Genomic DNA, 72,089 nt, shown 5'->3' with positions numbered 1-72,089 from the left:
TCCCTGTATAATTGCTAAATCAAATGGTTGCCCTCTGAATTTAACAAGGACCACTCTTTCTGATATTGCCCAATGTCCTAAAACACTTTTTGTCATGTTTTCATCCATACGAATTCCTACTCCATTAGTATGAGGTGTTCCACAAGAATAAATTAGTGTTTTATTTCTATTCTGACATGTTCCAGCACCTATCCAACGAACTTTGCTAATTCCCATGATGTTAATTTTTAGTCTTTCCATTTCATTTATCACATTGTTCAATCTTCCTGCTTGATATAGGGTTCTTACATTCCAAGTGGCAATAATTTTCTTTTGTGTTACGTGAATTTTATGAGCAGTAGCTTGATGATGGTCGGGGATCCCCTGCTGACCAGAATCAACCCTACCAAGCGAAACATCTTCAGAGTTGTCTTGAAAGATCCTCTTGACGCTGTTGTTGTGTTATACATTTTGTGAGTTTGACCGTGGTTTTCTTAGCAAAAAGCAACGGCGGTTTGCTACTGCCTACTGTTGGGCGAACTGAAGAAAGCGCCATTTCTCTTCCCAAGTGTTCATCCGCCTGTACTATAGCCGTTGTCACTTGAGGTCGTAGCTCATCTGCCTTCTCCGTCATAAGTTCAGTTACTGAACCTGCCGGATCTGCCGTTGGCCTTTGCTCGTATCCTGAGCAGGAACCCTTGCAGGTGCTACTGTTCCAGGTCAGAGCGGCCCTGGGAGCAATGAATGACTAAGGGGCAACTCCACTTTTCCCAAAGCACTGAAAGTCCCCAATCAGAGCCTCATCACTGGTTGTAGTTTAGAGTCATACCCAGGACATCGCTCTATTTTGGTCTCTCAGATAGACTGGAAAAAGTCCCAGGTTACTACCAAGAGCAAGGAACAGGCCCACCTGGGCCAAGTACAGCAGCCCTGAGAGCACATCGCGCCTGATAACCAAGTTCTTCCCAGTTACCGACAGAGAATGCTATTTCCACAAACCCAGTTTTTCCTTGACCTTCTCAACCTGCTCCAGACAATTGTTGTTACTCACCTCAGCCCTGCCGAACCCCGACACCTTCAGATAGTCGGCCTGACAGTGAAGGGGACACCCGATCAGTCGGGCCTGTTACTGAAGAGCATGGCCTCACTCTTCCTACGGTTAAGTCCGGTCCCCGATACCAGTCACAGATGTCGACCTATCTGTGACCTGACCTTGGATCTGAGCAGAAGATGGCGGCATCTTCCATGGAGCAAGATGCTTTGACTCGCGTCCATGCACTGCCTGGCCATGTCACCCCTCTTATGCCCTCGTTCTTCCTGATGGATTCGGCAACACTGCAATACAGAAGCAAGGTGGGGGGCAGTGGACTCCCTCTTGACTGGTTCCAGCCTTCGCAGGGAAGCTGTTTGTCTCAAACCCACTGATTTGGACTCCACCACTGATTTCCATGTAGAATAGTTGGATTCTTCTCCTGACACTCTCCCCAAAGCCCTTTCTGGAAAGCACGTCTATCACGTACACATGTGCTATCCTCTCCACCTTGTAAGCATCAAACTCTTCCCCTGGGCTTTGGAAGTTGATTTTACTTCCAGCTGGCTGTGGGACAGACTGGGTGGGAAGTCCTCCTACAGCCAGAACACCTCTCCCTCTTTAGCCACCAGAACCACAGCTCAGGAACAGACCATCCCACCCAGCATCTCCAGCTTAGATCCACATTTCACAGACAACCCTTAAAACAACGAGTTTTAATTTGCCACACTGACACCTTAGGTGGGGCTGCACTGAAAGTTGTCTGGAAAACTAAATTCAGCTCACGTCCTTATCTGTTCCACAGTTACTTCCTCAAAGTATTTCAGTCAGATTTGTCAAGCACAATATCCGTTTCCAGTGGCCAGCAATGTGGACGAAGCGCATCTGCGGATGTCAGTCTGTCCCAGGTCGATACATGCCTGAGAGGAGAGCAGGCACGAGGGCCGGTCAGTCAACATGTTCCGAGTTTGAGCCACGGGGCCCAGGAGTTGATAGCAAAGACTGAAGCCTGAAAGTTGATCGGAGGTCTGGAAGTTATAAGCTGGTGGCCAAAGACTGGAGGCCCGGAGGTCTGTCAGGGGTTTGGAGGACTGTCTGCGTGTTTTGTTTTGTTTGTAGTGTTTCATTTTGCTGGGTTCTGTGTTTGTGGGCATCCTATGTTGGCGCCAGGAAGTGTGGAGGTTAAAGGGTCAACACAACATCAGGGGCCGAAGGGCCTGCACTGTGCTCTGGTGTTCTACGTCTCTGTTCAATACATTCTCTGTCAACGTGTTGGCGCGTGGCTAAGTGGTTAAGCCGTTCGTCTAGTGATCTGAAGGTCGCTAGTTCAAGCCTTGGCTGAAGCAGCGTGTTGTGTCCTTGAGCAAGGCACTTAACCACACATTGCTCTGCGACGACACTGGTGCCAAGCTGTATGGGTCCTAATGCCCTTCCCTTGGACAACATCAGTGGCATGGAGAGGGGAGACTTGCAGCACAGGCAACTGCCAGTCTTCCATACAACCTTGCCCAGGCCTGCGCCCTGGAAACCTTCCAAGGCACAAATCGATGGTCTCATGAGACGAACGGATGCCTATCAACCTATTATAACATACATTCTGCGCTAACCAATTATGACAACTAATATATCCTTAACAACTGACACATCAACCAATGATATCAGCTGGTACATCCTTTCTCAACCAATGATGACAGCTGTTACATCCTTTATCGACCAATGATGACAGCTGGTACATCCTTTATCGACCAGTGATGACAGCTGGTACATCCTTTATCGACCAGTGATGACAACTGGTATATTCTCTAATTGTCTCCCTCCCTTTGGCTCTCAGAATCAGGTTATCTGTCCCTGGGGATTTATCAGTTTTCAGTCACATTTATTCCTCCACAATAACGTCCTCTGGAAGCCTGGTTTCACGTCTCATCCACACAAAAGACAATGAACTTAATAGACACGGGCACCATTGGACGTATCTGTGCTTTTCTGATCTGAGGCTCTTTTCCAGGTTACTTTTACAGAACGTTTATTAACTAATCAGAAACTGGGAAATGATTTTGGGGTCACAGTGACTTGTCCAACACAGTGAGTACTCCCCTCTCCTAGGCCGGGCAGAAATGAAAATACTTGCCGAAGCCCAGGCCTTGCTGCCAAACAGTGCAGCGATTTGGGTTCAGTCAGGGAGAGACTGTACACTGTCTCCGTGGCCACGTGGGCTTTTTGTAGTTGCTCTGGCTTCCTCGCACGGATGTGCTGGTGGCTTGATTAGCTGCCCTCAATTCCAGAATGAGGAGGGAGTGGGTGAATATGAGAGAGAGGTTAGAGGGAGAAAAGCAACAACGGGATTGGTCTAAAGAGCTGGCAGAGAACCAATGGCTTATTTCAGAAGAAAGTGTGAATGTAAAATGATAGGAATGTCTCCCACACAGACGATGCAGACCACTCCATGCCTGCTAACTCCTTACAGTAAAGAATGTTTCCCATACCAATGACAGAGAACAGTCCATGCCTGTTAACTCCTTAGGCAGTGTCAGAACAGCACTGGAAATATGAAACAAAATCAGGCACTTCTGGAAATACTCAGCAGGACAGGCAGCAGCCGTGGAGGGAAGAACTTAGAGTCGTAGAGCACGACTATGATGTCCCAAATCAATCTGTGGGTCAAGGGAATGAACACTCTGATTCAGTTTCAGACAGATGGCACAGAGAATCAGGATCAGAACCAGGTTTTTGTCACTGGCATTAGTCGTGAAATTTGTTGTTTCGTGGCACCAATGCCTTGACCTGAAAATCCAACAAAAAGCAGTGAATGTGGCCCGGTCCATTACGGGTAAGGTCCTCCCCACCATTGTGGTGTCGTCTCCACTGTGTACATTTACACAAAACACTGTCACGGGAAATCTATCATCAAGGACTCCCATCATCCAGGCCATGCTCTGTTCTCGCTGCTGCCATCAGAAGGTACAGGAGCCTCAGGACTTGCATCACCAGGTTCAGGAATAGTTATTGCCCCATAATCATCAAGCTCTTGAATGAAAGGGGATAACTTCACTTGCCCATCACTGAAATGTTCCTACAACCTACAGTGCCTATAAAAAGTATTCACACCCCACTTAGAAGTTTTCATGTTTTATTGTTTTACAACATTGAATCACAGTGGATTTAGTTTGATTTTTAAAAAAACTGATCAACAGAAAAGACTCTTTTGTGTCAAAGTAAAAACAAATTTCTACAAATTGGTCAAAATTTATTACATTTAATAAACACAAAATAATAGATTGCATAATTACTCACCCCCTTCAAATCAATATTTAGTAAATGTACCTTTGGCAACAATTACAGCCTTGAGTCTATGTGGATAGGTCTCTATCAGCATTGCAGATCAGGACACTGCAACTTTTCCCTATTATTCTTTATAAAACTGCACAAGCTCTGTCAGATTGCATGAGGATTAGAAACATAGACATAGAAACATAGAAAATAGGTGCAGGAGTAGGCCATTCGGCCCTTCGAGCCTGCACCGCCATTTATTATGATCATGGCTGATCATCCAACTCAGAACCCAGCCTTCCCTCCATACCCCGTGACCCCTGTAGCCACAAGGGCCATATCTAACTTCCTTTTAAACATAGCTAATGAACTGGCCTCAACAGTTTGCTGTGGCAGAGAATTCCACAGATTCACCACTCTCTGTGTGAAGAAGTTTTTCCTAACCTCGGTCCTAAAAGGCTTCCCCTCTATCCTCAAACTGTGACCCCTCGTTCTAGACCTCCCCAACATCGGGAACAATCTTCCCGCATCTAGCCTGTCCAATCCCTTTAGGATCTTATACGTTTCAATCAGATCCCCCCTCAATCTTCTAAATTCCAACGAGTACAAGCCCAGTTCATCCAGTCTTTCTTCATATGAAAGACCTGCCATCCCAGGAATCAATCTGGTGAACCTTCTTTGTACTCCCTCTATGGCAAGGATGTCTTTCCTCAGATTAGGGGACCAAAACTGCACACAATACTCCAGGTGTGGTCTCACCAAGGCCTTGTACAACTGCAGTAGTACCTCCCTGCTCCTGTACTCGAATCCTCTCGCTATAAATGCCAGCATACCGTTCGCCTTTTTCACCGCCTGCTGTACCTGCATGCCCACTTTCAATGACTGGTGTATAATGACACCCAGGTCTCGTTGCACCTCCCCTTTTCCTAATCGGCCACCATTCAGATAATAATCTGTTTTCCTATTTTTGCCACCAAAGTGGATAACTTCACATTTATCCACATTAAATTGCATCTGCCATGAGTTTGCCCACTCACCCAACCTATCCAAGTCACCCTGCATCCTCTTAGCATCCTCCTCACTGCTAACACTGCCACCCAGCTTCGTGTCATCCGCAAACTTGGAGATGCTGCATTTAATTCCCTCATCCAAGTCATTAATATATATTGTAAACAACTGGGGTCCCAGCACTGAGCCTTGCGGTACCCCACTAGTCACCGCCTGCCATTCTGAAAAGGTCCCGTTTATTCCCACTCTTTGCTTCCTGTCTGCTAACCAATTCTCCACCCACACCAATACCTTACCCCCAATACCATGTGCTTTAAGTTTGCACACTAATCTCCTGTGTGGGACCTTGTCAAAAGTGAGTGAACAGTCATTTTCAAGTCCAGCCACAAATTCTCAATTGGATTGAGGTCTGAACTCTGGATTGGCCACTCCAGGACATTACCTTTGTTGTTTTTAAGCCATTCCTGTGTAGCTTTGGCTGTATGCTTGGGGTCATTGTCATGCTGGAAAACAAATCTTCCAAGTTGCAGTTCTCTTGCAGACTGCATCAGGTTTTCCTCCAGGATTTCCCTGTATTTTGCTGCATTCATTTTACCCTCTACCTTCACAAGCCTTCCAGGGTCTGCTGCAGTGAAGCGTCCCCACAGCATGATGCAGCCACCACCAGGTTTCATGCTAGTGATGGTGTGTTTTTGATGATGCGCAGTGTTTGGCTTACACCAGACATAGCATTTAGTCTGATGGCCAAAAAGCTGAATTTTGGTTTCATCAAACCATAGAAACTTCTTCCAGCTGACTTCAGAGTCTCCCACATGCCTTCTGGCAAACTCTGGCTGAGATTTCATGTGAGTTTTTTTCAACAGTGGTTTCTCTTTGCCACTCTCCCATAAAGCTGCAACTGGTGAAGAACCCGGGCAACCATTGCAGTATGCAATCTCTCCCATCTCAGCCACTGAATCTTGTAACTCCTCCAGAATTGTCATAGATCTTCTGGTAGCCTCCCTCACTAGTCCCTTTCTTGCACGGTCACTCAGTTTTTGAGGATGGCCTGCTCTAGGCAGATTTACAGCTGTACCATATTCTTTCCATTTTTTGATGAATGACTTAACTGTACTCCAAGGGATATTTAGCATCTTGGAATTTTCTAGTATCCATCTCCTGACTTGTGCTTTTCAATAACCTTTTCGCAGAGTTGCTTGGAGTGTTCTTTTGTCTTCATGGTGTAGTTTTTGTCAGGATACTGACTCACCAGCAGTTGGACCTTCTAGATACGGGTGTATTTTTGCTACAGCCCATTGAAACGTTTTGATTGCACAGAGGTTTATATAAATAGCTAGGACACCCTAACTGATTATGTGACTTCTAAAACCATCTGGCTGCACCAGTGATGATTTGGAGTATCATATTAAAGGAGGTGAATACTTATGCAATCAATTATTTTGTGTTTTGTATTTGGAATTAATTTAGATCACCCTGTAGAGATCTGATTTCACTTTGACATGAGTCTTTTTCTGTTGATCGGTGTTAAAAAAGCCAAATTAAATCCACTGTGATTCAATGTTGCAAAACATTAAAACATAAAAACTCCCAAAGGGAGTTACTTTTTATAGGCACTGTCGGATCTCATTTTCAAGGATTCTTAATCTCATGTCCTCAGTATTTATTGCTTTTTATAATAATAATTTACATACTACTAAAATTCTCATGCTCTGTTTGTCTGTTTGTGACCTCTAATTAGCCCAAATGGTGCATTACAGCGGCACTTTTTTTGACTAAATCAACTTAAAAAGCGCTAACTTACAGAATGCATGCAAAGTTCAGGGTTATATATTCATATAAAATTGTTCACTCGTCCATCAACAGGCCCCGTTTTCCACAACCCGAGCCGATTCCACCTTTCATGGAAACCGCGACACGACACCGCGACGCGTGCACACGGCCAGCCTCAGCAGCACCTCACGATGCTCACAGCAGCCACCACATAAACTGGAATTGAAGAGGGGGTCTCCCATCATTTCAATGAGGAACTTGGATCCACCGAGGCTTCGCAATGGAACGCGAATGATGGTGGACGAACTGAACGACAATCTCATCGTAGCAAAGATAAACATTGGTGCATTCAAAAATGACATTGTCATGATCCCAAGAATTACTCTCAGTTTATCAGAAGGGGAAGATGTCCCTCTTCAGAGGAGTCAGTTCCCGATACAGTCATGCTTTGCTATGACTACATACAAGGAGCAAGGTCAAACCATGGAGAATGTGTTGATTTATTTGGAGAAACCAATATTCCAGCATGGTCAGCTGTATTTGGCTTTAAGCCAGGGAAAAAGAAATGAAAATGTTACAGTATTCTTGAAGGATGGCACTACTATTACTATGTTGATTCAGGCCTAGGGGGCTGGCATCGGCCACGATGACGGACTCTCCACTTCTCCCTCACCCTCATCAGTGTGTTCAGTTCACCTACATTAGCCACGCCGCTGTCTTCTAGGAGCCTGTTGACCATACTGTTACGTACCCCGTAACTGGGTTTGCCAAACCAGCAGAAATGGATCACTCAGTTGGAGTCTGGATTACTAGAACTAAGGAAGTTTTATTAAAGAAACAAGCAACACAGTACTCTAATCAAAAGGATAATAAATGCAACAGTTCAGCAATGATAAACATACATGTACACAGAATTAAGATAACAGGATCAATCAAGCTCTATCGCTGTCTAGGGGCAAATGACCAGTTTCAAAGTGACACAAAGTTCAGTTCAATTTAGTTCAGTTCAGTTCGCAGACAGTGGGGGGAAGGAGAGAGAGAGCAAAACAAATGAATATTCAAACGGCTTCCACACACAGACCTTCGCAGTCAGCTTTCGTGCGAGCCCTTTGTGATGTCATCTGAGGTCACCGACCGTGACCCCTCCATTTCCAGATACGAATCGTTTCCCTGCGGTGAACCTGGCACCCAGGCAAGGGTGGACACACACCAGGTTCCCGCCGATCGTGCCTTTCTACCCTGAGCGTCTATGGCTTGATCCCGCGATCAGCCATCCAAACGCTTCCCACCGACTTGTGAGAGGCGCACCGCTTCCAGGGTCTCGTTACCTCGGGTGTTGTGTGTGTGTTGCCTTAGTGAACCTGTCCCTTTTTATCCCCCTGCTGGGGTATCGCCTGTCCATCACTTCAAACAGTTCAGGGTTCAAAGGGGGAGCCGATCTTGACAGCTCTCCTTCTGCTACTCTCTCCCGTCCCTTCATTACACATCTCCAAATGCTGCTCCATTGTTTTCCTTATCTCTCTCTCTCCTGAAGACAGGTGGCAGACCAACTGCTGATCCCACTGGTGCCAGCACAGGCCAGCTAACATCTTAATCTATGTGTATTCTCGTCACACTTCCCCCCTTTAAGGATTTTTACCGGGGGGTAAAAATTACAAACATGAATACATTATTTGATACACACACAAGTATACATCTTTATCAGCTATTTGGCTAACACAGCGAGTTTGAAGTTGTCAACACCTGACAGACAGTCAGCCATCACATTTTCTGTTCCTTTTATATGTGTTATTAATAATCCCTTAGACCAGGCTCCAACTTAGCAAACTTCATAGTGGCCAAAAACACTGATGAATTGCGATCAATGTAATCTCTCATTTGGTTTTGTCCCGGACCACAATAACAAGGGTCGTCCCATTCCGACTTAGTTTTCTCTCGCAAGGGCTTAGTAGGAGGGGGAGGGGTAGTGACCGCAGAGTTATTGCAAAACTTCCTACAGTACCCCACCATCTCCAAGAGCCTTCTGAGGGCCCTCTTGTCTGTCGGGGTTGGGATGTCAGAGATAGCCTGCACTGTAGCTTGCATCGCTGCCAGCTGCCCCTGTGTCACCACAATTCCCAGGTAAGTGACCCTTGTGTGGCCGAATTCATTTTTTTCAAGGTTCACTATCAAGCTGGCTTCAGACAGCCGTATTACATTGCCAATACACACCTCTGTGTTCGTCAGCCCTTTAGTCACTGAATTACTCATTCTATATGAATGTTGCTTGCTAGGTTACCCTAGTGTAACAGACACCATCCAACGTCCCAGTTATTTGCATCGCCTCGGGACAACCAAACACACGGGTGCGAGTCGTTTAATTACTTCTCCTAAAGAGTCGCTTTGTTCGGGGATTAAGGGAGAGACCTTATCAGCAGACCTGGCCAAAACAATAGCCTTCTCCCATCTGGTCGATACCATACTCATCTTTTCAAAATGTTTTTTTTCTCTTATCGGGGGTACCCTAGCTTCATTGATTTCCGCGCTAACACCGACTAGGTTTGTTAGCATATCAAAAGCCGGTGACCGTCTCAGTTCGCGTCGACCATAATCAATAACATCCTTCCCCCTGGGCAGCCGGTAAACCTCTTTCATGATTCCACCAACTGTTCCCTCCAGTACCGCAAAATGTCCACCGAGGGGTACCTTGTGAGCCAGGTTAAAAACCTCATCCCCATAGCTCTTTTGCACCACCCCCCATTCCTCATCTGCGGGTACTGTACTTGATTTCCCTTTCTTCCTTAGCACTTCCTCCTCCGCACAATAGCCTACTAGTTCCCTTGTCAAGTCAGTGTCAGAGAGAGCTGTCTCTGCCAAAACCATCAGCCCCTCGTCTCGCTCCTGCGTCTGCACAAATTCTTTCCTGGTTAATGCTACATCTGTCTCAGCTCCCTCACTACCTCTTGCCTCACTACACTCCTTCTTTTCACTTTCTACCCCCTTCTTGTACAAGGCTGGCAGAAACGTTTCAGCTAAATTTACTACCGCGGTCCCGTGATGAACCTGTGAGTCCATGGGCAGGGCCTCAATGCTGGCAGGCTGACCTGTCAATCTCATGGCTAGGAACACGATTTCCCCGGCGAGGTCATTACCGAGCAAGACTTCCATGCCTTTCATCGGTAATTTGGACCTCACCCCGACTGTGACTAGTCCAGAGACCAGGTTGCTTTGTAAGTCTACCTGGTGCAAAGGGACTGTCTCTGTCCCTTCTCCAATACCTTTGACCTTGACCTCCCCAGTCTGGGTCTCTGAGCTAAACTCTAATACACTCTTCAGTATTAGTGACTGACACGCTCCCGTGTCTTTCCAGATCTGCACTGGAACTGGTTTTAACCCCTCCTTCACTGACTCCAATCCGGCCGAGATAAACCTCTCGCGCCCTTCCTGAACTTTGGCAGACCTGTCCTTCCCTAGCGGTTCGTTTACCAGCTCGATACAGCCAGTCAAAATCGCCGTTTTTCCTTTTCCCGTCTCCTTCTTTGGGGCAAAGCACCTGGACGCAAAGTGTCCAACTTTCCCGCAATTATAACAGACGACCCCAGGAGACTTCCTACCAGACTGCTCCCGGTCTACCTTATCCTTCTCACTAGTCCCCGGCTTACTTTCTGACTTTTCCGGCGGACTCTCCCTGCCGTCCTGACTACCCTTCTGGTAGCCTTTACTCGGGGCAAACTTCATTTTATGCGTCAACGCATACTCATCCGCTAACTTAGCAGTTGTGGCTAACGTGGCTGCCTCTTTCTCATCTAGGTAGGGTCTCATACCCTCAGGGACACAACCTTTAAACTGCTCAATCAGGATCAGCTGTAGCAGTCTGTCATAATCCCCCTCTACCCCCTTCGAGGCGCACCAACGCTCACAATATGTCTGCATCTCACGGGCAAACTCTAAATACGTGTGGTCCCACCGCTTCCTCGCATTCCGGAACCTCTGTCGGTATGCCTCCGGGACCAACTCATAAATCCTGAGGATGGCCTCTTTCACCACCTCGTACCTCTGGGCATCTTCCGCCGACAAAGCTGAGTAAGCTTCTTGGGCTTTCCCTTTCAGTACACTCTGAAGCAAAACAACCCACTTATCCCTCAGCCAGTCCTGACTTATAGCCACTTTTTCGAAATGGAGAAAGTACCGATCCACGTCGGTATTGTCAAATGCGGGAACCAGCCTAACCTCCTGGATCGCCCAGAACCCTCCACCTTGGTTCGGCAAGAGCCCCTGCTCTGCCCTTATCCTTAACTTCTCCAGCTCGAATTCCCTTTCCCTCTGTTTCTCCTCTCACTCCAGCTGTCTCTCTCTCTCTCTCTCTCCCACCTTTTTAACTCTTCTCTCTCCAACTGTCTGTCCCTCTCTTTCTCTTCTCGCTCCAACTGCCGTACCCGGAACTCGTGCTCGAGTCTCAGTTTTTCAAGCTGCACCTGTACCGCGTCTCCAGCAGGTTTTTCAATAGACACCACCTCCAGCTCGCCTTGGGGAAACACACCTTTAGATACATAGTGCTCTACGATAGCTCTGTGTATCTCCTCTCTCCTCATTGTCGACTTCCCCTTAGCAAGAGTCAACCGTTTGGCCACAGCTACCAATTCCGATTTCCTGGCATCCTCTAATGCCTCCAAGGTCGGTGCCTTTGTAAATTCCTCAGCCTCCATTTCTGCTGTTTGTCTTTTCTTTCTTTTGGGAATTTTGACCCAATCAATTTACTCCGTCCCAAATTTAGCGTTCAAAATTGCGGATGAGAACCCCACTTATGTTACGTACCCCGTAACTGGGTTGCCAAACCAGCAGAAATGGATCACTCAGTTGGAGTCTGGATTACTAGAACTAAGAAAGTTTTATTAAAGAAACAAGCAACACAGTACTCTAATCAAAAGGATAATAAATGCAACAGTTCAGCAATGATAAACATACATGTACACAGAATTAAGATAACAGGATCAATCAAGCTCTATCGTTGTCTAGGGGTAAATGACCAATTTCAAAGTGACGCAAAGTTCAGTTCAATTTAGTTCAGTTCAGTTCGCAGACAGTGGGGGGAAGGAGAGAGAGAGCAAAACGAATGAATATTCAAACGGCTTCCACACACAGACCTTCGCAGTCAGCTTTCGGGCGAGTCCTTTGTGATGTCATCTGAGGTCAGCGACCGTGACCCCTCCATTTCCAGATACGAATCGTTTCCCTGCGGTGAACCCGGCACCCAGGCAAGGGTGGACACACACCAGGTTCCCGCCGATCGTGCCTTTCTACCCTGAGCGTCTATGGCTTGATCCCGCGATCAGCCATCCAAACGCTTTCCACCGACTTGTGAGAGGCGCACCACTTCCAGGGTCTCGTTACCTCGGGTGTTGTGTGTGTGTTGCCTTAGTGAACCTGTCCCTTTTTATCCCCCTGCTGGGGTATCGCCTGTCCATCACTTCAAACAGTTCAGGGTTCAAAGGGGGAGCCGCTCTTGACAGCTCTCTCTCCCGTCCCTTCATTACACATCTCCAAATGCTGCTCCATTGTTTTCCTTATCTCTCTCTCTCCTGAAGACAGGTGGCAGACCAACTGCTGATCACACAGGACAGCTAACATCTTAATCTATGTGTATTCTTGTCACAACAGTCTTGGGAGGGCGCCCAGGGTTCATCCTCCCGTGCTTGGGCTCCCATATGATGACTAGGCTGGCAGGTAGCTCGGGGTGGCGTAGACAGTGCCCAGCTAGTTGCAGTCTTCTCGCCTCGATTTTAGTAGTGAGCATCGGTAGGTTGTTATAGAGCTCAACGTTCGTCATGTGCTGTTGCCAACTCACGTCAAGAGCCATCCGGAGCATTTGTGTATGCAACCATCTAGAGACTTTCGCATAGTCTTGGTGAGTGTCCACGTCTCACATCCGTACGTGAGAATGGACTCTGTGACTGCTATGAAAATCCTCTTTTTAAGCTCTCTAGTCAGGTTTTACTTCCATATTTCCATCATGTCGTTTAAGGATGGCAGATCAACCAGAAATGTTGTCATCAAAAGTGTCCTTCATTAAACGAGGAGGAGCTATACTTGTCTTGCTACGAGTCTTTCTTCTTTAATAAACTGAGTTTTTCTTCTTTAATTTCCAAAGCACATCACATCAGACTGCACTACCCTTCTCTCAAAGGGTGCCCCAACGGGTCACCAGCTTGTCTAGTAATAATTAATATTATTATTATTATTTCTTTCTTTTTGTATTTGCATATTTTGTTGTCTTTTGCACATTGGTTGAATACTCTATTTGGTGCGGTCTTTCATTGATTCTGTTATGGTTATGGTCTGATATGGATTTGTAGAGTATGCCACAATAAATGAATCGCAGGGTTGTTATATAGGCATCCGTTAGTCTCATGAGACCATGGATTTGCGCCTTGGAAGGTTTCCAGGGCGCAGGCCTGGGCAAGGTTGTATGGAAGACCGGCAGTTGCCCATGCTGCAAGTCTCCCCTCTCCATGCCACCGATGTTGTCCAAGGGAAGGCATTAGGACCCATACAGCTTGGCACCGGTGTCGTCGCAGAGCAATGTGTGGTTAAGTGCCTTGCTCAAGGACACAACACGCTGCCTCAGCTGAGGCTCGAACTAGCAACCTTCAGATCACTAGACGAACGCCTTAACCACTTGGCCATGCGCCAACACAGGGTTGTATATGGTGCCATATATGTACGCTGATACTAACTTTACTTTGAGGAGTACAGATTACAAGAAGAATAAAAGCGGATTGGTGAAGCAGAGTTCATGGACTGTTCAGAAAACTGAGGGCAGAGGGGCAGAATCTGTTCTTACAACATTGAGTGTGAGTCTTCAGGCTCCTGTACCTCCTCCCTGAGAAGGGAGCATGACCTTCATGGTGAGGGTCCTTAATGAGGGATGCCGCTTTCTTGAGTGACTGCAAGAGGAATGGAGGCAGTGGGAATGCGGATTGAGTCGAAGACTGATGTTGATGGCAGACTTTGAATACTTAGCTACTGGGAATCTGAAATATCAACATGTTGTAAGCATTCAGCGAGATAGGCAGTATCTGAGCAGAGAAAAAGCATAGACATTCCCACAGACAATAATAATAATAATAAGAAGAAGAAGAAGAGGAGGAAGAAGAAGTACTTTATTGATCCCGAGTGGGAAATTCTTTTGTTACAGCAGCAACATTTAAAAACACACTTTGCAGTGTGCAGAGTTAACTAATAATAATGTACAGAATAATAACATACACAATAATAATTTACCAACATGCAATAATAAAACTGAGACTATTGTACTATGATGTGTGCTCTCCTGTCACACAGAGATGACCTGTTGTATATGCTTATTGCGTTTGGTAGGAAAGATTTTCTGTAACGATCCTTGTGACAGTGGAGCTGAATGAGCCTGTTCGAAAGGGTGCTCCACTGCTTATTCAGTAGGTCATGGAGAGGATGAGCCTGATTGACCATAATGGATAACAGTTTGTTTAGTGACCTCCTCTCCACCACTAACTGAAAAGAGCCTGGGTTGTAGCCATGGAAGGATCAAGTCTTTTTGATGATGCTGAGTATTTGCAGTATTTCCATTCATTTATTTCAGTTGGAAGGAATTTCCAATCACACAGAGATAGATATCGGAATGGAAGAGTTGAGGGGGGTGACGGTGAGCCAGAGGTAGGTGTTGTGCACACACTACGGATGAAATGGTAAAACTGGAGTCAGAGTTGCAGTCAGCCCAACAGATGAATGTGCAGGCATTGGAGGAGATGCCATTGGCTGTGATGCTCTGGCTATAAGCAGACAGACAAGAGCAGAACCAGACCAATATCGCCCCACCCTAAGGGGAGAAGTGACGTTTCAGAATAACATCTTGCCTGTGGAGACCAAACATTATATTTGAAGGTTAGCTGATGAAACAAAACCAGACAGGAAGGAAGATGTAGGGAGGAGGCTTCAGGGAAATATTGGCAAATGGAAGAACAGAGCATATGCAGAATAATTTGTAAAGTTTCTCATATGTGGCGATGTTCTATGAGATTTCTTGCTGCTCTTTCTTTGTACCACAAAAAGTCAGTGTAATTTTGGAATTCTCTACCCTTTAGGAATGTAGAGACTCAGTCATTTAACTCATTTAAAACAGAGCTGGATAGATTTCTGGATATTAAGAACGTGGGGACTATGCAAGAAAATGGAACTGAGGGAAAGTGACAGCTATGATCTTGGCAAATTGCATAGCAGTGAATGGGCTAACTGGTCTTCGCCTGCGGCTGTCCAGTGTTATCATTCATCTAGATTCTTTCTCCACAGCTGCTGCCCATCTTGCTAAGTACTCCCAGCATTTTCTCCTTCTCATCTCCATCCAGCCAGCTTCTCATAAGAATGAAGATTCATGGATTAGACTAGGCTTCTGTATTTTCCACACAACACCCACAGTCATTCTCATATCTCAGGTGAACTTAGGCTGGGGCAGAGGCACTGAACTGGTATGGTATGCAGATGACAACAGCACGATGCAGACAGGCAGAGTCTGGGGAGAGATGTGCCAAGAAGCTGATCACAGAGGGAAAAGACCAACTCCATTGCTCTTTTCTGCAAACATTTTCTCTCTAAACGTAGATCCACAAGTATTCTGTTCTCCATTAAATCTCTCTTGAACCTTTTTTGCTCTATGGAGAGCAAGCTCAGCTCCATATAACCTGGGCTCCTTTCCTAGGTATTCTCATACATCTCTACCATTTCTACAAGGCTTCTCACTGGGCATATTGTCCACCACTTGGTTGCTGTCATCTTTCTCTGGTAGAGAGACAGACCGCCCTGTAATGCATAACCAGAAGTAGGGAGTTCTATGTTAGCATTCACCCGCCCCCCCCCCACCTGATTAGCAGCACCAAAGTAGATTCATTGGCCAGGCAACATGGAGCAGATTATCTGCTGCTTCATTTCCAGAAGCAATTCTCGGGTCAGTGAATGGTTCCGGTTACCTTTTGAAGGAAACCTATTAAGTTTCAGAGCAAAAAGCTTAAGCTAATAATCAACCTCACTGTTAACAGGCAAAGACCAGATCCGGATAATCACAGAATTTCAAGTGCTACACCTGAAAGAGTTTCTGAGAGTGGTGAATCTGTGGAATTCTCTGCCACAGGAAACTGTTGAGGCCAGTTCATTGGCTATGTTTAAGAGGGAGTTAGATATGGCCCTTGTGGCTACAGGGGTCAGGGGGTATGGAGGGAAGGCTGGGGCGGGGTTCTGAGTTGGATGATCAGCCATGATCATAATAAATGGCGGTGCAGGCTCGAAGGGCCGAATGGCCTACTCCTGCACCTATTTTCTATGTTTCTATGTTTAGAAATAACTCTCTGGAAGTGTAAATAACCTTGTAATTAAGGAATTCAAATTGCCAATCTACAGCTAACACAAATACTTCAATCAGCATGACCTTGAATTGTTTTGGGACTTTCTGATAACATCGTAACAAAGTGCAGAGTGACCTTATGTACATGAGCATTTTCCATTGTTCAGTCAGCCGCCTGTGAACTTTGATAATGCATGAGGTTGCTAACCAAGGTAAGAGTCCATCGTATTACAGGGAAGTTACTAGCATGGGCAGAAAGTTGGCTGACCAGCAGAAGGTAGAGTGAGAATAGAGGGGCCTATTCTGGTTGGCCGCTGGTAAATAATGGTGCTCCACAAAGGTTGGTCTGGGACCACTTCTTTTGACGTTATATGCTGATAATCTGGATGCTGAAATTGATGGCTTTGTAGCCAAGTTTGGAGAGGCAGGTAGCGTTGAGGAAACAGAGAGTCTGCAGAAGGATTTGATCTGATTAGGAGAATTGGCCAAGAAGTGGCAAAGGGAATAGAGTGTAGGGAAGTGTATGGTCTGTGATGAGAATACACATAAATTAAGATGTTTGCTGGCCTGGGATAGCACCAGTGGCATCAGCAGTTGGTCTGCCACCTGTCCTCAGGGGAGGGAGAGATAAGGAACACAATGAAGCAGCATTTGGAGATGTTAATGAAGGAGCCATCAGTCTGGGTATTATCAAGATCGGCTCCCCCTTTGAACCCTGAACTGTTTGAAGTGCTGGACAGGCGACCTGGAGATGTGTAATGAAGGGACGGGAGAGAGAGCTGTCTAGAGCGGCTCCCCCTTTGAACCCTGAACTGTTTGAAGTGATGGACAGGCTATACCCCAGCAGGGGGATAAAAAGGGACAGGTTCGCTAAGGCAGGACACACACGACACCCCGAGGTAACGAGACCCTGGAAGTGGTGCACCTCTCACAAGTCGGTGGGAAGCTCTTAGACAGCTGATCGCGGGATCAGCCTTAGACGTACAGGGTGGAAAGGTACGATCAGCGGGAACCCGGTGTGTGTCCGCCCTTGCTTGGGTGCCGGGTTCACTGCAGAGGATCGACCGCATCTGGAGGAGGGGTCACAGTCGGTGACCCCAGGTGACATCACAGAGGACAGGCCCGAAAGCTGCTTGTGAGCAATATCGCAGGTCTGTGAGTGGAAGCCGTTCTGAATGATCAGTCGTTCCCGTTCTCTCTCTCCTTCCCCCCACATTGTCCATTGCCATGGCAACGATTACTGCGAACTGAACTAAATTGAACTGGACTTTGTGTCACTTTGAAATTGGTCATTTACCCCTAGACAACGATAGAGCTTGGTTGATCCTGTTATCTTAATTCTGTGTACATGGGTGTTTATCATTGCTGAACTGTTGCATTTATTATCCTTTCGATTAGAGTACTGTGTTGCTTGTTTCTTTAATAAAACTTTCTTAGTTCTAGTAATCCAGACTCCAACTGAGTGATCCATTTCTGCTGGTTTGGCAACCCAGTTACGGGGTACGTAACAGGTCATACACCCAAATAAAGCTCATAGGCTTTCTTAAGACTAGTCATGCTCCATCTTTGACATTTAAGCATATACTCGCCACAAATATAACAGGAAATATCGTGGCTGTTGCAACACTGGCAAGACATTTTGCTATCATGAGTATTTCTGAAAATACACTTAGTTTATTATAATGACTACACATAATATGCTTTGTATGTAGAGCTTGCAAATCAATATACATGTAAGCGCAATGCATAGAGCGGTGTGTGTGTGTGAGATGCTTTTATAACATCCTCCCTGCCTAAGCATGCCCGGACAACATAGAAAACTTTTCAGTTTACGTTGTGAGCAGCATTTAATTTGACTTGAATTAGGAACTAAAATAACAAATATAGGGAATTTAACAAAAAGGGTGTGTGATTTCATGGTGATTTTCATGATCAGTGGCCCAAAATCTGTAAGATACACTCAAAAGCATTCAGGAAGCAAAATCTTTGCTGTCCAGTGTCGTGGGAGAGTCTAGGACCAGAAGGCATGGCTTCAGAATGGGACATCTCTTTAGAGCAGAGGTGAGGAGGAATTTCTTTAGTTAGAGGGTGGTGGATGTGTGGAATTCAGTGTTACAGACAACTGTGGATATCAAGTCACTGGGTATATTTAAGGCGGAGGTAAATAGGTTCTTGAATAGGTTAGAGGTTACAGGGAGAAGGTAAGAGAATGGAGTTGAGAGGGAAAATAAATCAGATATCTTCGATTGCTAAAACATACTCGATGGGTTGAATGGCCTAATCTGCACCTATGTTTTACGGTCTGATGGACTAAGCACAATTTTTCCTTGCTGCCGTTTCTCAGATGTCTGTAATTGTTCTCTGCTGCATTGCTGGTCGTCCCTCTTTCTCCTGCTCTTCACTGTCACTGCTTAAACAGCAGCCGTCAAATGGCCGTGACCTAACAATGAGCTCAGGGTGACGTGCTTTTAATCTGCCAGGGGACATAATCAGAGCGTTACTGGGGATGTGTTGTATCAAAACATTTGCTTATCAGAAATCAAGCACTTCAGACTTAGGACAGGAGTCAGCCCAGTAAGGAAGCTCCTTTTCACACAGAAAGCAGTAGAAACTTGCAACTCGTCTGCCTAAAACAAATAGAGGCAGCAGGTCAACCTAAAACTGGGAAAACAGATTGATGCTAATGAGGGTTCTGTGTACTGCAGAGCTAGTTTGGAGACTGTGAGCTATCCATTATTATTACTGTTAGTTTACAAGCAGCCATGATTTAACTGAATGGTGTTTGAGGCTCTGTTCCTAGTGAGTTCAAGTAACAAATGGACAATCTGTCTGGGACCAACGTCTTCAGTGTTGGGCAGGGAGTTCTTAGCCTGCTGAGTTGGTGAGGGGACACTTTCTTACCTCCAGCAATATCCGACCCTACCTCTGCCTTGGTCTCTGGAATGTTTTCACTAAACTCCTGCTTTGTAGTCTCAGTTACCTGCTTCAGCTCTCCTGTCTTAGCCCAGTGTTTCCTTCCCACTCCCGTGAAGGAGACACTGGGCCACAGTGTCTGGAACTATCTCCCACTGGTTTAAAAAAAATAAAATGTACTAAATTATTTTAATGATGGCTACCCACAGGGCAGTTCTATTGGGTCTGATCACCTTCATCTCCCCTCCCCCCAACTAACTGGGACCTTCCCAGTCGGTGGAGATCAAAGACAAAGTCTTGGATCATGAGCCTCAGTTAGCTAGGTGAGTCGAAGAAAGATTTCTCCAATTTATTTTCTTCAAACTGCTCAGGGTTTTCAAACCGGTGTCTTGCCTCTCCTGGGGATTGGATAATTTTGGTGGGGTGGGGAGTGGGACTGTGGACATGTTGCAGGGTCTTTGCTCATTAAAACAGAAAACGGTTCGCAGTCAGGGTCTAAGGAATGAGCCAAAACATTGATCAAGCTCAGTTGAACCTGCTCCCATGTGAAAAAATGTACATTGATCTGCAAACCATTTTATTGAATTCAGAAGGTTTTAAACAAACTGGTGTAGTCAGGGTGCTGTAATAGGTAATAACTAAAATGTACTGCAATGTTTTAGTAATGGTGGCCTCAGAAACTCACTGTCATAGAATCGTCAATACCTTTTAAAACACTGAGTGAAATTAATGTGAAAAATTGAGGATAGAATTTTTCTAACCTTGAACAAGAGTCAAAACCCCAGACCATTCACCACCATCCCCACTATTGCTGGGTGATGTCTTCATTGCCCAAGTACCCCAGAATAATTCAAATCTTCTTAAACTACTGATTAATTTCGCATCATTGCCATTAATATTTCTTAGTGCACACAGCTAGTTATTGACGAGCTGTATTTCTGGTGGACAAGTAACTGATCTTGTAGTGTCCTCTGTGGGTGATCTCCTCTTTCAAACTCGATACAACCTCACAACAGTCTATCCTCATAGTTTGGGAGTGATATTCATCTTCAGGAAGTCGCTGATTATTCCTGCGACTCGCTCCGGCTCATTCAAATGGACATGGTGACCTCCCTTGACTTTCTCCAGTTGGAACTGTGCAAAACGAGAGAGAAGGGGAGAGAGTGAAGGACACGCATGGAGGAACAGGAGCAGGAAACTTAAAGATGGGGTTAGAGGAAGAATACAGTGAAAGTGGGTTGGGACAAAGTCAACGAAAGAAGGCAGGAATGGGGTAAGAGGGAGTATTACACAGGGACAAAGATGGGGGTACATACAGAGGAGAGGAACACAAGTTACCACAACAAGAGCAGACTTTACCCTGCCAGTCTATCCTTTCATTGCCCACATCCCTTACAACTCAAGGCCAGTGATCCACTTGTCTCAGCCATGAAGATTTTCAGCAACTAAGCCTTCACAGTTCTCTGATGTCAAAAATTCCAAAGGTGCACGATGCTCAGAGAAGAAATTCTTCTTCCTCTCTGCCTTATTCTGAAACTACGTTATAGATTCTTCAAGGGAAACATTATCTCATTATTAGTCTTCCACAGAATGCCATGTTTCAGTAAGATCCTGTCTCATTCTGCTAAAATCTAGAGCATATTGGCCCAATCACCTTTATCCCAGGTATAAAGCCAGCAAAGTGTCTGAAATGCCTCCCAATGCAAGTACGTCAAATAAAACCAAGACTGGAGGAACAATTGGTGTGGTTTTACAAATGCCCGTACGATTGTAGAAAGACCCTCTTTTTGTACCCAGTCCTTTTTCCGCAAGGGCCAACATTCCATCGGTTTTCCTAACTACCTGCTGGTCCTACACGGATATTCAGCCTTTCACGTACAAGGACACCTAGACCTCTCTTTATGATTGTGTTCTCAGTCTCTCTTCATTGAAACTATATTTGGTTCTTCTGTTATTCCTGCCAAATTTTGCCTACTCGCATCCTGCTTCCCCACCTAACTCTGCATAATCGTCCAAGTCATTAATATCACTGGTTAGAACTTACCAACCTGAAAAAACTATTGCATTCTGTTTTTTGTTAGGAAAGCTTCTGTCAAGGGCAGTATCTTGTCCCCCGCTGCCAGGAGTTCCTGACTTTTACAGTAAACCTTTTATGCACTAATCAGCACTGGTGGATTAATGGCGGACAGCATCAGCAGCTTTAAATTCCTGGACATTAACATATCTGATGACCTGTTCTCAGCCCTGCATACAGTGGCATACAAAAGTTTGGGCACCCCTGGTCAAAATTTCTGTTACTGTGAATGGCTAAGCGAGTAAAAGACGAACTGATTTCCAAAAGGCATAAAGTTAAAGATGACACATTTCTTTAATATATTAAGCAAGAAAACTTTGCAGCCAAAAAGTTCTATTTTAGCTTCATCAGTCCACAGGACTTGTTTCCAAAATGCATCAGGCTTGTTTAGATGTTCCTTTGAACCTTTTGAATAGAACTTTTTGGCTGAAATTAGCAAAGGTATGTTTGGAGAAAAAAGGGTGCAGAATTTCATGAAAAGGACCCCTCTCCAACTGTTAAGCACGGGGGTGGATCGATCATGCTTTGGGTTTGTGTTGCAGCCAGTGGCACGGGGAACATTTACTGGTAGAGGGAAGAATGAATTCAATCAAATACCAGCAAATTCTGGAAGCAAACATCACACCATCTGTAAAAAAGCCGAAGATGAAAAGAGGATGGCTTCTACAACAGGATAATGAACCTAAACACACCTCAAAATCCACAATGAACTACCCCAAGAAGCGCAAGCTGAAGGTTTTGCCATGGCCCTCACAGTCCCCTGACCTAAACACCATGAAGAATCTGTGGATAGACCTCAAAAGAGCAGTGCATGCAAGACGGCCCAAGAATCTCACAGAACAATAAGTCTTTTGCAAGGAAGGATGGGCGAAAATCCGCCAAACAAGAATTGAAAGACTCTTAGCTGGCTACAAAAAGCATTTACAAGTTTTGATACTTGCCAAAGGAGGTGTTACTAAGTACTGCATTGCATGGTGCCCAAACTTTTGCTTTGGGCCCTTTTCCTTTTTTGTTATTTTGAAACTGTAAAAGATGGAAATAAAAAAAGTTTTCTTGCTTAAAATATTAAAGAAATGTGTCATCTTTAACTTTATGCCTTTTGGAAATCAGTTCATCTTTTACTTGCTTTGCTATTTACAGTAACAGAAATTTTGACCAGGGGTGCCCAAACTTTTGCATGCCACTGTATAGATGCAAATCACAAGGAAGGCTCAGCAATGTTTTTACTTTCTTGGAAGTTTAAGGAGGTTCAGTATGGCACTGGACACTCTAACAAACTTCTACAGGTGTACTGTTGAAAATATCCTGACTGGTTGCATAATGGCCTGGTTGGCAATTCGAACGCACAGGAACACAAGAAGCTGCAGAGTAGCGGACCCTGCCCGCTACGTCCTGGGCACATCCCTGCCCACCATTGGTAGTACCTACAGGAGGTGCTGCCTCAAGAAGGCAACGACTATTGAAGTTCCTCACCACCTTTGCCATCTTCTAGCAGCTACCGTCAAGCAGGAGGTACAGAGTCTGAAGTCCCACACCACCAGGTTCAAGAACAGCTACTTCCTGTCAACCATTCACATTGTGAACCAACCTGCACAACCTAACCACCACCTCAATATAGCAACACCAGGACCACTTTGCACTATGGTTGACTGTTTCGTCTCTTTTGTTTGCTCTAATTGTGTGCTGCAATTAAGTTTTTCATTGCACTTGTGCATGTGAATTTGATGACCTTCATCCCATCCACCATCTTAATGAATCTCACTACAGTAGCTCCAAAGTTCTAGTGCCCTAGTTTGGACCCAGGCTGCAATTTTTCACTGGAGTTTTACCGCAAAGCCACTGTACTGAGATCAGGCTGTGTCGCGTTATCAGTGGCTGACAGCACTAACATCTCCAGCACCTGGCAAGTCAGAATCTTTAGCATGTTTGGGAAATGTGCTGTTAAGGTCTTTATCAAAGGCCATCTGGAAATCCTGATACCCCACACGTACAGGTTCACATTCGTCCATTCTGATCATCACAATCTCAAAGAACACAAATAAATCTGTGAAAATGTGATTTTATTTTCATACAGCCATGGTAGCTCTGCCGAAAAATGATGACTTTTTATAAAACCTCTTGCTACTGCTTTCTTGCAAGGGACTCCCAATGAGAGCTATTAGAATGAATGGTTCCTGTGTTTTGTAACCCTTCTGTATTCTGCATTTCCAGTTTTCCATCCTGGGTCCATTCAAACATTTGGGGAACTTTGGAAGATCACAATCAATTCTTCCACTTACTCCCTAGCCACTTCTTTTAAGAAGCTGGGATGCACTCTAGTAATAGTGGTAGTAGAGGGAGGATGCACTCTAGTAATAGTGGTAGTAGAGGGAGGATGCACTCTATTAAGTCCCAGAGTCTTGTCAATCCATGTGGGTTTGCATGGTTTCCCTGTGGCCTGCAGATTTTCTCACCGGTGCTCCAGTTTCCACCCACACTCCAAAGTCATGCCAATTGGCAGGTTAATTCATTACGCCCACCCCGAAATTCCACCACTCACCCACAAACTAACTAGGGGCAATTCTACACTGGCCAATAATCTATCGACCTGCATGTCTTTGGTGGAAACTGGGGCACCTGGAGGGAATCCACTTGACTACAAGAAAAACGTGCAGATTCCATACACAGACAGGGAGGACTGAACCTGGGTTTCTGGTGTTGCAAGGCAGAAGCTCTATCAACTAGAACAGATCACTATAAATATGCTGACTAAAGGCAAATGTCCTTATGCAAGTTTGTGGCATTCTTAACTGTACCAATCATGAATATGATGATGACGGTGTATCCAAAGCCGTGTGTCACCAGCAGACACCCAAGAAAATGATACAAAAAATCCCCCACAATGTTTACTGCCAAGTGGCACAGAACTAGTCTAGTAACCATAATATGTTATTCAAAGGATAAAGGCCCTCCTCAAGCCTTGAATGAGAGTCTACCCATGTGCAATCATAACTACTACGAAAGGAATTTCTTCAGCCCCAGGGGTGGCGAATCTGTGTAATTTGTTGTCACAGAGGACTGTGGAAGTCGAATCACTGGGACAGAGATTGACAGGTTCTTGATTGGTAACAGGGAAAAGGTGAGAGAATGGAGTTTACAAAGCCATTATTGAACAGCAGTCCAGATTTGATGGGCTGAATGGCCTAAATCTGCTCCTATATGTTAGGGCAGGGGTTCCCAATCTTTTCTTATGCCACGGACCCCCAACATTAACCGAGGGGTCCGTGGACCCCTGTGTTAGGGAAAGAGTCAAGGTATACGCCTGTTCTTTAACATCAGTAATATCCAGAGATTCTAATGGTGAAATCTACTTCACAGCCTAACCTTTACCTTCTTTAAGACATTCCGGTATCCCTCCATTAAGAGACTGTACGGTGGGCAATCGGGCTTCATTTTTTCGTCCTCAGACAATCCATTCTCTGCCCTGAGGGGAATGAACAGCAGCTGGTAAATATGGAGAGACCGAGGGGTAACAAGCTGCCCATTTCCCCCCAAGAAACATGTCTGATAGCCCTAGTGAAAGTAGTGCTCCAAAGCACAGCATGCCCGAAACCAGCCAACAGATTTAGAGTAACTTCCACTCAGAGCTGGAAGCAAAGGTCAGCTTCCTTCTCCCGGGCTTTACCGAAAACAGCAAAAAGTAGAGCCCTGAACCTACTTGAGAGTCGGGGAGATTCAAACAAGAGGACGTGAGTTGAGAGTTAAAGGGCAAAAGTTTAAGGGTAACATGAGGGGGAACTTCTTTACTCAGAGTGGTAGCTGTGTGGAACGAGCTTCCAGCAGAAGTGGTTGAGGCAGGTTCGATGTTGTCGTTTAAAGTTAAATTGGATCGATATATGGACAGGAAAGGAACGGAGGGTTATGGGCTGAGTGCAGGTCGGTGGGGCTAGGTGAGAGTAAGAGTTCAGCATGGACTAGAAGGGCCAAGATGGCCTGTTTCTGTGCTGTAATTGCTATATGGTTATATAATCTCTACACACCTTCCATCAACTCCGGTGGTCCCAAAGCCCTTGTGGCATTACTGAAGTTCAGGTACTTTGGTAAATGCAGCATCCAGTTAGAGCACTTTAAAACTCTCAGAAAGAATGAAGAGTGAAGTGACTGGACGAGCAGGCTGTGATGTGGTTTGAGGGGGGAAAATATTGTCTGGAACACTGAGGGAATTCGGTGGGTCTTTCATCCACCTGGTTTGGTTGTTTTATTACTGTCACAAATACAGTGAAAAGCTTGTCTTGCGTTGTTGTTATACAGATCAAATCATTACACGGCGCATTGAGCTAGAATAAGGTTAAACAATAAGCAGAGTAAACTATAAAAGCTACCAACAAAGTGCAGTTATATTCAAAAGTCTGATAATAGTGGGAGAGAAACTGTCCCTGAACCCTGGGAGAGGTGCTTTCAGGCTTTTGTACCTTTTGCCTGACGGGAGAAGGAGAAGCGGGAAATGTCCAGAGTAGGTGGGGACTTTAATTACACTGCCTGCCTTACTGAGGTAGTGAGAAGTACAGACAGAGTCCATGGAAGGGGGTCCTGAGCTGTGTACACAACTCTGGAATTTCTTGCAGCCATATGCAGAGAAGCTGCCACACGCAAGCGTTGCGCATCCAGACACTTCCTATAGCGCATCGATAAAAATTGGCAAGAGCCTACGGGGACATGCTGAATTTCTTTAGCAGGCAGTAGAGGCGTTGGTGAGGTTTCTTGGCCAGTTCAGCTTAGTCTCATTGAAAAAGCAATACTCCAATGGCGGGGCATCTGCTTATTACTGCAGACTGCTGGCTTTTGAGACAATACTTCACTGCTCCAGTGAGAGTGGTACCAACTACCCAACATAGTGGATTAAAGGATGGGTGACGTACTTACAAAATAAGGAGTACAACTGCCCTTATATTCTTCTGAGACTGTAGACACTGGTCAGTGGACATCCTTATAGGAGAGCGCTTTGGTTCGATAAGAAATAAAAACATGACAAAAAGAACATTAGGTTCTGTGGTATCCTGATCTGGTCAAATGTCTAAAGGTTCAACAGTTCAATTTATTGTCAAGGTCCCCATTTGATATCCATCTTCTCCAGACAGCCATGAAATACAGAAAAACCATGGGCATTGTTGAAAAGAAATCACTCCCTGACACGAAAAAGAAACAAAATTCACAAAGCCCAAACTGCCCCCCCACCACTCCCTCACAAAAAACAGTGATGATAACATCAAATCCCCAGCCCCCCACCAGAAAAAAACACTGAGGATAACATCAAATTCCCAGCCCCCTCCTCACAGAAAAGAACAGCGATAATAGTTTCAAAACCACCAAATTCCTCTCTCAGACACAAAAACTAACAGATTTGCCCAGAAAGTAAAAACACTAACAGAACATCAAATATCAGACCCCAAATCCCCAACTTCTCCCTCTCATAAAAAGTAACATATTGCCTTATGTTTCCATATTCCACGTGGACACAATCCCTGTGTGTGTACATGCAAGGGTGATTAAAGTTTGAGGATCTGTGGGACCTGAAATATGTCACTGGCCACAGGTGCCCAGAACTACTCTTGGCTTTGCCCAAGGTTACACAGGGATATGTGCAAAGTTTGGTTAAGTCATTTACAGTAGCAGAAGAAAGTGACTTACAAATTTCATCTAAGTTCTGTCAGAGGAGTGATGGGGTATTTAGTGAGGTGTTGGCTCCCATTGCCTGCCCACTTTAATTCTGCATCCTGCCCCTGTTCTGACCTATCTAGCATCACAATGGAAGGAAGTGGTGCACTGATTAACTACAATAGCTGGAATCAACAGAAAACTCACCAGATTGATTTTCAAATCTCTAGTGAACACAATACCTTGAGGAGAGAAAACAGAAGTAAACAGAATTATATTAAAAAAAATTCTGAACTGGAAATGAAAAAAGACAAAACTGCCGAATCCGAAACAAAACCGGAGAGTGCTGAAAACGCCCATCAGATCAGGCAGCATCTGAGGAAGGAGACGCAGTTTATGTTTCAGATCTGGAGATCTGTCTCAACTACCCCGCTAGGAAGAGACATCTCGAGTACCATCTGCGTGCTTCTCTAAGAAAACATTACCACACTTTATGGTCATTACGTATAATGATCCCTCTAGAAATTCGAAAGTGGCTTTTGATTCTTCCTGTTTCTAACTGAAGTTCTTTCTCCTAGGGACAGGTTGAGCTGTGGGTGAAAGCACTGGAAAGCAATGCCCTTTCTATTGGCTAGTCCACACCTTGGCATCACAACGGCTGGGCAGCACACAGGCAGAGCTGCTGCCTCACAGGTTTGATCCTAACCTCAGAGTTGACATGATTTTTCTGTGACTGCCTGGGTTTTAACCAGATGCTTGGTTCCCCCCACCAGATCACAAAGATGCACTGGTAGGTTAAATGGCTACTGTTACACATTCTAATGGGAAAGGGAATCAAAGGGACTTTGGGGGCTCTGTGAGTGTGTGTGTGTGTGTGTGTGTGTGTGTGTGTGTGAGAGAGAGAGAGAGAGAGAAAATGAGAATGAATTTATTTAGGAATAGGCCCTTCCAGCCCTTCGAGCCACACACCAGCAACCACTGACAAACCTGATTACCCCTAATCTAATCACTGGACAATTTACAATGACCAATTAACCTACCCAGTATGTCTTTGGACTGTGGGAGGAAACCAGAGGACCAGGAGAAAACCCACATATCCACGGGGCAGACATATAGATTCCTTATAGAATGGCACCGGAATTGAGCTCAGAACTCTGGAACACCAGAAGCTGTAATAGTGTCATGCTAATCGCTACGCTGCTGTGGCTGCAGGGGTATTAGGGAGAGAGGAAGTGGAACCAATGAGATCGGTTCCCCGGGTGCTGCCATCAACTTGATGGGCCTAATGACTTTATGGTTTACCATTACAGCATTCTACAACATTTGAGGTTCTATTCACCTATGTTTCCGGTGCGTACTGTCCTGTATACTGCTAGGTGTGCATCTCAAACCAGAAAGGAGGTAAAATTGTTCTCTTTTGCTTCTCTCCACACATAACATATTCATAGAATTGCCGCAGCATAAACTGGCCGCTCGGTCCATGAAGCAATGATGGACTTGGCTCTCAGCCTCTCAAAATTGTACCTCCTTTTGACACTGCCTTAGTCAAACATCTAGAAGCATAATTGTTTTGAATACATTATTTGAGTAATATTGTATATATATTGTTTTTTAAGGAATTTTGTTCATTTAAATAGTTCATTCTGGGATATATGTATATACTTACTTTACTGATCCCAAAGGAAATTACAGTGTCACAGTAGCATTACAAGTGCACAGATATACAAATATTAGAAGAGAAGAAAGAAATAATAAAAAATAAGTTACCTCAAACAGTCTAACAGGAGGGGGGGAGGGGGTTCATCACTTCCCCAGCTATAGGTTGACTCATTATAGAACTTAATGGCTGAGAGTAAAAATGACCTCATGGTGCTTTTTGGAGTAGCACAGTTGTCTTAGTCTATTACTAAAAGTGCTCCTCTGTTCAGCCAAGGTAGTATGCAGAGGGTGAGAAACACTACCCAACATTGACAGGATTTTCCGTAGGGTCCTTTGTTTTACCACAGCCTCCAGTGTATCTTGTTTGACTCCTATAATCAGTTTATTGAGGCTGTTGTCATTGCCCCAGCACACCACCATATAGAAGATTGTACTGGCGACAACAGACTGGTAGAACATGTGAAGGAGAGGCCTGCATACTCCAAAAGTCCTCAGTCTCCTCAGGAAGTAGAGGCAACTCTAGCCCTTCTTGTACACAGCCTCTGTGTTGGTGCCCCACTCAAGTCTATCATCCAGGTACAACCCCAGGTACTTGTAGGTCCTCACCACATCCACGTCCTCAATATCAATAGTAACAGGGAGGAGTGCAGGCTTGGTCTTCCTAAAGTCCATCACCATCTCCTTTGTGAACTGTATACATCATCATGCTACCACATGACACGTTTCTGCCTCACTTAAAGTAAACTCAAAGCTAGTCTCACATTTTGTACTCCCTTGTCTTCCTTTAAATTAGTTTAATGTTTTGAAGTTACAAAACACAATAATAATCGGATAAAGGTGCAGGAGTATGTGCTGAGGGATAGAATGAAGCCCAGAGGTTCTGCGGGGAAGGGCCAGAGCCTCGTCCTGCTGCCTCCGTACAACGAAGGACTAGCCCTGGGTAACAGCCTTCAAACACTTTACAGCTGCAGTGTTTAAGGAGTGGTGTTGATTCACTATAACTATGGAATTGACGGTACAAGGAATGTAAAGAAAGATGTGACCTGGCTGTATTTACAAGATATATTATGAATTAAGTAATTCTGAAATCAGACAGAAAGTTCACAATAGCTGCTCTCATCCTGCAGCCAAACTTACCTCCAGGTACCTGCTTGGAGCCACGCTGAAACAGGAGTTTGGCACTTTCCTCTGATAGCCATCGATTTCTTTGCAAAAGCCTGAAGAATAAAAGATTAGTTAAACTTTGGACAACATCGAGTCAGAGGAAGGAATCTCATGATTGGCCTTTACTTTGTTCACACAGTTCCAAACATACTGCAGGTTCTGAATGACCAAGCTGTTGGAGATGCTACCACTGTCAACCACTGCTAACAACCTGTACTCACTCAGTATGCTGGTGTTACAGCAAAACTCTCGTGGCGCATCACAGTTTCACTACAAACTGGGGCACCTTGACTTGGAAAGGGCTTTGGAGACACTGTAGTGAGACTCACTAAAACGGTCTAAGGGATGAAGGATATTTAAGTCAATGCTGAGTTTACTGTCATATACACAAGTACATCAGTGCACAGGTATAATGAGACACTTGCTTGCAGCAGCACAGGCAGAGTCTTAAGACAAAGCATTCACAAGAAAAACATAAATTATACAAGAATTGCATGAAAGAACATACTTAGAAAAAAACAAGAATAAAGTAGTGCAAACTGGTCAGTGTTGCTATACCAAGATAGCAGTTAGGGTTGTGGAGGTTGCTTCAAGGTCTGCAACCTGGTGGTGAGAGACTACTCCCTGTCCGATGACTTTCTTTAGAGCAGCTAAATTGACAGAAACAAAAGTGCATAAAACGTGCTGGTATTTGTAAGGAACTAAAAGCAAAACCTTGCAGGTAAGTTCTCCTGTCGATTCCGCTTTGAAATGTTCAGTTGCTAGAAGATAAACTAGATTATCTGCATCTGAGACTGAATCAGAGTGGGATAAAGGACAGCTGTGCATTCATTCTATTTCCTTAGGAGTTTACTGAGATTCAGCATGACATCTAAAACTGTGGCAAACTTCTACAGATGTTGATTGGCTGCATCATAGCCTGGTATGGAAACACCAACGGCCTTGAATGGAAAATCCTACAGGAAGTGTGGATAGAGCCCAGTTCATCACGGGTAAAGCCCTCCCCACCATTGAGCACATCTACACGAAACACTGCTGCAGGAAAGCAGCATCCACCATCAGAGATCCCACCACCCAGGACATTCTGTCTTCTCGCTGCTGCCACGAGGAAGACAATAGACAACAGGTGCAGGAGTAGGCCATTCAGCCCTTCAAGCCAGCACCACCATTCACTGTGATCATGGCTGATCATCCACAATCAGTACCCTTTTCCTGCCTTCTCCCCATATCCCTTCACTCCGCTATCTTTAAGAGCTCTATCTAACTCTTTTTTGAAAGAATCCAGAGAATTGGCCTCCACTGCCTTCTGAGGTTTTTCCTCAACTCTGTTCTAAATTGTCTACTCCTTATTCTTGAACTGTGGCCTCTGGTTCTGGACTCCCCCAACATCGGGAACATGCTTCCTGCCTCTAGCTTGTCCAATCCCCGAATAATCTTATAAGTTTCAATCAAGAGGGTACAGAAGCCTCAGGACTCACACCACCAGGTTCAGGAACAGTTATTACCCTCGATGATCAGACTCTTGAACTAAAGGGGATAACTTCACTTGACCCATCATTGATCCACAACCTAAGGATTCACTTTCAAGGACTTTTCATCTCATGTTCTCAATATTTATTATTTATTATTATTATTATTTCTTTCTTTTTGTATTTGCACAATTTCCTGTCTTTTGCACACTGACTGGACACCCAAGTTGGTACAGTCTTTCATTGATTATGTTATGGTTATTAAGGATTTATTGAGTATGCCCATAAGACAATGTATCTCAGGATTGTATATAATGATGTACTGTATATGTATCTGTTAATAAATTTACTTTGAACTTTGATGGAAATGTGGCTCCAAGATGCTGTCCCTGAAGCGGCCATCCAGTTAGAGCCGGCAGAATTCCCACCATCTCCGGCAAGACCCACAGTGGAGGTCTATGTATCCATGTTAATAAGAACTGGTGTGTGAACACCTCAGTAATGATGACCCACTGTTCACCTATGGTAGAGTTCTTAATGGTGAAGTGCAGGCCCTACTATTTACCGAGGGAGTCTACTGCTATTGTGACTGCAGCTGTATATGTCCCCCCACCCACAACCTTGGGCTAATGCTGTGGAAGCACTATGTGACCTCTACGGCGCCATCAGTGACTTGCAAATCACACTATGAATAGTTTCTTTAGTGTTGCTGGTGACTTCAACCATGCTAACCTAGAAAACAGCCCTGTCTAAATTCTATCAGCATGTTGACTTTGCTGAAGGTGAAAACACATTCGACCTGGTTCATAAACACAAGAAATTCCGCAGATGCTGGACATCTACCAGCATCCATGATGTATACAAAACCGCTCCCAGTCCCCAAGAGGGATTCTTTAACCACTGATTAAGCCAGTTCAAAGGGAGATAAAGGCCAGGCCAGAATGAGAAACGTCAGCATTGCAGGACTGTTTTAAAAAACACGGACTGGAACACTAACATCAATGAGATCGGTGACTGGCTACAAACAGAAATGCTTGTGGAAGGTGTCACTGTTATTAAACTCAACTACGTGAGGGTAAATCAGAAGTCATGGCTGACAGCAGAGGTTCAGACACGGCTGAGAAATCTGGATGTTGTCTTCAGATGAGGTAGATGAAGTGGCTGTCAAGTCAGCAAGAGCTGCACTTTCCTGCAAAATCAGGAAGACAAAGCAGGGTTACTCACCAAGAATATACAGCCACTTCTGTGACACCAGAGACATCAGGCACGTGTGGCAGGGCACTCAGACCATAATGAGCTACAAGATACACCCTGCACGTCAGTGATGGTGACACTTCTCTTCCTGATAAGTTGAATGTCTTTTATGTTCGGTTTGATGCACAGGACGATGTGCTGGTGAGGAAGCCACCGAGGTGCAGGCACTCTGACCAACCACAGCTGATGTGTGGAAGACCCTAACCAGGGTCAACCCACATAAAGCAGTGGGGCCTGATAATGTGCAGTACCTGGTCAGATGCTGAGGGACCGTGCAGTCCAGTTAACTGAGGTTCTAACAGACATCTGCAACATCCCTTTGGAACAGTCCACTGTCCCCTCAGTCTTCAAGGTGGCGAACATCATCCCGGTATCCAAGAGGGCAACAGTAACCTGCCTCCTCAACCTCAACCATCCAGTGGCACCGACCACAACAATAATGGCGTGCTTTGAGCAGCTGGTTGTGATCCACCTTAGATCCCATCTTCCTGCTACATTGAACCCCTTCCAGTTTGCCTATCACTTAAATCGGTCCAACGATGATGCCACAGCCTCTACACACCACTCCGTCCTATCCCACCCTGCAGAATGGTGCCTCATATGCCAGGATGCTGCTTATCGACCTCAGCTCAGTGATCATCCTTCAGAAGCTGGTGGCTAACTATCAGCACTGGGTCTCAACATCACTCCCTCTCTAACTGGATCCTGGACCTCTTGACAGAATGGTCACAGTCAGTCTGTGTTGGCAGAAACATCTCTAGCTCCATCACACTGAGCACCGGTGCCCCCCGAGGGCTGTGTGCTCAAGCCTGCTGCCGTTCACGTTGCTGATGTGTGACTGCACCGCTAGATCCAGTTCAAACTGAGTCATCAAATTCGCTGATGACACAACAGCAGCTGGCCCGATCAACAACTATGATGAGATGGCTTACAGAGAGGTGGAGTGGATGGCAGATTGGTGCGGCCACAACAACTTGAGTCTCAATGTGGACAAGACCAAAGAGATGATTGTGGGCTTTAGGAAGGTGCAGGGTGACCACTCCTCACTGCACATACACGGCTCCTCCGTGGAGAGCGTTAGAAGAACCAAGTTTCTGGGAGTACACACAATGGATGATCTCACCTGGTCCCTCAACACCACCTCTTTAGTCAAGAAAGCACAGGCAGTGTCTCCACTTCTTGAGATAATGGAAGGCCCCCACCAACCAATTCTAAGAAATGCACCTTGAGAGTTTCCTGATCAGCTTCATCACTATCTGGCATGGGAATTGTATGGCATCTGACCACAAGTACCTACAAAAGACTGCGAGGACTGTTGAGAGGATAACTAGAGTCTCTTATAGAAACATAGAAAATAGGTGCAGGAGTAGGCCATTCTTCTTCCATCAAGAGCACTGCTTACTGAAGTCACTTAGCATTGTCAATGGTCCCTCCCATCTGTCCAACAATCTCTTTGACCCCCTATCATCAGGATGGAGGAACAGCAGCATTAGGACAGGAACTGCCAGGATGGGGAACAGCTTCACCCCCCAAGCCACAAGACTACTGAACTCCCTGCCACCACCCAGGTCTCATCATGCATGAAGCACCAGTAGTGTTATACTGTTTTTACTTCTTAAACTTGTGTCGCAAATGCACCATTTCATTTGTTAACTGGTAATATTACCCTATGTATTATGTGTGTGATTTATGCGTAGTGCGTTGTGCACCTTGGTCTGGAAGAACATTGTTCTGTTTGGTGGTATACACGTCCACGGTTGAATTACAATAAACTTGAACTTGAGACGAGAAGATACAAAACCAGAGCAGGAATAGGGCAAATGGACTTTCTCTGACACCTAGAAGGATTACGGCTGATCTGATCTAGGCCCAAATTCCCCCTGACACTATCACATCCTTGAATATATGCAATGACCCAGTCGCCACAGCTCTCTGGGCTAATGACTTCTTAAGACTTGTGAACTTCTGACGGAAGAAATTCCTCCTCATGTCTTCAAGAGGAGAGGGATTTCTTCTGAGAGAAGAAGGCAAAGTTGTTAAAGGCTTTGAAAGAATTGAAACTAAGATGCTGGTAAGATGGTCGAGAGTGGCCTCTTCGGGTTCAATAAATGGTGCAAATGTTTGTCTTACACACTTTTCTTATGATCGCAAGCCCTGTTGGACATTAATAAAACAAAATTCTCTAAGACCGGTTCAGTAGTCAATCAGCGAGAATGACAGCAGAAGAGCTGTGTAGCTTTGGGTCACTGCACGTGACAGGCTCTCACACTGTGGCATTGGCTGTTACAGCCACTGGAAGTGGTGAGAGAAAACAGAAGTGCAGCAAGCATGCTAGGTCAAAGGCTAATCGCTGCAGGCCGGCCCTCCTGTCAATACCATTCTCCAATGTTCGCCATCTGGAAAACAAACTGGATTAGCTTCATTTGCACCTGACCCAGTGAGAGATGAGAAACTGCTGCGTACTTATTCTTACAGAAACCTGGCTCCAAGACAACAACCCATGCACCATCAATCTTCAGGCCATGACACTCAGGCCTGAAGATTTTTTTTTGTGACTGTATGTGTTGCGTGTGACTATATGGACTGTGTTCTGCACCTTGGCCCCAGAGGAATGGTATTTTGTCTAGGTGTACACGTGTATGGGTGAATGACAATAAAACTTGAATTTGAGTTTCACGTTTAAATGCATCCAATGATTTCCCTCCTTCAAAACACATTCCAGTGAACAAGACATTGATGGGGGGAAAGAAAGAAGGTGGAAGCAGACAAGCTTTAGGAATCTGAGGATATGGGGTGGGATAGTTTCAGACGATCAGATAGACAGCAGAGAGATGGGAGAGTAGAGTTGATGGGAAGGGAATAGCAATATGCCCTATCTGGATGGTGATGTGCTGGTTAGGCTACTGGACTGGCAATGAGTCATAGAGCACAGAAGCAGGCTCTTTAGCCCACTAAACAAATACTTACAACGATCCAGTTTTACTCTCCACACTTTCCCAGATTCTACCACTCAACTACAAACTGGGGGCCATTTACAGCAGGCAACCAACCTACCAGCATGAGTGCATTTGCGATATGGAGAGGAATCCCACGCGGTACAGGGAGATCATGCAAACTCCACCCAGACGATGCCCAAGGGCAGAATTGAACCTGGGTGGGCAGGTCTGTGAGGCAGCACTTCTGTGCCACCTCATGTTCTGGATGACTGATCCCAATCCCACCACAACCACTGGGGTCCTTAAACTCAAGTCATTTAATTAATGCGGAATTTTATAAAGCTCATCTCTGAAACTGCCCAAGTGCCATAATTCCAGCTAACAAATTCCTGGTAAGATGGTGGCACTTGACTGCAGTGGCCTTTCTGTTTTTCCTATGATTGCAAGACGCTGCTGGATATAAATAACACCAAGTACTGCGTCTACCTCACCAGCGTGTTGCTGCAAAGCAGAGGCGTATTGTGTAAGGTGTCGACACCTGCTACAACCACCCAGGGAAGAAGGCGTCAAAAGCTGTACACAGTCCAACAAACGGTGCAATGTTTCCCTTAAATATTTTCCTTGTGATTGCAAGACCCTGTTGGACGTGGATAAATAAAATACCGCAAGCCCAGTTCATTGGTGAGACCAATGTCGGGGGAGCTGCGTGACCTCAGTTGCTGTGTGAACCAGGCCCTCATGCCCTGGCGTTGCCTATTCTAGCCACTGAGGGACGAAGGCGTTGGAGACAGATTGGGAGAGAGCAGAGGCACATCAGGCACACTGGAACCCGTGCTGGGTGGGGTGCTGACCCCTGCTGTCGGTGCTGCTCTCCAGAGTTTGGTCCCGGAAGACAAGCTGGATTGCTTTTATCTGCCGCAGACACACAGCAAGATAAGGAACTGCTGCCATACTTGTTCTTGCAGAAAGATGGCTCCAGGAGAACACTCCATGCACCATTACTCTTCAGGCTATGTTACACAGGAACCTGTGCTAATACGCATTACTTCTTGTGACCGGATGTGCTTTCGTAACTATATGTGCTGTGTGTGACTGTAGGTACTATGTTTTGCACCTTAGCCATGAAAAAACTCAGTTTCCTTTAGTTGTATACGTGCGTATGGTTGAATGTCAATTAAATTTGATGTAAGGGAGGCTGCATTGAGACACTCCGTGCCTGTGGGTGACCAAGAGGCTGCATGGAGGTAGGCACATGGACCTCCATGAGGTTGTAGATCCTCACAAACCTCCACTAGATGCAAGGGAAGCCACTGCCGCAGGTGTCTGCTTCTGACAGGCAAGAATGGAACCAAGTTTGGACAATTCTTCCCAACTGCACTAAGGTGAGGTGTTGGGGGAAGATTACTTGCCTGAACGAAACTATAGGGAAGGTCGACAACAACCAGAGGGAATAAAGTGCCACCATTACCTTGATAAATAGAAATCCAACTTCCATTCTGATTCACATAATAAGGTAAAATCTATGGAGCTTGGCAACTACATTCAAACGGCGAGAATCTCTGCTAGAGTTTGCCAGAAGGCACATGGAAGACTCTGAAGTCAGCTGGAAGCAAGTTCTATGGTCTGATGAAACCAAAATTGAGCTTTTTTGGCCATCAGATTAAATGCTATGTTTGGTGTAAGCTCAAAACACTACACATAATCAAAAATACACCTTCCTACCATGAAGCATGGTGGTGGCTGCATCATGCTGCGGGGATGTTTCACTGCAGCAGGCCCTGGAAGGCTTGTGAAGGTAGAGTGTAAAATGAATGCAGCAAGATACAGGGAACACTTGGAGGAACAACTGATGCAGTCTGCAAGAGAACTACGACTCGGGAGATTTGTTTTCCAGCAAGGCAATCAGCCCAAGCATAAAGCCAAAAGCTACACAGGAATGGCTTCAAAACAACAAAGGTAATGTCCTGGAGTGACCAAATTGGAGTCCAGACCTCAATCCGACTGAGAATTTGTGGCTGAACTTGAAAAGGGCTGTTCATTCACGATCCCCATGCAATCTGACAGAGCTTGAGCAGTTTTGTAAAGGGGAATGGGGAAAAATTTCAGTGTCCAGATGTGCAAAGCTGGACACCCATCCACATAGACTCAAGGTTGTAATTGCTGCCAAAGGTGCATTTACTAAATATTAATTTGAAAGGGGTGAATAATTATGCAACAATTATTTTGTGTTTAATAATTGTAATAAATTTAAACTAATTTGTAGAAATTTTGTCTTCATTTTGACACGAAAGAGTCTCTTCTGTTGCTCAGCGTCAAAAAAGCCAAATTAAATCCACAATGATTCATTACTGTAAAACAATAAAACATGAAAACTTTTGGCGGGGGGGGGAAGGGGAGTGACTACTTTTTATAGGCACTAACTCAAATGAAGTAATTTCATTTTTACCTCCCTCTAGTTCTAGTCTCATCTAACCTCAGTGAAAAAAGCCTGCTTTCATTTACCCTATCTATACCCCTCATTATTTTGTATACCTATAAATATCCCCTCATTCTCCTACGTTCTAGTGAATGATGTCCTAACCTAGTTAACCTTTTCCTATAATCTAGGTCCTCAAGTCCTGACAAAATCTTTGTAATATTTCTCAGCACTTTCAATCTTATTGACGTCGTTCCTGTAGGTAGGTGATCAAATCCACACACAATACCCCTGCAAAGCCAATATCTAATCCAATTTACTATCTCATCCTTTGTTTGCAGAGACTTCTTGCTTCTGAATCAGTAAAGAGTGAGGAATGTACTTTAAAATATTTTCCATTACACTGTAGAAGTACCTTCTATTCAAAGCAGCAGCCACACCATCTCATCAGGGACAATTAAATACGAACAACATATTCTGGCCTTGCCAGCAATGTCCAAATTCCACAAATGTATAAAAGACCAGGGAGATCAGCTTTTACTTCCCAGGGATTATATTTTGCCAACACTGCCGCCTCATTCTTTGTGGCATTTCACACAAGCTTTTACAGGACTATAAGCACTGCATTCATAAGGTAACAGGAGATTTCTGGGAAATCTCAAGGCATACTAGATCACATCAGACCTAATATCATTGCTTACCTCTTTAGAGCTGCGTCTGGAGTATACACTCTGGGCGGTCCCTGCTCCTTCTCCAGCTTTATAAGATCATTGAATGCATTCTTAAGTTGTTCTTCTTGTGTGTACTAGTAATTAAAACACATTTCTTCATAGGAATTCAGTTTAGGAAAAGCAACTTCAACTGATTAAAAGACAACTTCCTGCTCTCCTGCTACATGTAACACTGTCAGTACTTGGTCATTCTTTCAAACAATTTAGTCAAATTGTTTTTGTTTCAGGTAGATTTATCATTAATCTCTCATCCCCTCCTCACACTCCACATCTTACCAAGCTATAAGATCATCCACCTTCACAAGTATAATATTGTTTCCACAACGTGTAAAGTGCTGTAAGAAACTTGGGTTAAACCTTTGTCACCTCTTGGTCCGATTATTGTTAACAACCTGCTCAGGGACATAGAGCAAACTCCAGCCTGTACCAGGGCTCAGCTTTCTGTGCCCGCCTCATTAGAATGCCTTGAAATGACATCAGCCAGGTCTGTCATCTCCACTTGTACAATAAAATCCCAGCTCTCATCTTCAAGTCCCTTCTTCTTCCCTATTCCTACCAATGCCCCAAGCTCTGGTTTACCCTGAGGTCATTTCCCTTATTGTGGCTGCTCTCCCACCAGCACCACTGGCAGCCAACCCTTCAGTCTCCCGGGACTACTCACCAAATTCTTCAGTCTCTCCCCATCTTGCTCTTCTGCTTTAAAAGTAATGATCCCCAAAGCTATCCCTGCAGCAAGTTTCTGTCACTCTCCCTAACCCCACTCCATGCTACAGTATCTCCTTCCCTTCTTTATCTTTCTGCTTTTATTATCCTTCATATACTTTCTAACTGTCTCACAGGTCTGCATCTTAAGACTTGCTCTTTAATTTGCCCCAGTTCTGAAGGAGATCTTCAACTCAGAAAATGACTGCTGTTTCCCTCTCTGTAGCCATGGCCAAGTGTTTCACGCATTCTGTTTCAGTCCAGACTTTCAAAACCCAAAGTAATGCTCAGCTTCTGCGTGTCGTGCACCCTCGGTTAATTGTGTGGAAGTACAATGTGAACTACAGAAAACTACAGGAAATATTCAGTAGTCAGGCAGCATCTGTGGAAGGTGATAGAGTTAATGTTTCAGATTGATAACCTGAAACATTAATCGTTTTTTCTTTTGCAGATTCTGCCTGATCTGTTGAGTGTTTCCAAGACTTTTCAGTTTTTATTTCATATTTCCAGCAACTACACCTTTTGGATTTTCACAGGCTAAAGCTGTGTTGTCAGGAGCGGAAGCACACAGAACATCTACAAGAGTGCTCAAATTCCTTAATTACCCCATTCCACTGGAAGAACAGTTGCTTTAGTTTATCATTGGAAAGGGAACTCAATACATGGAGCTTTGCAAACCTAATTGGACTGATGGTCACAGTGGGTTTATCCAAGAGCACAACAACCTTGTCATAGAGTTTGGGGGTTTGTGTGCCTCAGTGACCCGGAGAGCTATGTTGGCTGGAGTCAGGGCTTTATGCTTTGGCTCTCGGTAGGGTCACCCATGCCAAACAGGTCAAAGGGTAAAGACCAGACCAAGAGTGGTCCATCAATCCTCCAAGTTCGGGGGTTCAGCTCAGGGCTAACAACCCTGACTGGTAAAACAAAATTGTTAAGGAAACAATAATGAAGAATCCTTCTAGAGTGTGACGGTCCTGAATCTCCACCCAGAACTGACAGTAGTGAAAATAACTGACGTGATAAAGGAAGGCCTGAACGCCACCAGAGATTGAGGACCTTCACTGCTGCCCCAAATGCCAGTGCTGTAATGGGCAGTAAGTAACTCACACTGGGTTTATCTAAGCTATAAAATTTGACGTACATAAATCACCTGTTAGCTTGTGCATCAGGCAACATATTTATGCTATGCATAATTTAAAAATATAAAACTTACTTCAGTAAGCGGGGTAAAACCATATGAATCCAGCAAGATCAGTTTATCCACCATCTCCGGGAAAACTGCGGAGAACTGTAACCAAGAGTGAGCGTTGTAGGTTAATTGGTAATCGTAAGTCGTCCCGTGATTCGGCTAGGGTTAAATCAGGGGATTGTTGGCGGTGCAACTCAAAGGGCCTATTCCACGCTGCATCTCAACAAATAAATAACCAAAAACTTTGTCAGATAAGAAAGATGAAATGATGAGAACTATGGAGCACAGACACTGGTCCTTCACCACAACCAGTCCATGCCAACCAAGGTTACAATCTAAACTAGTCCCACTTGCCTGCATTTGGCCCATATCCCTCCAAACCTTTCCTGCACGTGTACCTGTCCAAGTGCCTTTGAAAAGTTGTAAATATACCTGCCTCAACCATTTCCTCTGGCTGTTCCTTCCATATAATGCTTACCGTCTGGGTGTAAATGTTGCTCCTCAGGTTCCTATTAAATTGCTCCCCTCTTACCTTAAACTTATGCCCGCTGGTTCTTGATTACCCAACCTCAGAGTCATGTGTATACCAGAAACCATAACGTTTCTTTTATTGATAGTTACCTACATTCAAATTCCCATTTCTTTCCATTACCTTTCCTTCCCATATCATAATATTTAATAGTTTATGCTTTGTGTAACAGCATGTCTGGTACTGACACTTGTAATGAGAAACTTCTCACTACCAGGACATCAACTTCCATCATGTCCACTACCCATAAAACTCCAACACAAATTTATAACATGTTAAGTATTTTTAAGGTTGGGTTTGTCTCTCCCACAATTTATAATCCCTAACAGCCCTCTATCAGGAATTAAAGACCCACTCCCAAAACTGACATTTACTGACAGCGTTGGGTCATTGACACTGATGTCACAGTGCTGTTGGGTAACAGTGCAAGGATTACTACCTAGAAGAACTTGGTCTTCCAGTTCAGATGGGCGAGCCAACACCATAGAGTAATTGCTCATAGAGTAATCACTGGAACCAAGATCAAACCCTCCAGCAATTAACTAGCTCAGGACACACCAATATTGTCATTCCTAGGTCAAAGGCACTTGGGTCATCCACAGCCAAGAGGCCAAGCAAACCCCACTTACTCCTGCAACATCTAATGGTCAAAATCCCTACCAAAGGATGTCAATGTAGAACACCAAAGAATAGTGGCAAAATTTAACTATGACTGCTGGAATGAAATCAAATGCAGTACTCACCAGTCCTCCGACATTGGCCCCTGGAGGAAAACCATGGAAAATATTAATGCCTGATGAAGAACTATATCATTTACAGAACAGAAACAAGTGATTCAGTCCACATGCTGTTTATATTCTGCAAGCCTCCACACACCCTCTGCAACTCAACCTACAAGCACAACTTCTATTCCTTCCCGACCAGCCCCCAGCCTCATGTCTTTATCAGGATCTCTTAAACAGGATTTCAAATACTCACCTTGTAGCAATTTGGCGCAAGTTCAATGGAGACAGGACGGCTGGAGGCAATACCTGCAAATGAGCTACCAGCTCAGTGAAGTTGCAACAGCAAGCTAAACAGGAAAAGCAGCATGCAAAAGGCAGACCCAAGCGATCTGGGTAGAGCGTACTCGTCAGGCACTCCAGACCAGTTCAGAAGCAGGTGAAAACCTGGCCAGCAGGAGCCACCTCTGCTCTCCAAGACTGCTTTGAGCACACTGACTGGCACATGTTCAGGGAGGCTGCAACCGATGGCGACTCTACCAACTTAGAGGAGTACACAGCATCAGTGACTAGCTACATCGGCAAGTGCATTGATTATGTCACTGTGGCTAAGACCATCACTACACGCGCTAACCAGAAGCCATGGATGACCGCGGAGGTACATGCGCTGCTGAGGACCCGTGACTCCGCCTACAGAGCAAGCGACAAGGTAGCCCTAACAACAGCGAGGGCCAAACTGTCCCGGGCCATCAGAGAGGCAAAGCGTGCACATGCCCAGCCAATCCACAGCCACTTCCAGGACAGCGGAGACACGCAGCGCATGTGGAAGGGCATTCAGGACATCAGCAACTACAGGACAACATCACCTGACTGTGCAGGTGATGCCTCCTTCCCAGATGCGCTGAACAACCTCTACGCTCGGTTTGAGGCGGATAATGATGTGGCGGTGAGGAAGACCACACCTTCTCCAAATGACCAGGTGCTATGTCTTACCATGGCCGATGTGAGGAGAACCCCGTGCAGGGTCAACCCACGGAAAGCTGCTGGACCACACAATATTCCTGGCAGAGAGCTTGGAGGATGTGCAGACCAACTAGCAGATGTTCTCACTGACATCTTCAACACCTCCCTGAGCAGCACCGTTGTTCCTACATGCTTCAAGGTCGCCACCATCGTCCCCATGCCGAAGAAGTCTTCAGTGTCCTGCCTCAATGATTACTGTCCCGTTGCACTCACATCCATCATCATGAAGTGTTTTGAGAGGCTTGTCATGAGGCACATCAAGTCCCTGCTACCCCCCTCACTGGACACCCTGCAGTTCGCGTACTGTCCCAACCGTTCAACAGACGATGCCATTGCCATCACCCTCTACCTGGTCTTAACCCACCTGGACAAAAAAGACACGTACGCTCAAATGCTGTTCATAGACTTCAGTTCAGCATTCAACACAATCATTCCTCAGAAACTAATTGGAAAGCTGAGCCTACTGGGCCTGAACACCTCCCTCTGCAAATGGATCCTAGACGTCCTGACTGGGAGACCTCAGTCAGTCCAAATTGGTAACTGCATCTCCAACACCATCACACTGAGCACGGGGGCCCCCCCAGGGCTGTGTGCTCAGTCCACTGCTGTTCACTCTGCTGACCCACGACTGTGCTGCAACACACAGCTCGAACCACATCATCAAGTTCGCCAATGACACGACTGTGGTGGGTCTCATCAGCAAGAGTGATGAGTCAGCATACAGAGAGGAGGTGTAGCGGCTAACAGACTGGTGCAGAGTTAATACTGTAGCTGCAATAGAAGGTCAGGGGCTATGACAAGTGTCTAACCTCCACACACTACAAAATTCTGTCCACCAACTACCAGACACAGGTCAGGAGTGGGATGGAATACCATCAACTTGCCTGGATAAGCGTAGCATCAACACCTCTCGAGATTGTTGACATCACCCAGGACAAATCAGCCCATTTGGTCGTACTCAGTCCCCTCAGCCACTGATGCATGGTGGTTGCTCAGTGCATCATCTACAAAATACTCCGCAGTTACTCACCTAGACTACTCCGTCATTGGTTCCCAAACCCAGCACGGTCAGCCCCTGTAGGGTACACAACTCCCTGCAAACTCTACACCAAGTAGCACAGCATCCCAACTTGGAAACACATTGCTGGAAAATTGTCACTACTGAGAGCTCGCTCCCCAACAGCACTGCAAGTATACCCACACCTCAAGAACTGTCACGTTGAAGACGACAGCTCACCACTACCTTCGAGGGCTAGCTCAGCCCGTGAAACACACACACCTTGAATGACTATAAAAGAGTACTTTGCAAGGACTGCAGTAGTTCAGAGCAATGGCACTTTACAACTTTGAGTACAATTAGGGATGGGCAATAAATGCTGACGTTGCTAGGGAAATCAGATCCCACGCCCTTCAATTTTCAGGCCTTTTGATTTTATCAGCCTGTAATTTGCATTACGTTATCATTCTTTTTCCCCAGCTCTATGTATATTGACCGCAGTACTGGTGAAGTTATCACTGATTCTGTCTTCAAGGCTCTATACTCTGAGGTGGAAGTGCGATCTAATGACTGGACAACAGCAAGCAGGTATAGACTACTCGCTGGCCCCCGACCTTGCTACACTTGGCCTGAGCTGTGTTCATGCAGCTTAGTAACATCCGGTGAAAGGGTGCTTGCTTACCCAAGCTGTGGCTCAAGATGGTGAATTTCTTCCAGTTTAAGTCTGCAATAGAACATAGAACAGTAAAGTGTAGGAACAGGCCATTCAGTCCACGATATCTGCACCAGCTATGTCAATCTAAACTAACCCCATCAACCTGTACAAGATCCCTGCCTGGTTATGTGTGTCTAAGTGTTGCTATCTTATCTGAGCACTTTCCTCAGCAGTGCATTCCAAACCTTCCAAAACTCTTTGTGTCCATACATGGCCTCCTCTACTGCCATGATGAGGCTAAATTCAGGTTGGAGGAGCAACACCTCATATACCGTCTAGGTAGTCTCCAGCCCCTTGGTATGAACATAGAATTCTCCAACTTCCGGTAATTCCCTCCCCCTCCCTTCCCCTATCCCTATGTCACTCTGCCCCCTCCTCCAGCTGCCTATCACCTCCCTCATGGTTCCGCCTCCTTCTACTACCCATTGTGTTTTCCCCATTCCTTCTTCACCTTTCCTGCCCACCACCTCCCTGCTTCCCCTCCCCCACCCCTTTATCTTTCCCCTTACTGGTTTTTCACCTGGAACCTACCAGCCTTCTCCTTCCCACCCTCCCCCCACCTTCTTTATAGGGCCTCTGCCCCTTCCCTCTACAGTCCTGACGAAGGGTTCTGGCCCGAAACGTCGACTGATCGTTTCCACGGATGCTGCCCGGCCTGCTGAGTTCCTCCAGCGTGTTGTGGGTGTTGCTTTGACCCGAAACAATGACTTCTCATTTCTGGCATGGTAGCGTAGGGTTTAGTGTAACGCTGTTACAGCACCAGCAACCAGAATCCTATTCTGTCACTGTCTGTAAGGACTCTGTACACTCACTTTGTGATCACACTGGCTTGCTCCAGTTTCCTCCCACATTCCAAAGCTGCGTGGGTTAATTGATCAGGTCACAGGGGGGTAACTGGGCAATGTGGGCTTGTTGGCTGGAACGGCTCATCACTGTGCTGTACCTCCAAACTCAGCCAAGACCAAATTTCCCTCCATAGCTGCTGTCTGAGTTCCTTTAGCATTTTAAACTTTCACCCTCCCACCTTCAATAAATAGTGGTCAAAACTTCTAACTTCTCAGCCAACTTTTAAAAAAATTATTTCTCCTCAGTTTTCAGCCTCTTCTGCAGATGCTGACAGGGGAAAAACCCAAGGACGGCAAATTAGAATTCTTTTCAGTGAATTTGATGAGTGAATGTCAGTGCTCAATTGTGCAGAATATTTAACTGAAGGGTGAGACCACAGTGCCGTGTTCCGTGTTCCATCCGCGTCGCCTACAATAATGAAGACAGCAATGTCAGGAAGATCTTCTGTGTGCTAAAGTTCCTCTCTAAAACCAAGTGTTCTGAATCACCCAACAATATCTCTTCAACATGCTTGAAGAAAGAAAACCAATTGCAGATGCACAATAACTGTAAAACACCTAGCACTACCAAAATTAATGAAAAGGTAATACAATTGCAGGTCTGTTTACTCTAGGTTACTGGGTAGATGGCCCCACCAATAAGAATGGGAACTGATTAATAGTCGAGTATGGTTCTCTGCTCATAGTTGCTACCTGACCTGCTGAATATTTCCAGATCATCACCATTATGTGCCATGTTGTTTGACATAGGCGATCATGGTGTCATGACCATGATTGTTCTTGGAAAATTTTTCTACAGAAGTGGCTTGCTATTGCCTTCTTCTGGGCGGTGACTTTACAAGACGGGTGACCCCAGCCATCATCAATACTGTTCAGAGGTTCTCTGCCTGATGTCCATGCTCACATAACCAGGACTTGTGATGTGCACCAGCTACTCTTAAGACCATCTACCATCTACTTTCATGGCTTCACACGACCCTGATTGGGGGTGCCACACCTTGCCCAAGGGTGACTTGCAGGCTAGCGGAGGGAAAGGAGCACCCTTATACCTCCTTCAGAGGAGGGTGCATCTCTAGCCCGCCATTCATTTCCAGCACTTCCTGTTTTGTTTTACCCCGATGCACAGTTCTTGTCATCTTCCACAATCTTATCAAAATGGACAAGCTTCACCCAGCACTTCATTCAAACGTATCGTTGTCCAAATCCAGTGTCCACTTGCTGATTACCAACCTATATGCTCTGAGATCAGTGACACTACCAGGGAGCACAGATCAACCCCACACCCAACCACATGCTGTCTCAAACCAACCACGCAACCGGAGAAGCTGGAAACATGAAGCAAGAGCAGAAAATGCTGGGGATTCTCAAACCTGCTGAACACAGGATTTTGTTCCTGTCAAGATTCTCAAAAGTGGGGGGTGGGCAGGGTGGGGAAACATCTCTACCAAAGGAAGTGGAAGGCACCCCGTCCCTCCGCTAGCCTGCAGGTCACCCTTGGCCAAGGTGGAGCCCCTCTTAGCCCCGCCCCACCCCCAATCAGGGTCACATGAAGCCATGGGAGCAGGTGGGAATGGTCATATGAGCAGCTGGTGCACATCACAGGCCCTGGTTACAGGCAGATAATCTCTGAAGAGCATAGGTAATGGTCAGGGTCACTTGTCTTGAGGACACTGCCCAGAAGGCAGCAATGGCAAACTACTTCTGTAGAAAAATATGCCATTGACAATCGTGGTCATGGAAAGACCATGATGGCCAATGTCATCCGACAGTGCACATAATGAACAAACCTGTTTCTCAGGTTTAACTGTGAATGGGAGCACTCGCTGCAAGATGAAACTTCTACATACACTGTTCTGGTAAACCAGCGTGGTCAATGATAGACAGGCCTGACAATTAATCACATATGAATAGGAAACCAGACTTCTTGGACACCACTCAACATCTTTGAACAATCTCGCAGTGACCATCAGCAGGCCCCACACTCACCCTCATACCCATGGTGGGCATCGGGAATAGGGATTCCTTCTCCACCTACACTCTTCTTGTTCTCAGAAATGCAACGCTCACAGCACCAGAGACCCAGGTTTGATCCTGACCTCCAGTGTGTCTGTGCGGACTCTGTATTTCCTCCCTGTGACTGCGCAAGTTTCCTCCGAGTGCTCTGGTTTCTTCTCTCATCCTAAAGACATGAAGGGTTGTAGACTGATTGAGCACTGTTTATGGTCCCTCATGTGTAAAGAGTAGCAGGATCTAGGGGAGGTTGATGGAAACTTCAGGAAGAATACAAACGGGATTAACCTAGGATTCAACCTCAGATTAGTATAGGATTCTACCTCTGCTTGCTGAGGCCAGGCAGCAACCCTCAAGACACTTCCTCATACTTACCCCTTGAATGGGATCACATTCAGGAATATTAGCCCATTGTCTCCTGCATCACCAACCTCCTCAACTTTAGAGATCTCCCATCCACTGCCACCAACCTCAATTCTCTTACCTTGCACTGTTCGTTTCCACCTCCTCCACAAGATCCACAAAACCTGACTGTCTGGGTAGGCCCACTGCTCCTGCCCCACTGAACTCACGTCCTTTTACCTTGTCCCCCTTGTTTCAGTCCCTTCCTACCTACATCCGTGACACTTCACGTGCTCTCGATTTCTTCAAGAACTTTCAGTTGACACTGACACTGATAGCCTCATTTTCACTATGGATGTCCAATCCCTAAAACTTCTACCCTACCATCAAAGAGGCCTTAAAGCTCTCCACTTCTTTTTCAACAACAGACCTGACCAGTTCCCCTCCACCACCATCCTCCTTTGTCAGGCAGTACTGGTCCCCGCTCTCAACAATTTCTCTTTTGGCTGCTCCCACTTTCTACAACCCCAAAGTCTAGCCATGGGCAATAGCATGGGCCCCAACTATGCCTGACTTTTTGTGGGCTACGTAGAACAGTCCACGCTCCAAACCTTCACTGGTAATGCTCCCCAACTTTTTCTACACTACATTGCTGACTGCATTGGTGCTGCCTTGTGCACCCATGCTGAGCTCATCAATTTCATCAACTATGCCTCTAACTTCCACCCTGCACTTAACTCGGTCAATTTCTCACACATCAACACGTCATTCCCCACAGCTTCTGCCGTCTTCAATGGGATCCTACCACCAAACAAACTTTATCGCCCTGCCCCCACTCTGCTTTTCACAGGGATCGCTTTCTTCTCGATTCCCTTGTCCATTCCTTATGACGTCAACTCCTTATTTCTCTCCATAGGTGCTGTCTTACCTGCTGAGTTCTTCCAGCATTTTGTGTGTGTTAGTATAGGATTCATGTAAATGAGTGATTGATGGTTGCCACAAATTCAATTTCTGTGTGGCTTTTTCCTATGACTCTATTGTATTGGAACCTCCTGGCGGTAAAGCAGAAAACAGTCTATTCCAACCCAACCTCATGATGAAATCACAGCCTCTTACCCCAGCCAAAGAATAACAGAGAAATAAAATGGAGAAGCGTGGGTGAAAGGAACACAGAGAACGAGGAGAGGTGTGGGTGGGTAGATACGTGGGACAGCCATAGGCAGGGAGGAGTGCAACGAATGAGGGATAGGGAAAACTGACAAAAGAAATTCTGCAGATGCTGGTAATCCAAGGAACACACAGAAAATGCTGGATTCTTATGACAGCAAGAAGTACCTACATAACAAGAATGTTTGACAAGACTTAATGGAACGACTTGAGCAACGCACACAAAATGCTGGAAGAACTGAGGAAAAGAGTACAGTCGACATTTCAGGCCAAGACCCTTCAGTAGGACTGGAGGAAAAAAATAACAATAAAAGGGTCAAGCCCAAAACGTTAACTGTACTTTTTTCCATAGATGCTGTCTGACCTACTGAGTTCCTCCAGCATTTTGTGTGTGTTACATTGATAGAGATAACTGGATGGGTTGGATGATCAAAGCAAACACTTTTTCTGCAGTAAAATGATCAAATATCTATACTCCAATATCAACCTTGCATTCAATGTCAGCAAGACCAAAGAATTGACTGTAGACTTCTGGAAGGGGAAGTTGGGACAACATGCATTAATCCTTATTGAGGGGAGTAGGAGTGGAAAGGGTGAGCAGTTTCAAGTTCCTGGGCTTCATGGTGCAATCATAATGAAGGCTCCACAGCGGCTATAGTCATTAGGAATTTGAAGACACTTCTACAGACGTACCATGGAGAGCATTCTGATTGGTTACGTCACTGTCTGGTATGGAGGTGCCTTTGCACAAGATCGCAAAAGACTCCACAGGGTTGCAGACTCAATCAGCTCCATTAGGGGCACAAGCCTCCCTCGCATTACGGACACCTTCAAAGAGTGGTGTCTCAAGAAGGCTGCATCCATCATAAAGGACCTTTACCACTTATGACACGTCCCCTTCTTACTGCTAGCATCAGGGAGGAGGGACATGAGCCTGAAGACCCACAGTCAATGTTTAGTAACAGTTGGCTGGCGGGTGGTGCAGCGGCATCAGCGCCGGACTTTGGAGTGAAGGCTCCCAAGTTCGAATCCAAGACCGGCCACCCCCCGAGCTCGCTTTCCATCCGTGCCGGGCTGAGCGTCGAGCTAGCCACTCGGTCTCATAAAAAACAAGGGTCGAGTCAGGAACGTTCATATCGTGACTCGGTTAATCCGAAAGGAGACCAATCCCGACACCACGCGCCAGACAAGAATGGCTGACTGTCTGGTGCGACACGCTAGGAAGGAAGTAATAGTTAATGCCCCTCTGCTATCAGATTTCTGAATGGTCCATGAACTCATGAACACTAAATGGCAATCCTTTGGCAGTACTACTATAACTCGAGTGATTTGTTATGCCTGTACTGTACTGCTACCACAAAACAACAAATTTTATGACTTATGTCAGTGACAATAACCCTGACTCTCATTCTTTGTTTTAAACTACGACTTTACTGGATTAAATATCAAAAGAAATTCCATTCTGATGCGGATGAAGGATGGGAAGCAACTGTGGGTTTGATAGCTCTTAAATTTCACAGGCTTGGGAAGTTTGAGACCATTTGTTGCCGCCAACTTGTTGTTTCCCCAATCACAGAAGTGAAACTTACTCTCTGTTACTCTCCGCACAGCTAATACGTATACCGGTACCTGGTACATTACACCAGGAGGAAGGTGTGACGAGACCCCATGCCCTGGAAAGTCCGGCACCATGTAATAAAAATCTGAAAGGGGAAAGAGGAGTTAGTGGGCGTCACCTCTGTGTCAGACAAAGCTGGTAGCCCAGGGTGAACCAAACAATAGCCGCATTCGGAGGCAAAACAAATCAGGTAGCATCTGTGAAGAGAGGAAAGAGTTAACATTTCAAGCTAATAAATTTTGCACAAGTCAAGAATACAAAAATTGGTAAATCATGTTAACTCTTTACAACTTACTGACCAGGCAGATGTTTTGCGTTGAGAATACTATGGGAGATTAACGGGAATGAGACTGGGGTGAGCTTCTGTTATTATGAATAAGACCAGAGCTGGAATTGCTCTTGCTGGAGGAGAGGAATTTTACAGGAGTCATTCAAAATTACAATGCTGAGCAGAGAGTTAATAAGGAGAATTGCTTTCCCTTGGCTGCAGCATCTGTAACTCATAGATGGAGAAAAGAACCAGAAGGAAGAGATTTTTTTTAAAAAATGTGTTATGGTCTGGAACGCACTGCAAAAAAGGAGATGAAAAATATTTTGAGTTGCAGCTTCTAGCAGAGATTGAATAGGCAATTGCAAAGGAAAGGGGTAACAGTTATGATTAACTGAACAGCTCTTCCAGAGTTGGTATGGCCATGACAAGCTGTTTGGTCACTTCTTGTGCAATTTAATTTCAAGTAGGATTTTTTATACTCCTTTGGCACCTTCCAGATGAAGTAAAATTCATCACCTCAGCAGCTGGCATTCTGCTGTTCCACAGCATATGTGGCCTCAGATTCCTACCTTGTCCAGATAATATTTACCAAGTCAAATTCAGCAGGTTTTGAGGTTATGGTCCTTAGATTGCTGAAAAAAAAGGCTTCACACCAAGTCCCTATTGAATTCTCTACTGAATGCATTGACAGATTTACTAGAACCAATAGTGAGGTTAGGACGGCCGGCATAGAGCAATCAGCTTTGGACTTTGAGGCAAGTGGTCCCAGGTTAGAATCCGGCCAGCTCCTTGCGTGCTTTTCATCCGTGCCATTGAGCGTTCAGCTGTCAACTTAGCCTTGTAAGTGTAAGGGGGTTTTGTCTCTTATGTTACTGCCTAGGCTAATTAAAATGGCTTCTTTGTTATGTTATACTTGGGAATGCTTCTTTGTTATGTTAAATGCTGAGAAAGCCCTCCCGCTAGCAGTTTGTTGAATCACATTGCTGATAAGAAGGTGTTATGAACCAATGGGGATAGTTGTTATGTTTTTGGTGTATCTGTAAGATACTGTATGCGCGGGGTTTTGGGGCAGAAGGTGGGAGAGAGAGACAGAGAATGGACCAGGTGCTGTGATGTCTGCTAACGGGGTCGGACCCCAAGGAGGGCGTTCGGCGAGGAGACGGAGACGGACTCGTGTGGAGCCTCTGGTTGACCACCGTTGTTGGTCCCAGGCGGCCGGTCGAGGTGGTCCGAGGGGTGGCAGGGTGAAGAAGAAGTGTACCGAGCTCCAACTGTCTGTGCACGAAGAGATTGAACTTTGATAAGTGTGGTGCCTTTTATTTTCCTTTTATATTTTATTCTCTATTAATTATATAGTTCCAGTAATATCTATAAACTGTAAATCATTTAATTGCATCTGGTGTATTGTCTGTTATTTGGGCGGGGTGGGGTACCTCACACAGCATCCACACAAACGAATTACCCAGTTTAGCGGGGCTGAGGCTGTTTCCCTAGACGACAGCGAGCCGAGCGACCCTGAGGGTGGCCAGGGGGGCTACATAAGAAAAAAGACCAAAAAAAAAGGACAAAAATGTTTAAGAAGTGGCAAGGTTGGCACCCGGTGCGCCACAAGGCACGGAGAGGAACAACAATTGAGATTAAAGATACAAATCTTGAGGGCAAAATCCATTACACATTGGCACGGAACACAAACCTTGTCTCTATAACTTGCCATCATGACTTAACATTTTTCCTCTCAAATCGTTCTGTTAAATCAGCACTGCACCTGTCAAAGGCAGATACACACTTTCCGAGCTGTGGTATCTGAAAGCAAACAGTTCTTCCAAATGGGGTCCCACCAAACCTCTGAGTATCTGAATTATCACCTCGTCACACTGGAGTTCAATGTTCCACTTCAATGCTGATTATAAAAGTAATGATCATCTAGGAGACTTCCGGTAGCGCTCATGGAGTGAAGTCGCGTTCTTGACTCGCTCCATTACCTCTGAGTTTTTTTTCTCTATGGTCAGCTATACTTTAATTAACCATTAAGGCATCAATTTTTATAATACTTTGAATTAAACTGAATTCTCTGACAATTGGATGATACGGGGTTAGATCTGCTATGTCTAAGAACGGGAAAAACGGCAAGGATGGTAAACCTCCGGTTAAACCGAAAGCTACGGATCTCCCCCTGACTGAATCACCGGTGACTTTGAAAGCGATATCGGAGTTAATTCAGAGGGAAATTTCAACCTCTGTTAGGGAGATGATTTGTACGGAAATTGCAGGCTCTGTTAAAGACCTGATTCATACGGAAATCTCAACTAATTTCCAGAAAATTGCCGATTTAATTGATAAGATGCAAACATTTATTGCAGAACATCAGTCGGCTATATCTGATCTTCAAAAATTCGCGCAACAAAGTGAGCTTAAGATGGGGAAAATCGAAGAAACAATTAATGTAATGAAGAAGAAACTGGACTTTTTGACTTTTAAAAACTCTGACTTGGAATCTAGAATGCGACGGCAGAATTTACGAATGATCGGCGTGAGGGAAGCCGTTGAAGCCAACAACCCCATGAAATATTTCTCTCAACTTTTAAAAGATGCATTCCCTACTGTATTTCCTGACCAACCACCGCTTCTGGATCGTGTTCACAGAATCCCATCATACTCGTCTAGGTCAGATAGACCTAGGCATGTTATTTTACGTTTTCATTATTTTCAAGACAAGGAGAGACTGTTTCGATTCGCTCGATCTAAAGGTTTCATTGATTTTTCGGATCTTAAGTTCCGATTCGTGGAAGATTTCAGTAAACCAATCTGGGACCAACGGGTCCGTTACAGATCCGTGATGTCGGAATTCTATAAGATGGATTTAAGACCAGCGCTGCTGTACCCTGCACGTCTAAGGATTCGCATGTTAGATGGAGCCCTTCGTTTTTTTGATTCTCCATCGGATGCCCAGAGTTATCTGGATCAACTTTCATCTTCAACATCTTAATTGCCTTTTTTTAATTATCTCCGTTGATCGGAGGCTGTGAATTGGTTGGTTTTAACTTTTCTGTGCCCTATTTGGGCAGAAAAGTTTACTTTTGATTTCTTAATATGGCTGCTAAACTTTCTTTTTAACTGCGTCATTTCTTTCTTTTCCCAGGGGATTCTGGGTGGTTACTTCCCTTTTGTCATCTTACGTATTTCCTGTGCGGCCTTAAATTTTGTAGTTTTTTTTTAAATTTTATTCTGTTTTGCTTTTTATAATCACTTTATGTTAATAATCCTATTTTTTTTGTTGCTGTGTCTATTCATGAGTTTGAGGTTTATTGTGGTTTTTTTTTAATATATATTTTCCGGTTTTTGTTCTGTTCTGTATGTATCTTAATTGAGCTAACTTTTCTTTAACTTATTTTTTTACTGTTTTACAATTAGCTGATCTTTTTCATATTTATACCTTTTTTTTAGGGAGCGTATACTGGAAGTCATGGGGGTAGTTTTAGCGCTTGCTTCTTTCTGGCGGGTCTGCTTTAGATTTTGCCTTGGGGTCTTGGGGTGGTGGGTGGTGGGAGGGGCTTCACGTTTTAGTTTGTTTCTCTTTGGGCTATATACATTATTGAAGTACTGGTTGCGTCCTTTTCCCTGGTATCTTTTGTATGTTCTGTTTCCTCTCCGGGTTTGTGGGTCGCGCCTATTGTCAATCCTCCTTGTTGTGGGTTGACTTTAGGATTTATGGAGTCTATTATTAATTTTGTCTCCTGGAATACTAATGGTCTTAATCATCCTATTAAAAGGAAAAAAGTTTTTAAAGTGTTCCGGAGACTTAAAGCACAAATTTTATTTTTACAAGAGACCCATGTACGGAGGGGGGACAGACTACGTTTTTTCAAATTTTGGAAGGGACAACAATTTCATTCGAACTCCAATGCTAAGATTCGAGGCGTCTCTATTTTTATAGATTCCTCAGTTACTTTTATACAACAGGATATTATCTCTGATCCGAATGGTAGATTTTTATTGGTTAGTGGTTTACTATTTAATAAAAAAGTAGTTTTGGTTAATGTTTATGCTCCTAATATGGATTGTCCGGAATTTTATAAATCATTGTTTGATCAGTTTCCGAATTTGAACGAGTTTTCATTGATTTGGGGCGGAGATCTTAATACCTGTTTATCTCCAGCTTTGGACCGTTCGGCTCCTTTACGGACTTTACCTAATAAATCTGCAAATTTGATTAATTTTTTCCTTTCTGATTCTGGGTCGACGGACATTTGGCGTTTTCTGCATCCTCAGGAAAAAGATTTTTCCTTCTTTTCACATGTTCATCATTCCTATTCAAGAATTGATTATTTTTTCATTGATTCTCGTCTCATTCCTTCAGTGATTAAATGTGATTATGATTCTATAACCATTTCGGATCATGCTCCACTTAAGCTTTCTATTAAAATTATGGCCAATATACCAAACAATAGACAATGGCGTTTTAATTTGCTGTTGCTTCAGGACTCGGACTTTGTTAATTTTATGAATGAACAGATTGAGCTTTTTTTTACAATTAACTATACAGAAGATATTTCGGTTAACACTCTTTGGGACACTTTTAAAGCCTATATTCGGGGTCAGATTATTTCGTATTCCGTTGCTTTGAGGAAGAAACAGAAGCAGGAGGAGATGGCAATTGTGGACAAGATTAAAGAAATTGATAAGAAATATGTTATGGCTCCTTCTGAGGAGCTATACAAACAAAGAACTGAACTTCAAATGGAACACAGTTTACTACTCTCGTCCTCGATTGTAAACCAATTAAAGAAAACAAGAAGTGATTTTTATGTTCACAGTGATAAAATTGGCAAGCTGCTGGCTAATCAATTGAAATCTAATTATGTTAAATCTCAAATCAATCAGATTTATAACCAAAATGATCGATTGATATTGGATCATGTGGGGATTAATCAAACCTTTTGTGATTTTTATTCTTCTTTATATCAATCAGAGTCTCCTCGAGATTCTAAATATATGAATGATTTTTTAGATAAGTTAGACTTCCCTCAGATTTCACGGGATATGTCTTCTTTATTAGATACTTCCATTACAATGGATGAGATTAAGAATGTTATTTTTTCTATGAATCTGGGGAAAGCTCCTGGCCCTGATGGGTTTACCGTTGAATTTTATAAATGTTTTGCTTCTTTATTGATTCCTTGGCTCTATAAGGTTTTTGAGGCTTCTTTGAAACTTGGTAAACTTCCGGAATCTTTTAATAGAGCATCAATTTCTTTAATACTAAAGAAGGATAAAGACCCTGCTCAATGTGCATCTTATAGACCAATATCTTTATTAAATGTTGATTCTAAAGTTTTTTCTAAGTTATTAGCAAATAGACTAGAAAAAGTACTTCCTTCTATTATTTCGGAAGACCAAACGGGTTTTATTAAAGGTCGTTACTCTTTTTATAATATTCGTACATTGTTAAATATCGTTTATACTCCCTCACAAAATGTTCCTGAGTGTGTTATTTCTTTAGATGCCGAGAAAGCTTTTGATAGAGTAGAATGGCCTTATTTATTTAAGGTGCTTGAAATGTTTAATTTTAGCTTGAAATTTATATCCTGGATTAAACTGTTATATTACTCCCCTGTAGCCTCGGTTCGTACTAACTCTTTAAACTCACCTTTTTTTCCTCTTTCGTGGTACTCGACAAGGCTGTCCTCTTAGTCCCCTATTATTTGATATTGCATTAGAACCTCTTGCAATTGCTATTCGAGAATTTTCAAATATTACTGGGATAACTCGGGGATTAAAGTCCCATAAATTATCACTCTATGCTGATGATTTACTTTTATATATTTCTAATCCTGAGAGATCCATTCCTGCTGTTTTAGAGTTATTAGCACAATTTGGTCTTTTCTCAGGTTATAAATTAAATCTTAGTAAGAGTGAACTTTTTCCGATTAATAAACATCTTCCCTTATATTATAAATTTCCATTTAAATTGATTAATAATTACTTTTCATATCTTGGGATTAAAATTACTTGTAAACATAAAGATTTATTTAAGACTAACTTTTTACCATTAATAGACCATATTACTCAACTTTCATCTAAATGGTTTCCCTTATATTTAACTTTGATTGGTCGTATTAATGCAGTTAAGATGTTTTTTTTGCCAAAATTTTTATATGTGTTTCAGGCATTACCAATTTTCGTTCCTAAATCTTTTTTTGATAAAGTTGACTCTAAAATTTCTTCATTTATTTGGCAGAATAAGAATCCGAGACTGGGTAAAATACATTTACAGAAAGCTAAGAGAGATGGAGGTTTAGCATTACCTAACTTTAGATTTTATCATTGGGCTATTAATATTCGACATATGAAATTTTGGTTACTTGACCGGGACATACTATCTATTCCTAAATGGGTAGCATTGGAATTACAATCTGTTCAGGGTTATACACTTGGTTCTATTTTAGGTTCCTCTCTTCCTTTTGATTCGAAACGCCTTAAGCAGGTCTCTAACCCGATAGTTAAATATGCTTTGCGCATTTGGTTTCAATTCAGAAAATTTTTTGATCTTAATCAATTCGGGTTAGCGATTCCTATTTTAGGTAACATATTTTTTCCTCCCTCTTTTACGGATCGCGCTTTTCAAACTTGGAAGACTAAGGGTATTTTACGGTTTTTGGATTTATTTTTAGATGGTTCCCTTATGTCTTTTGAACAATTATCTAATAAATATAACTTATCAAGAATACATTTTTTTAGATATTTACAAGTTAGAAATTTCCTAAGTACTATACTTTCTTCCTTTCCAATGCTTCCTCCTATATATATTTTAGATTCGATAATTAACCTTAATCCATGTCAGAAAGGTGCATCGGCTATGATTTATAATATTATTATGAAACTTAGGAAAGCTCCATTTGATAAGATTAGGGTAGATTGGGAACAGGAATTGGGGCTTACCATTTCTGTGGATGATTGGGGGCAGATTTTACAATTAGTTAATACTTCCTCTATTTGTGCTAAACATTCCCTAATTCAATTTAAAGTGGTTCATAGAGCACATATGTCCAAAGATAAGTTAGCGCGTTTTTACTCGCATATTAATCCTTTCTGTGATAGATGTTCGGGGCAGATAGCCTCTTTAACTCATATGTTTTGGTCTTGCCCTACTTTGGAACCTTTTTGGAGAGATATTTTCAATATTATTTCTAAGGTATTAAATATAGATATCTCTCCTCACCCTATTACTGCTATCTTTGGACTACCTAAAATTTCTAGTAATCTTTCCCCTTCAGCCCGTAGAATGATTGCATTTCTTACTTTAATGGCGAAAAGATGTATTTTACAACATTGGAAAGAGCTTAATGCTCCAACTACCTTTTTTTGGTTTTCTCAGACGATTTTATGTTTGAATTTGGAGAAAATTAGAAGTAACCTTTATGATTCTTCATTTAAATTTGAACAGATTTGGGGACCTTTTATTCGATATTTTCATTTAATGTAATATTTACCCTTCTTGTTTTTTTTTCACTGTTTTAATGGAGGTCGGGATTGAGGACGTGATTTTAAGTTTAACTCTGTTTGGTTTCAAGTTAGCCCATTGCTTTGCCTTGCTTTTAGTTAGTTGCACGGTGGGTTTTTTTTGGGGGTTTTTTTTTTCTTTTTTTCCATTGATATATATAAAATTTAGTATACTATTATGTTATCTTGGTTTCTTATGCTTAAATTACATTGTAGTATTTTCTTTTTGGTATTGTTATCTTTTGGAATTTTATTATACTTTAGCATTGTATTAATGTTTATATGGCTTACCTTTTTTGTATACTTACTCAATAAAAAGATTTAAAAAGAAAGAAAAAGTAATGATCATCTAAAGGACTAGAGAGCAAGGTAAGGTGAAACTTGGTCGAACACTCACCGTCTGGGAGCAGCGGAATGAGCCGATCGAAAGTGTTTGCGTTATCTGCCCAGCCGTGCAGGCATAGCACGGGCTGCCCATCGGGGCGCCCCCAGGCTTTGGCCGCAATGTGGCCCCAGGGAACTGGAATCCTCAGCTCATGGCACAAACCTGTGAGGGAGGAACGGAAGAGTCGTCAGGTCTGCCTGTGATCATCAAAGTGAGTCTCTTGGAACCGTTTGCACCGAAGCAACACATTGAAGGAAACACGCAGTTTATGGCAAAAGAAGAAAATTTAAAGGAGATGTGCGGGAATCTTTTTTTATATAAAAAAACACGCAGAGTGGTGAATGCTTAAAACAGATTGCCAAGAATGGTTAAGGGGGCAGACACAATAGTGGCTTAGGAATTTGCAGGAAGTGGAAGGATATGGATTACAAGCAGGAAGAAGAGATTTAGTTTAATTTGAGATCATGTGTGACATAGACATCATGGGCCAATGGGACTGCTCTTCCATAGTTTAGCACCGTGGCAATAGCGACCATCCCAGTATGCGGTCTGGTACAAATATGCCCACAGCTGCTGCAATGTTCCCAGGAGACATGACCAAAACCTCTGGACATGAAACCGCCAGCTGAAGGCCACCCCCGGTACACGGAGAATGAACTGTGCTCTCAATATTCAATGGGATTGACATGAGGAAGGTACTGAGAGACTGGGTGCATGTCTCTGCCTCACAACACAGTTTCTGCTGCTGCTTTACACTGGGGAAGGAGGCAACTGCTCACTCACTGCCAAAGTCAGGACTTACCACGCATGGCAGTTCTCGAAAACCACTTTGAAAGTAAATGCTTTTCCTTCACAGAGAACAGGAAACGATTCATGTAAGCCTATTTATAGAAAAAAGATGCAAACATCAATAAACTATAGGAAAAAAATCTTAATTTCATTCCACTTGTATGCTTGTGAACTATATTAAGAAGTCACAATACATTAACCATTCCCTAATTCCCAACTCTGCTACCTTTGGGATTTTCACCCTTGAACTGTATCTTTTATGTCTTATATTCTGTGATTTTGCTCTTTTTTTGTTGCCGTTTACACTTTTTTTGCATGGGGGGGGAGTAGTTCTTTGATCAGGTTGGTTCTACTTTGTTTCATGACTGCCTGTCAGGAAGACGAATTTCAGGGTTCTATACTGCAAACATACTTTGATAATAAACGAACTCTGAATCTTTGAGCTCCATCATGTTGTGATCGCCACTCTTCACAGGGTCTTCGATTACAACGAAGATGCTGGAATCTGGAGCAATGAATGATCTGCCGGAGGAACTCAGCAGGCTGAGCAACATCACTGAGGGGAAAGGAACTGTTGACGTTTGGGGTCATGATTTCATTGGTTTCAACCCAAAACGTTGACAATTCTTTTCCTCCCATAAACGCTGCTTGACCTGCCGAGCAGACTCCTTGATTACAAGGTCTATTTAATCATACCTTATTATATACGACCAAACCTAAAACATCCTGCTTCTGCGTGGGCTCTACAGCATATTGCATGAAGAAACAATTCCACAAATTTCTCTTCCAAGTATCCACCGCGAGTTTGATTCATCCAATGTTCAGAATAAAATCAGCCATGCTAATTGGAGTTTCCCTACTACACACCTTTAATAGCTCTCCATTTCCATTTGGAAAGGCAACATTTCATGTCTGTAGAGCAATTCCACCCATCTTCTTAGGCCTTCTATTCCTTATTAACAGCGAACGATCTCCAATCACGATTCACTGCCATCGTGTCGCTACTCATCACCATGCTTATGCAACATGGATCTTCAGCCCAATATCCGTACTGACCGCATTGTCTGTTGGATTGGTACATGGATGGTGCCAGTGCAAGTCGATGGGAGCAGGCAGTTTAAATAGCTCAGCATGGACTAGATGGGCCAAAGGGCCTGCTTCTGAGTTGTACCTTTCTATGACTCTACCAGAGTCAGTTCCATTTGAACACGTTTGTCCCATATCCCTCTAAACCTTCCCAGACCTTCCTTGTTAACAATACCACCCAAACTTCTTTACACTTCTAACCTAAACATACAAATTGCTGGAATTTCTTGGCAAGTCAGGCAACATCTGTGTGAAGAGAAATAGTGAAGAGTTAAGATTAAGGACCCTTAATCAGAACCGACGATGAGACCGCAAATCATCTCTTTCTTTACAAAAGCATTCAGACAAATGGTCTTTATTATCTTTGACATTTTACCATTTTTTTTTCCTTAACTCTGATTCACTTTCTGTCTACTCAGGCAGTTCCATCATGGACACAACCCTGAGCACCCCACCCCCCACCACATCCCCATCGAGGATATCCTCAAAGTCAATGTCTGAAGAAGGTGGCATCTGTCATTACCATCTGGGACGTGCTCCCTTTTCATTCCTATTGTCAGGGAGGGGGTACAGGAACAGTTTCTTCCCCTCTGCTGTCAGACTTCATGAACCCATGCACACAACCTCACTATTCCTCCTTTAGATCATTTATTGTTTATTGTTATCATTAATTGTTTGCAACTTTCAATGTCTTGTACAGACAGAAAACAAATTTCACGATATGTATCAGTGATAATAAAACTGATTCTTATTCTGACATCCCCTTTATTTTCCACCACTATCAAAGGTTCATTTTATTGTCAAAGTATGTGTGTACAATACAACTCTGATACTTGTCTTCTCCAGATAGCCAGGAAATACAGAAAAGACCATGGGAGTTGTTGAAAGACATTAACTCCCCCCACCCCCATGCACAAAAAGAGACAAAATTTTCCTCTCCTGTGTTCATTTTCATTTGCCTCTTCACTATACTGCCCCTTTGATCCACACTGCTGCTTATTCATTCTCATTAATAAACTCTTCCCCATAGTTATCTGCTGGGCACTCAGCACCTTAGCGAAGGCATAACGAAGGAGGAGTGCTGCAGTACTTGAGGCACAAACTGAGGGAGGGAAGGGAGTATGAGTCACTTAACAGCAACTCAAATGAAAAACCTGCAGATGCCACAAATCCAGAATTAAGTACAGAGAGTGAAGTCATAAAACAAGAGAAAATCTGCAGATGCTGGAAATCCGAGCAACACACACAAAATGCTGGAGGAACTCAGCAGGCCAGGAAGCATCTATGGGGGGGAAGTACAGTCAACGTTTTGGGCCATAACCATTCCGCAGGACTGGCCGAAGGGTCTCGGCCTGAAACATCAACTGTACTTTTTTCCCCATAGATGCTGCCAGACCCGCTGAGTTCCTACAGCGTTTTGCGTGTGTTACAGAGAGTAGTAAGTCAGACAGCATCTGCATGACGGAGGAGCACTGTGCATTTCAGGTTAACGACCGTCCCTCAGAAGTGAAAGGGAAGTCAGTTAATTCGAAGGGGGCAAACACGAGGAAATCCGCAGATGCTGGAAATTCAAGCAACACACATAAAACATGCTGGTGAACGCAGCAGGCCAGGCAGCATCTATAGGAAGAGGTACAGTCCACGTTTCGGGCCGAGACCCTTCGTCAGGACTAACTGAAAGAAGACGTAGAAAGAGATTTGAAAGTGGGAGGGGGAGATCTGAAAATGATAGGAGAAGACAGGAGGGGGAGGGATGGAGCTAAGAGCTCTAAAGTTGATTGGCAAAAGGGATACGAGGCTGGAGAAGGGAGAGGATCATGGGATGGGAGGCCTAGAGAGAAAGAAAGGGGAGGGGAGCCCAGAGGATGGGCAAGGAGTTATAGTGAGAGGGACAGACAGATAGAGGGATAGAGGGATGGATGGATGGATGGATGGATAAATAAATAAATAAATAAATAAATAAGGGATGAGGTACGAAGGGGAGGTGCGGCATTAATGGAAGTTAGAGAAGTTAATGTTCATGCCGTCAAGTTGGAGGCTACCCAGATGGAATATAAGGTGTTGTTCCTCCAACCCGAGTGTGGCTTCATCTTGACAGTACAGGAGGCTGTGAATAGACATACCAGAATGGGAATGGGACGTGGAATTAAAATGTGTGGCCACTGGGAGATCCTGCTTTCTCTGGCGGACAGAGCATAGGCGTTCAGCGAAACGGTCTCCCAGCCTGCGTCAGGTCTTGCCAATATATAGAGGCCGCATCGGGAGCGCCGGACACAGTTTATCACCCCAGACGACTCACAGGTGAAGTGTCGCCTCACCTGGAAGGACTGTCTGGGGCCTTGAATGGTAGTGAGGGAGGAAGTGTAAGGGCATGTGTAGCACTTGTTCCGCTTACAAGGGTAAGTGCCGGGAGGGAGATCAGTGAGGAGGGATGGGGGGGAAGCGAATGGACAAGGGAGTCACGTAGGGAGCAATCCTTGCAGAAAGCAGAAGGGGGGGAGGGAAAGATGTGCTTCGTGGTGGGATCCGGTTGGAGGTGGCGGAAGTTACAGAGAATCATATGTTGGACCCGGAGGCTGGTGGGGTGGTAGGTGAGGACAAGGCGAAACCTATTCCTAGTGGGGTGGCAGGAGGATTGGGTGACAGCAGATCTGCGTGAAATGGGAGAGATGCGTTTGAGAGCAGAGTTGATGGTGGAGGAAGGGAAGCCCCTTTCTCTAAAAAACGAGGACATCTCCTTTGTCCTGGAATGAAAAGCCTCATCCTGAGAGCAGATGCGGCGGAGACGGAGGAATTGCGAGAAGGGGATGGCATTTTTGCAAGAGACAGGGTGGGAAGAGGAATAGTCCAGGTAGCTGTGAGCGTCTGTAGGCTTATAATAGACATCAGTAGATAAGCTGTCTCCAGAGATAGAGACAGAAAGATCAAGAAAGGGGAGGGAGGAGTTGGAAATGGACCAAGTAAATTTGAGGGCAAGGTGAAAGTTGGAGGCAAAGTTAATGAAGTCAATGAGCTCAGCATGCGTACAGGAAGCAGCACCAATGCAGTTGTCGATATAGCGAAGGAAAAGTGGGGGACAGATACCAGAATAGGTTTGGAACATAGATTGTTCCACAAAGCCAACAAAAAGGCAGGCATAGCTGGGACCCATACGGGTGCGCATAGCTACACCTTTAGTTTGGAGGAAGTGGGAGCAGCCAAAGGAGAAATTATTAAGAGTAAGGACTAATTCCACTAGACGGAGGAGAGTGGTGGTAGAGGGGAACTCCACCCCACCAGCCTCTGGGCCAACATATAAATCTCCGTAACTTTCGTCACCTCCAACAGGATCCCACTACTATGCACATCTTTCCCTCCCCGCCTTCTGCTTTCTGCAGGGATCGATCCCTACACAACTCCCTTGTCCATTCGTCCCCCCCATTCTTTCCCATCGATCTCCCTCCGGCATTAATCCTTGTAAGCGGAACAAGTGCTACACATGCCCTTACACTTCCTCCCTCACCACCATTCAGGGCCCCAGACAGTCCTTCCAGGTGAGGCGACACTTCACCTGTGAGTCGTCTGGGGTGATATACTGCGTCCGGTGCTCCCAATACAGCCTTCTATATATTGGCGAGACCCGATGCAGACTGGGAGATCGTTCCGCTGAACACCTACGCTCTGCCCGCCAGAGAAAGCAGGATCTCCCAGTGGCCACACATTTTAACTCCACGTCCCATTCCCATTCCGATATGTCTATCCATGGCCTCCTCTACTGTAAAGATGAAGCCACACTCAGGTTGGAGGAACAACACCTTATATTCCGTCTGGGTAGCCTCCAACCTGATGGCATGAACATCGACTTCTCTAACTTCCGCTAATGCCCCAGCTCCCCCTCGTACCCCATCCCTTATTTATTTACTCACTCACTCTTTTTTCTCCCTCTGTCCCTCTGACCATACCCCTTGCCCATCCTCTGGGTTCCCCCCTCCCCCTTTTCCTTCTCCCTAGGCCTCCTGTCCCATGATCATCTCATATCCCTTTTGTCAATCACCTGTCCAGCTCTTGGCTCCATTCCCCCCCCCCCCGTCTTCTCCTATCATTTCAGATCTCCCCCTCCCACTCCCACTTTCAAATCTCTTACTAGCTCTTCCTTCAGTTAGTCCTGACGAAGGGTCTCGGCCTGAAACGTCGACTGTACCTCTTCCTAGAGATGCTGCCTGGCCTGCTGCGTTTTTCATGTGTGTAATTTGAAGGGGGGGAGCGTTCCTTAACACCCAACCTGTGATTTTGCTGTACAGCTCTGGCCCGGGACGGAAAGGGACCGTGAAAGCGCCCCAGACGCCAGATCAAAAGCCGGGCCCTGCGGGACTAACCTGCATGAAAAATAGGCCTGATGTCCCATTACATAATTGACAGCGGTCGGACCCAATCAAACAGCACGCTGGCGGCGTCCACTGGCGGGGCGAACGAATTTGCAGCCTGTAAAAGCAAGAATTAACTTTGAATGACAGCTATTTCGTCCAATCACTGAATGCATTAGTTTAGACGCATTTTGGGGGAAGACCCCGAAGGGTGCCGTTCTCCAACACGTGATCTGTCAGGATTGGGAAGCGATGTGCAAATTTTCCATGCATTCTTTTTCCAAAATAAATGAAGTATTTTTTTTAAAAGCAAATTACAAACTGCTGGATCTTAAGCATAAGAGATTCTGCAGCGGCCGGAACTCCAGAGCAATGCGTAGAATGCTGAAAGAACTCAGCAGCTCAGATATCTGTGGAAGCAGAGTGCTGGTTGGCGTGTCTACTCTCTCCTTCACCCCTTGTGACATTCAGACCTGTTTGCTCCTGCTCTGTCACACACATCTCCCCTTGTCCCCACTCCAAAAACTTCTCTACGACTAAATACAGACTGTATTTTCAGACTTCTCCATGTTCCAAGGATAAGTAAAACTACTTCTCTCCCCACAGGTGCTGCCTGAGTTGTGGATGCTGAAAGTTTTTTTTCAGTTTATATTTCATATTTCCATCAGCAGCTAACTTAAATCAGCAGAAGGGGTTCTGTGAACCTGGCTGCCTCCAACATCTATGGCCAAGGTCACTAGAACTCCAGCACAGGCCGCAGACAGCACTCTCCCACAGGACCGAAGAGGAGGAGAGAGTTTGGGCTTAACTCTGACTGTTAATTGGGAATATTTGCAGAAGGATCCTGATTAACAATTGAACAAACATCAGTTTTTCAGCTGCAGAGCAACTGGGGAGGAGTCCCTCTGCAGACAGAAGAAAATACTGAAAATGCTCAGCGGGTCAGAAAGACACACAGTGTTAATGTTTCACAAGAAAATCTGCAGATGCTGGAAGTCCGAGCAACACACACACACACACAAAATGCTGGAGGAACTCAGCGGGCCAGGCAGCATCTATGGGAAAAAGTACAGTCGACGTAACATGCCAAAACCTTTTGGCAGGGCTGTACTTTCTTCCATACATCTGCCTGGCCTGCTGAGTTAATGTTTCAGGTTAATGATCTTGCATCGGAATTGGGAAAAACTCGGAGTCATCTCATTGCTGTTCCCCACTCTGCTCTTCCAGTTCTACCAACCACTCCCTGCCTTGTAGCACTTCCCCTTGCGACTGCGGGATTTGCATCGCGTGTCCTTCTGGTCCCTTCACCCCTTTCCCTTCCCAGCAATCGGGGAACCAAACACTCCTGCCAGAAGAAGCAGCATTTCACTTGCAACGTCTTCCAATCTGGGGCGCAACATTCCAGTGTTGACGACATGCTCACCTCTCCAACCTGGGCTTCTCGACAAGTTTCATGAACGCAAACTGGTGAGCACTGTCAAAAGATCGGATCTAGAATCAGAGTCAGATTTAATATCACCGGCATATGTCATGAAATTTGTTAACTCTGCAGCAGCAGTACAATGCAATACATGATAAATATAGAAAACAACAGAATTACATTAAGTATATGTACATGGACCGCACACACATCAAATGAAGAAGTTCTCAGAACAGCCCAAGCAGTTCGATCTCTCATACCAACAATAAGAGAAAGACAACTCAGATTCCTAGGACACATCATGCGGAAAGATGAACTAGAAAAACTCGTACTCTCTGGAAAGATTGAGGGGAGTAAACCTAGAGGAAGACCTCGGCTTATGTACATCAAAAGCCTAGCCAGGTGGCTACACCTCGAGGAAATGGAAGTCATCCAAAAAAGGAAGGATAGATCTATATGGAAAACCATGGTCACCAAAGTCCGCATCGGATATGGTACCTGGACAGACAGACAGACATATGTATATTAAATAGTTAAGTTAAAATAAGTAATAAAAAAAAAGAAATAAAAAAGTCGTGAGGTAGTGTTCATGAGTTCAATGTCCATTTAGAAATTGGATGGCAGAGGGGAAGAAGCTGTTCCTGAATCACTGTGTGTGTGCCTTCATACCTCTGTACCTCCTTGCTGATATAATAATGAGAAGAGGGCATGTCCTGGGTGGTGGGGGTCCTTAATGATGGACAGCTCCTTGAAGATGTCTTGGATACTATAGAGGCTAGTACCCATAATGGGGCTGACTAATTTTACAACTTTCTGCAACTCACTTTGATGCTGTGCAGTAGAATATGAGAAGTACATTCAGATTCAGAAAGGTGGGGAGGTTTAGACTAGGAAGACAGGTGATCTCAGTTTTGTAACAGATGGGTCAATGAGGAATCGTCACCTGGCTCAACAGCTCCTATCTCAAGGTTCTTTGAAGCTGAGCAGTGAAGGGGGAGCACAGGTTGACAATCAGAAGGGCTCCTTCCTGAACTGGCCTTGTTACTAGAGTTGAACATGAAGGAAACAGATAAGAGAGATCTTAAAGCCAGTGTACAGAGGAAAAAACACAGAATGCACTTGCACAAACAATTGCAGGAAGTCCTTTGTGATCCAGCCAGATCTGATAGAGAACAGTGAAGCCAGACGTCTATTGTAAAGGATCAAGTCCACACCCTCAGATATAAGGGAAAGATTAGGGCTCAGTTTGGGAGGGGCCAGGGTTAGGAAATGTAATGGCTTTGATGGAGAAATCCCATCACAAACAGAAGAAAATCTGCAAATGCTGGAAATCCGAGCAACACAATGCTGGAGGAACTCAGCAGGCCAGGCAGCATCTATGGAAAAGAGCACAGTCAAAGTTTTGGGCTGAAACCCTTTGGTAGGACTGGAGAAAAAAAGCTGAGGAGTAGATTTAAAAGGTGAGGGAAGGGGGGAGATAAACACAAGGTGATAGATGAAACCTGGAGGGGAAGGATGAAGTAAAGAGCAGGGAAGTTGATTGTGAAAGAGACAGAAGGTCATGGAAGAAAGAGAAGGAGGTAGGAGCACCAGAGGAAGGTGATGGGTGAGCAAGGAGATAAGGTGAGAGAGGGAAAAAGGAATGGGAAATGGTGAAGGAGGGGATTTGGGATACATTACTAAAAGTTAGAGAAATAAACGTTCATGCCTTCAGGTTGAAGGCTACCCAAACGGAATATAAGGTGTTGTTCCTCCAATCTAAGTGTGGCCTCATCGCAACAGTGGATAGACATATCAGAATGGGAATGGGAATTGGAATTAAAACGGGTGGCCGCTACAATTCTTTGAAATTTCCGCCACCTCCAATGGGATCCCACCAGCAAGCACATCTTGGTTGGGTACGGGCCGGAACATGGTGGCAAGGTCCAGGGCTGGAGCGTATTGAAGTGACAGGGCCTGAGTCCTACAGCAAGGAACCACTCAATGTTTGGATGATTTGAGCGCGGGCCAGATTGGAAAGGTAGGGTGCTGGGACCAGAGGCAAGGGTCCAGCCGGCTCTGCTTGCTGCTCCCCGACATTGACTCAGCTCTGCACTGAACTGCGGCTGTGGCCTGCTCCAGCTCCAGTAATGCTTGGCTTCACGCCTGTGGTCTCACTTTCTATTTACTTACTTTTACTGATTGCACAATTTGTGTTTTTTTTCCCTGCACATTGGGTGTTTGACGGACTTCTTTGGTTTTATGCATTCTTTTGGGTTTCTTTGATTTGTGGCCGCCTGTAAGGAGACAAATTGCAAGCTTGTGTAATGTATATGTACCACAATAATACGCGCTCTTTAAACTTTAAACTTTGAACCTGCACTGTACCTGCGCTGTAACTGCAACACTATATTCTGCATTTAATTATTACTTTTCCTTTGTTTGATGTCGATGTACTTATGTGATGAAATGATCTGTCTGGATGAGATGCAACACAAAGTTTTTCACTGTATCTCAGTATATGTGACAATAATGAACCAATCACCAACACTGAACTGAGTCCGCAGCCCATAGACTCACTTCCAAGTGTTTGACAACTCATATTCTCAGTATTATTTATCTATCTATTTATTTTCTTTCTTTTCAAATCTTTTTATTATTATATTATTCAAAAATAACACGAGTACATCAATATAAGCAACACTTACAATGTCTCAAGGAAAAAAATATTATTTTAAAGATTGAAAAATTTTTGGTGGTAATAAAAAAAAACCCTACTAAGCAAGAAAAAGTGGCAAAAAAAACCCCATTAGGTGTACAACCCTGGAGCCATGCATCATACAAAAAGCTTCTAAAGATAAACATCAAACCGCCAGCAAGGAAAAAGGTACCAAAAATTTACAATTGGATCACGGAAGAAATCTATCAATTAACTCAAATGAGCAAATGAACTCCATCTTTTCTCAAAATGAAATAAAGGTTCAAAGGTTCGACTTCTAATTTTCTCCAAACTAAGACATAGCATCACTTGAGAGAACCATTGTGACAAAGTGGGAGCTGATGTATCCTTCCACTTCAACAAAATGGCCCTCCTAGCTATCAATGTAACAAATGCAATAATGTGTTGGTCAGACACACAGATACCACGGATATTTTGAGGAATTATTCCAAAAAGCACGGTTAATTTGTTAGGTTGTAAATTAATTTTAAGTGCTTTAGAAATTGTCGAAAAAACTGACTTCCAGAACTGTTCCAGTATAGAGCAAGACCAAAACATGTGTGTCAGTGTAGCTGTCTCAGTTTTACATCTATCACAATAACTATCAACATTAGGAAATATTTTAGACAATCTCTACTTCGTCAAATGGTAACAATGTACAATTTTAAATTGAATCAGTGAATGACTAGCACAGATCGAAGAAGAGTTAATATCTATTTATTTTCTATTTATTTATTTATTTATTTATTTATGTTTTTGTATTTGTGCAGTTTGTTTTCCTTTGCACACTGGTCCTTGTCCGTCCTTACTTTGTCTGGTTTTTTACTGATTCTATTGTATTTCTATGTTCCACTGTGAACGCCCACAAGAAAATAAATCTCAGGGTGATTTACGTACATAGATAACCAATTTATTTTGAGCTTTGAGTAGTTGCATAGAAACATGGAAAACCTACAGCACAATACAGGCCATTTGGTGCACAAAGCTGTGCCCAACGTGTCCTTACCTGAGAAACTACCTAGAGTTACCCATAGCCCTCTATTTTTCTGAGCTTCATATACCAGTCCAGGAGTCTCTTAAAAGAGCCCATCGTATCTGCCTGCACCACCGTCGCCAGCAGCCCATTCCACGCATTCACCACTCTCTGCGTAAAAAAACGTACCCCTGACATCTCCTCTGTACCTACTCCCAAGCACCTTAAAACTATGCCTTCTTGTGCTAGCCATTTCAGCCCTAGGAAAAAGCCTCTGACTATCCACAGGATCAATGCCTCTCATCATCTTATACAACTCTATCAGATCACCTCTCATCCTCCGTCACTCCAAGGAAAAAAGGCCGAGTTCACTCAACAGGGAAGGGAGAGACCTGGAATCAGACACCACATCATGTTAGCATGGAGACCAAGCTTCTGTCTGCAGTGAGGGGACAGTAATGGAGCACTCTCCTTCACTGGAGAAAGTGACAGGCAAGGACTTCCTCCCTCATTATGGGGACTCAGGCCACAAGTGTGCCCATAGGTGGGAAGCAACTCTGTGGTAGTGTTTACTGTTGTCACATGTACCGAGATACAGTGAAAAGTTTGTCTTAGATCCTGTTGCTGAAGCAGAACAAAGAACAAAAAAAATGCAGAATAAGCTAAGAGAGTGGATAGCTAGAGGATAGAAAAGGCTTAGACAGAGGGGCACAATTTGAAAGTAATTGGAAGAAATTAGTGCGTGGGGGTATGACAGAGGTGCGTGGAATACATTGCCCTAGTGGTAGGAAAGGCAGATACAGGAGGGGTATTTCAGAAACTCAAAGTGGACACATGGATGACAGAAAAGCGGAGGGCTGTGTGGGAGCGAAGCGTCAGTTGGATATTAAAGGAGGCTACAAAGTCAGCACAGCATAGTGGGCCGAAGAGCCTGTAGAGTGATGTACTGCTCCGTGTTGTATGTTCTAAAGTGTAAAAGCCACAGAGCAGCACAATGCAGGCAAACAATAATAGTTGATGGACTCTAGGTCTCTTTGGGGGGGGGGGCTTTTGCATGCATGGTGTGGGGAAGTCAGTGCTTCTGCTCGTACAAGTGGAGGGGACGGCCGATGCCTCTGCTGCAGCTTGGGAGGGAGGAGGGGGCGGCTTTGACCATAAGACCATGAGACACAGGAGTAGAATTAGGCCACTTGGCCCATCGAGTCTGCTCCCCTGTTCAATCACGGCTGATCCTTCTTTTTCCTCCTCAGCCCTACTCCCCAGCCTTCTCCCCGTAACCTTTGATGCTGTGGCCAATCAAGAACCTATCAATCTCCGCCTTAAATACACCCAACAACCTGGCCTCCACAGCTGCCTGTGGTAACAAATTCCACAAATTCACCACCCTCTGACTAAAGAAATTTCTCCACATCTCTGTTTTAAATGGATGCCCCTCTGTCCTGAAACTGTGCCCTCTTGTCCTAGACTCCCTCACCATGGGAAACATCCTTTCCATCTACTTTGTCTAGGCCTTTCAACATTCAGAAGATTTCTTTCTTTTTTTTTTGGATTGCGCCTGTGTGTGTGTGTGTGAGTCTGTGCATCTGCGTGTGCGTGCATGCGTCCGTGATGGTGTCTTTTTCATGGCTTTTACAAGGCGCGGAGCGAGAGAGAGAGAGAGACTGTGTGGTTCGCCACTCCTCACACAGACATTTTCACAGTATTTTTCCCTTTTATTTTATGAGGTCGAGTTGTGATCTCAACACTCAACCTGGCACGGATGGAAAGCGTACTCGGGAGCGGACCCGACTGGTTTTGAACCCGGGAACCTCCGCTCCCGGGTCCGGCACCGATGTCACTGCGCCACCAGCCAGCCCTCAACATTCAAAGGATTTCAATGAGATCCTTCCTCATCCTTCTAAATTCCAGCAAGTACAGACCCAGAGCCATCAAACATTTCTCGTATGTTAACCCTTTGATTCCCGGAATCATCCTTGTGAACCTCCTCTGACCCCTCTCCAATGACAGCACATCTTGTCTTATATAAGGAGTCCAAAACTGTTCACAATACTCAAGGTGAGGTCTCCCCAGTACCTTACAAAACCTCAGCATCACATCCCTGCTCTTGTATTG

At 44.5% G+C, this 72,089-nt stretch overlaps 1 protein-coding gene across 3 annotated transcripts; it reads right to left on the bottom strand.

The window, feature by feature from the left end:
• Positions 1-14,173: 14,173 nt before the first annotated feature.
• Positions 14,174-64,970, bottom strand: serhl (serine hydrolase like). Of its 3 annotated transcripts, none has more exons than XM_063062645.1 (13): positions 64,899-64,970; positions 59,471-59,549; positions 58,681-58,830; positions 50,484-50,597; positions 44,498-44,539; positions 41,817-41,836; positions 40,569-40,643; positions 38,624-38,727; positions 29,821-29,900; positions 27,232-27,266; positions 26,293-26,369; positions 24,760-24,853; positions 14,174-20,450 (listed from the first exon to the last, which is right to left on the bottom strand). In XM_063062645.1, the coding sequence occupies exons 1-13, from the start codon at positions 64,902-64,904 to the stop codon at positions 20,340-20,342; spliced, it is 987 nt and encodes a 328-aa protein (XP_062918715.1). In that variant the 5' UTR covers positions 64,905-64,970; the 3' UTR covers positions 14,174-20,339. The 3 variants fall into 3 exon arrangements, with proteins under 3 accessions (XP_062918715.1, XP_062918717.1, XP_062918716.1); XM_063062647.1 differs by lacking the exon at positions 64,899-64,970 and adding an exon at positions 64,805-64,869; XM_063062646.1 differs by lacking the exon at positions 64,899-64,970 and adding an exon at positions 64,667-64,777.
• Positions 64,971-72,089: the final 7,119 nt, after the last annotated feature.

The sequence above is a fragment of the Mobula hypostoma genome, chromosome 11 (assembly GCF_963921235.1).
Source record: "Mobula hypostoma chromosome 11, sMobHyp1.1, whole genome shotgun sequence".
Lineage (NCBI taxonomy): Eukaryota > Metazoa > Chordata > Chondrichthyes > Myliobatiformes > Myliobatidae > Mobula > Mobula hypostoma.
This window is presented reverse-complemented; position numbering and strand designations above follow the sequence as displayed.

Coding starts and splice junctions, on each gene's coding strand:
- serhl (XM_063062645.1), bottom strand. Junction 41,837..44,497: donor CATCTTGAGCCACAGCTTGG/GTAAGCAAGCAC, acceptor GTTTTCCTCCAG/GGGCCAATGTCGGAGGACTG. Junction 27,267..29,820: donor CTCCAAGCAGGTACCTGGAG/GTAAGTTTGGCT, acceptor TCTCTCCTCAAG/GTATTGTGTTCACTAGAGAT.